Here is a 72,089-nt window from a genome sequence, read left to right as displayed (position 1 = left end):
ACCTGCGGCCACATGTTCTGGACACTCGGGTTATGAGAGGAACAGAACTGTCAACTGATCACCATCTGGTGGTGAGCTGGCTCTGATGGCGGGGGAAGCCTTTACACCGATCAGGTAAACCCAAATGGATAGTGCGGGTGAACTGGGAACGTCTGGAGGACGAAGCCGCCAGAGGAGCATTTAACTCACACCTCCGGCACGCTTTTTCACGCATCCCTGTGGAGGTTGGGGACATCGAGCATGAGAGGTCAGTGTTCAAAACCACCATGGCTGAAGCTTCAGTTGCGAGTTGTAGCATGAAGGCCATCGGTGCCTCAAGGGCCGGCAACCCAAGGACATCTTGGTGGATACCAGAAGTCAGGGAAGCCGTCCGACTGAAGAAGGAGTCGTATCGAGACCTAATGTCTTGTGCGACTCCTGAGGCAGTTGCAAGGTACCGTCTGGCTCGAAGGGCTGCGGCTTCGACTGTTGCTGAGGCCAAGCAGCGGGTGTGGGAGAAGTTTGGAGAATACATGGAGGAAGCCTTTCGATCGGCACCAAGGCGCTTCTGGAAAATGGTCAAGCACCTCAGGAGGGGGAGGCAGCGGAAAATTCAAGCTGTTTACAGCAAGGATGGTTTGCTATTGACTTCTGGTGAGGATGTAATTGGCCGTTAGAGTACTTTGAGGAACTCCTGAATCCGGACATTCCACCCTCTGTAAGGGAGACAGAGCTGGAGGCTGATGGGCAGTCTTCATTAATTTCTCGGGCTGAAGTCACTGCGGTCGTCAAAAAACTGCACGGTGGGAAGGCTGCGGGAGTTGATGAGATTCGTCCTGAAATGCTGAAAGCTCTGGGTGTTGATGGGTTGTCTTGGTTGACACGCCTCTTCAACATTGCGTCGAGATCTGGGTCGGTACCGGACGAGTGGCAGACGGAGGTGGTGGTCCCTCTATTTAAAATAGGGGACCAGAGGGTGTCTGCAAATTACAGAGGCATCACACTCCTCAGCCTCCCTGGTAAGGACTACTCTAAGGTGCTAGAAAGGAGGGTCCGATCGATGGTCGAACCTCAGATTCAAGAAGAACAATGCGGGTTCCGTCCTGGCTGTGGAACTACGGACCAACTCATTACTCTCACGACTGTTCTTGAGGGTTCCTGGGAGTTTGACCAACCTGTCTACATGTGCTTTGTAGACTTGCAGAAGGCGTATGACCGGGTGCCCAGGGATCGGTTGTGGGAGGTGCTTCGGGAGTATGGGGTGAGTGGTTCTCTACTGAGGGCTGTTCAATCTCTGTATTCTCGGGGAGGGAGTTGTGTTCGTATACTTGCTTATCGGATGCAATTCCGATGTATTCCCAGTGAGGGTTGGTCTCCGTCAGGGTTGTGCTTTGTCCCCAATCCTGTTCTTGGTCTACATCGACAGGATTTCAAGGCACAGCTCTTGTGAGGAGGGTTTGCGGTTTGGTGGCCTGAAGATCCAGTCCCTACTCTTTGCAGATGATTTGGTTCTGATGACTTTATCATCGTGTGACATACAGCTCACGCTGGATTGGTTTGCGTCTGAGTGTGAAGCGGCTGAGATGAGGATCGGCACCTCTAACGGTACGTACAGACCAAACGCGACTTCCACGAGCGACACGACTGATTTGCATAGAAAGTCAATGGGGTTGGGCGACTGACGGCGACCAGCGGCGACCAACATGGCAGCAACACGACTGGGGTGTGCAACGCTACAAGATTTGAGCTACATACGGCGACTCCGGCTACTCAAGACGACACAACTGGGGTACAACGTCAGTCGCAGAAGTTCACCACCTACAGAGCGTTGACCAATCTGAGACCAGATCCGCGAGTGACGTAACGCATGAGGGGGAAATTGGAAAAGAAAAGGAAAAAAATGGAGGACACGCTGATTTCTGCGGTGGCTGCATGCCCGGTCATTTACGACCCGCAATGCCCATTTTACCGGGATAGAAACAGAAAGGAGCTTGCCTGGAGGGAAGTCAGCAAAACCATTGACGTCCCCGGTGAGTGGTGACATTTATCATTTTGCTTAATATACGTAGCACACGCGCTATAGTGGCTGTATCGTTGGGATATTAAACCTAAATATTTACTTTTCCTTCAGTGGAAATCTGAAAAAAAAATGGAAGGGACTCAGGGATATGTTCATGAGAGAGAAGTGGAAGGCCATGGAGAAAAAGAGTGGGTCAGTGGCATCTAGCCAGGGAAAGTGGAGGAGGTTCGCCGTCCTCTCCTTCCTGGACCCCTTCATCACCCCGAGGGAGACGTCGGGGAACATGACTGCAGCAGCAGCAGCAGCAGGTAATAGTTGTTGTTGAGAATCTAAATACTCGCAATATTAAAGTGCAATGAGCTTTCTGAATGGGAAATATAATCACACTGTGTTCTCATTTTACAGAAACATGCCATCATGTTGATGAGGAAGAGGAGGAATTTGAAGAAACCTTTGATGAAGGTACAGAGGTGGAACCTCCTGCTTCCTCATCTGCTGCTGCTGCTGCTGCTGCGTCAGCTCCTCCACCTTCACCTGCCGCTGACCCATCCACATCCTCTGCTGGTCCCCCAAGTATGTATAAAAATAATTATGTTTTATGCATTCAATATTAAGTGATTGTACTGTTATTAAAATGTTTCAACTCCATAACATAAATTGTCATAGCAACATCATTTTACTTGTCATTTATCTGTGATTTATGATATACAGATTATTGTTATTACTAATCATTGACTTATATAATTGAAATCAATATATTACTTATTTACAGAACAAAAAAGGAAGAGGTCGTCCACCTCATCCGTGGAAGAAGAGGACAGAGAGTTGCGGCGGGTTCTCCTCGCCTCTCTGTCCAAACCCCCTGCTCCACCTCCCTCAGCAGAGGAGTCATTTTTGCTGAGCCTGGTTCCTATGATCCAGAGATTGTCGTTGGAAAAAAAAGAGGCTTTACTTTTGGACATACACAATTTAGTTTATGAACGCACTAGGGAAGCTAATTAGGTTATTCAATTATGTTCTTGTTTAATTTCTTTTATTTATTTATGTATTTTTCATTTCCAATTTCTGGATCATAGGAACCAGGCTCCCTGTCCTTCCTCTTCTCTCTCAAGTCCCTCGTTCCTCCAGGCAAGCTCCTTTCATAAAGAGTCTATATGAGTTGTGTATATACAGGAATGTGTCTTTTTGTTAATAAATGTTTTGAATGGGAACCTTGGTCTTTTTGTAGAAATGCTTAGTTTCAAGTTAGTTTAGTTTCAAGTTAAGAAAACATTGCAAAACTCAACAATTCAAGTTAAAGAAAATGGACACAGTTTTATTTTATTGCAGACATGATAAATAATATGCAAGGAACTTATGCTCTTTTGAAATAGGTGTGTGGCTCTTAAAAGAGCCGTTGTGGTGCACTGAATGTGCTCTAGGTGGTTGGCTGCCATGGAACTGCCCCCTCTGCAGAGAAGGACTGCACAAAGGTTTCCCTCACCCGGAGAGCTTCCCTGCTCTGGTTGTTCGACCCAGACCTGGAAGTGGCTCGCCTGCATGAAATGGCACGCTCTGTCTTGCTGATGCATCCCCTGTTGACATCCGTAGGTAATTGTGAAGAACACACGTAGCCTTCACGCACTTCTCCACAACATCAGGATGGACATCAATGACGCGCCTAAACAACCTCCACTGTGATGATAGAATGCCAAAAGCATTCTCAACAACCAGCCGGGCCCTGGCCAGACGGTAGTTGTACACACGTCGCTCAGGAGGGAGGGTGCGCCCAGGGAATGGCCTCATGAGGTTCTTCCGCAGGGGAAAAGCCTCATCTGCCACAAACACATATGGCTGCGGTCCTCTGTGGCCATCTCCGGGAAGTGGACGGTCAGCAGGCAGGGAGAGAGAACCGGATCTCAGAGCCTGACCAAAGGCTGAATTTGCCAGGATCCCACCATCGCTACTTTTCCCGTACCCACCAACATCAATCACTCTGAAGCAGTATTTGGAGTCTACAACTGAAAGGAGAACTAGAGAAAAAGTTCTCTTGTAGTTGTAAAAAAGAGACCCTGAGTTTGGTGGGGATTTCATAATGATGTGTTTCCCGTACAGGGCCCCACAGCAGAGCGGAAAGTTCCATTGCTCTTGAAATTGTTGAGCAATGGACTGCCACTCGGCTGTGGAGGGCACAGCCATGAACCCCCCCACAAGGCAATCCCAAATGGCAGCTGCAACTTCTGGGACAATTCCTTGGACAGTTGACACACCAACACGGAAGCTGTTGGCGATGGTCCTGAAGGAATCTCCAGTTGCAAGATACCTGCAAAATTGAATAAATACTTGTGAATACATAAACACAAATACTGTTTATATATTCATCTACATGAATATGTAAGCATGAGAACAGAAAATAAATATTAATCTTAAAACAGTACCTTCACACAAAACATATTGACTTTATAACTGTTGAATTACGTTTTCGCTACTGAGTGGCACCCACTGACAATAATCAAAAAGTTTTTATTTTAAACATCCACTTGTCAGAATGTATTATAGAGGTTTACAGTCTGTGTATCTTCCAAATGACGTCATGCATACAGTCATTGCTACTGTAACCACGTTCATATATATATATATATATATATATATATATATAACTGTTCAGATTGACTTCTGCACATAATAACATTACACATTGACTACCTTACCGAAGGCAAATGGACAGCCGTTCAGCCGCGGGGATTGAGCACCGGTAGTTGGTGATGGGAAATCCGAGCACCGATCCGGGCCAACAGGTCGTCGAACTGGCTGTGGTTCAGCCAAAAGTACCGCTGGAACCGCTCGTCATCCAGCCGAAGCTCCTGGAGGAGGTGGTGAAACTCGCCGAATTGCGACCGATTTTGGAGGACATTTCCTTTTTTTCCCCAAAAGATAAAGCGCCGCAACTGCTTGTATGTGACCAAGCTCCGCCATCTTTAAATCCACAATTCACATGCACACAACTTGAGACCACGCCCCCCGGCGACTGACCTACTTTGGATCCGGACAGGTGGCGACTAATGACGACAGGAGCAAGCTACCTGCTGCTGACGACTGGCGCTACAGCGACTGAAAAGTCGCGTTCGGTGTGTACGTCCCTTAAGTCCGAGACCATGGTTCTCAACCGGAAACGGATGGATTGCTCTCTCCAGGTAGGGACTGACCATTGGTCAACGAATTGGGGCAGCAGGGGCGGTAATTACAATCCCTTTGCCGCACTGTTGTCCATAAGAGAGAGCTGAGCCAGAAGGCAAAGCTATCTATATACCAATCCATCTTCGTCCCGACCCTCACCTACGGTCATGAGCTTTGGGTCACGACCGAGAGAGCAAGGTCCCGGATACAAGCGGCTGAAATAGGTTTTCTCCGAAGGGTGGCAGGCGTCTCCCTTAGAGATAGGGTGAGACGTTCTGTCACTCGGGAGAGGCTCGGAGTACAGCCGCTGCTTCTCCACATTGAGAGGAGTCAGCTGAGGTGGTTCGGGCATCTCATCAGGTTGCCCTCTAGACGCCTCCCTTTGGAGGTGTTCCAGACACGTCCAGCTGGGAGGAGACAGAGGGGTCGACCCAGGACCAGATGGAGAGATTATATCTCTACACTGGCCTGGGAGCGTCTCGGGATCCCCCAGTCGGAGCTGGTGGATGTCGCTCGGGAGATGGGCGTGACCTCCTGAAGCTGCTGCCCCCACGACCCGGTAACGGACGCTTGAAAGATCACATCATCCAGAATGATTAAATGTGTTTTATTAGAAGGAAACAAATTTTCATCTTCAAAAGAGTCAGGGAAACCTTCACTAAAAACGAATGTGATTATTCATTTTTTGCAGCTCCGTATACATTGGCTGAAAACACGAATGAATCCACACAATATTCTGAGGTACAGAGTCCATGACAAGATTATCATAGTGCAATACATGTACAAAATGAGTCTTACCGGAGCCAAAGGGACCGACGACGAGACAAGAAAAAGGGTTTGAAACCTGACATCATAATCAACCTCTTCCATCTTTTTTTTTTTTTTTTTTAGTATCCGAAAGGAAGTCTTTTACCGCCCGGGAGAAAACGTTGTTTGTCATACACCCCACCTGTGCATTTTTGAAGTGAGACATTCTTTTTATTGCGCACGATGCTGTGTTGTGGGCTCTCGATCACACCATCAGCTCCATCCTGAATGTATCCGTCCACCAGATCTCTGACGCTGTCAAAATTGATCTGCTGACTACACTCCAACGTCTGAGTAATACCTTTCACCTTCAAGACGGACTTCTTCCCTCGCTTCGTCCTGTAAGCATAGGTTTTGGGTCCTGCAGACACAAACCCCTCAATGCTATCACCGTCCAACTCATCTGTCAACTCACCGAGATAGTGACCAGGCTTTAAAGGCGTGTCTGTTAGGATTCGTGTTCCTTTGCTTTTATTGTTGTACTTCCTGTCTCCCCGCTTCCGTGTTTTCATCTGTCCTGCTCCAGCTTAATGGTGACACACAGCTGGGACTCATTCCGCCGATGATCCTCCCATGGATATCTACCCTGCTGCCCACTGTGTTGTCGCTGGATGGTCCGCTGCCGACACGTGGTATGATCTCTCGTAGTTACTTTGATTCTCTTGTCCCTGGTTTGTTTTTCCTCGTTCTTGCTCCGCGTCTCTCTCTTTTCTCTTCATCTATACCGCTGTCTGCTTACTCTCTCCTTAACTCCGCGTAAGCTTGGTCGAGTGTTTGTTTACTCGCTCTTTCTGTTAGTCTGCTACTTTTTCCTTGGCTAAAGTGTTTGTTTGGTGCCTCTGCCGCGTCTTTTGTTATATTTAGCCTCGTGAGTATATATACCGAATGCATTTTCTGTTGTCCCCGTTTTACAGCGCGGTGTAACTCACGCCTGTTTTCTGTTGTAGGTTATTCCCCCACTGTTCGTGTTGGGTCCACCGCGCTCCACTTTGGTGTCGCCGCCCTCAGTTCATCGTTATTGTTCGTGTTTAATTTGTGTTTTGATGTAATAAACCTTTTGATTAACGGAAACCTCGCTTGTCTCGAGTCCTCTGCGAATTTTAAACCATCTGCTCTTGAGTCACCTTACAGTTACAATATGACAGTGTCACCCTCTCGCACCACATAGATCAAGCTGTCTGTATCAACATAGAGGAGCCTCTCTTGCAGCATCTCCATGCAGCTGTATAATTTCACACGAGTACGCCGTGGTGAATGTTGCAACAAAAATATAAGTGGCCTCGTGGGGGGGACAGAGGGTTCTGTACCTCCACTGTATCAGAGCCTTCTTTTCATCCAAAGCAGAATAGTATCTGATGTCATATTTCCCTGAAAACACAGAACTATTTTGGATCATAAACAGTAGTGGTCATGACCAGGTTACTTCTGAGACTGAAGCGACCCCAGAAAGAGTTCAACATGACCTTGCTCACCTGTCGTTTGGCTGCATTCTAGCGAATGTTATCAGGATTCAAGCGCACCCCCTCGTGTTGATAATAATCCTCAACATACTTCTCACGACTCTCCTGGTCTTTGGCATCTGAGGGGTAACCCGAGGCCTCCTGCTTTCCTTTCAGAAACAGTGTGATGTAAGGTTGGAAAACAGTAGAGCTGCTTCTGTCAAAATGCTACACTTCAACAATTTTGCACCCCTTCTCCAAGGCTTTGTTGAGCTCGGCCGTGACCCATATGCCAGTTAAGGCTGGCTCCTGATCATTCATTAGCATCATTAGCATCTGCGCAGGTCCTGCACAGTGGAAAGATCAATTTACCTCCCAGACCCTTGTAAGGAAGGACTGGCAGGTACAGCCCCCTAGGAGGGAAGACCACAGCGTGGATCAGACCAAAATACTCTGTGGGACCTCCGAAATCCCTGAGAATGATGGTGTGATGGCCCAGGGGATAATCTGAGGTGGCGTTTATGTAGGGATACAATGAGGTGAAATCAACATGATACAAACTCTCATTAGGCTTAGCGCTGTATCTCAGCCTGCAGGCGTTTGTCCTACCTCCGTAGAAAAAGTTTCGAGAGTTGAAAGACTGAGGAGCTTTGAAATCATGAACTCTTTCAGTTCCGGGGATGATTTCTTTAGCGCCTTCCACTGATGCTCCCACATGGCTGTGAGACCCAGGCTGTGCTCTGCCTGCAAAGCTTGTTCTCTCTCCAGTGTGGCTGCATAAAACTCCCCCAAAGATTTGCCTCTCAGAGGACATTTGCTGTTTGAGTCAACACAGATGACACAGCTGTGATAGAAACATCCATGAAATTCTTAGACGTGTTTAACACCGTCAATTTCAGCATAGCCATCCACGTGAAAACAGCCGAGCCGCTTCTCACCGTGGTTCAAAGTGTGCTGGATAAAGATGTTTTGAGTGTACATGACCCACTCCATCCACTGGATGGCTGAATCTGAGTACCTTTTGCACTGTCTGCTGTAATTGGCCGGACACGGCACCGCCAGCGTTTCCGGAGCCAGGAAGTTTGTCCTGTACACTTTGGAGCACGCTGACGCCGGGGTCACACTCATAAAGGGGTCGACGGAAGACTTGTTCAGAAATTCCTCCCTGAATGTGGAACAGCTTTTGCCAGAATATCCACATCATTTTTACAGTAATGTATTAAACCTTCCAAGTTTGACCCGTACCAACGGTAGACCTCTACCTGTTCAGAAGCGGTCATTTGATCCACACCATATTCAGCGGGTGATGGATAAGCCCTGATGTAGTGCAGACGATCTTCTGAGATGACTTTGTGTGGAAAATAACCGTTTCTGTGATCATCAAAACCTAAAGCTTTAGGAATATCACGGAGCCGCATGGTGAGAAAAGAAAGTGAATCAATAAATTTCAAACGGTAATGAGGATGAGTATTTTACTCCCCTTCATGATAAGACGGTCAGGGGCATACGAGGTATGGTTTGTGTTCGCCATGTTCATCCACAAATGTTTCAATGTCAAAGAAATCGACTTCAGGATAGGCCGTATCTCTGTCAAGAGGTTGAATGTAACACTGATGATTTTCTGCTAATTTACCTTTGCAAATGTTGCATCAGGAGGAATGACAGCGATGTGAATTCAGCCACTTCTTGTTGATGGTGTATGACCAGCCGCATTTTTCACATCTTTTGACACTTTGGCAAAGACTGACTGACCTTTGACCGCTCTCATTGTGATGGGCCATGCAGGAGGCAGATGTACACTTCCTACGGCAGTCTGGGCACTCTACGTGACTTGGTGGTTCTGCAGGACAGATAGGGTCACGACAGACATGACAAAAACCTTGGCAGGAGTGAGTGTGCAGATTATTGATACCCCTGTGGCAGTGATGACAGAAATGTTCAGTCCCCAGAAAACATTTGACATTTTTCACCGCATAGTAATGATCCTGTAAAAGAAACAAATACATGGCGCTCGGTTGCAAAGTGGGTCTCAAACACAGTGAGAGGCTGACTGACAGAGATTCTGTAGAATACTACAATTTTACGGCCAAGAGTCTCTTCAAATTTACCAATGTCCGTAAATGTGACGGGTGTCTGAAGGTTTAACCCTGCTCTTTCTTGTAACTCTCTCCCTGTTCTTTCACACTCTCAATTGTTCACTTTAGGATGGAGCAGGTGAGCCAGGCGGATCACAAAGCACAGCTGGTCGTCTCAGTCATGTCAGGTACCTGATGCTGCGGCGGGATAACGAATCTGCGTCTGAGACGTACAACTTGAAATTGATCAACAGCTACACGCTCAGTGTTCTCTTGAACCCTCCCTGCCCTGTGTTGGACTGGTGTGTAAGGTGCAGGTTGGTGATGAGCTGAAGCCTCAGAAGTTTCATCCGAAACGTCCGCAGGTTCGTCGAGCCTGTTTAAAGGTATACTGATCCTTGATGGAAGATGAGTAGCTATACTGCTTATTGATTCGTGAGTTGAGTTAATACTGTTTTTTTCGTCACTACTTGAGTAAATACTGCTATCTTCTTTTACGCTAGCAATTAAATGCTCATTTATGTCATTTATCAAATCTAACCATGACAGCTGCGATGAATTGATTTGGTCATCCTATTTATAGAGGGGGGACCTGTCAAGTTTGACGAAAAGTGTAAATTTGTAATACATAAAAAAGTAAAAATATTTTTTCACATGAACTACCATTTTTACTGTCAATCCAATATTTTCACATTTATGAGCTTTTTGATTTTATTTCTCCAGTCACTGGCATCTTAGCAATGTGGCGGAAACGTGTTGAGCCAACGGTTTTTTATCACACTTCCGATTGTGCTTGTCTATATCACGTCTGGACTTTGTTCCTTTAATTGTTATTTTCCTCTGTAGATCATCTCTTGCTTTAATTTTATCAAGGCCAGCTCCTGTTGCCAGATGGTTGCTTCTCGCTCCATTAAGGTAACTCTTTCAAGACTTCCATGCTCGATTTCCTCCCAGAGCTTTTTCTAGATTTCATGTGCGTGTGTGTGTCTCCACCACTGAGCGCTTTTTGTTTATTGCCGCCTCGTGAGCATAACTCCCAGTGCATTTTGTGTTCTCCCAGTTTTAGGCTTGAATTCTAATTCGCCTCGCTTGTGTTTTTCAGATTCTTCCCCAGTTGCTGCATGTTGTTCCTGGTCCGCGTTCTGGCGTCTTTTGTTATCGTTGATGTCTATTTATTTCTATTTAGTTCTCTAAAACAGTTGTCTAAACCCAAACTCATTGCTCATTGTTCTGACTCCAGTTTTCATCTCCCTGACATGGCAATCTGTTATTAGTCTTATCTCCCTCTCCTTACTCTGGAGGAAGACTCTGTTTCTAGGAAGACATTGTTTCTAGGAACACATTGTTTCTACCTTTCTCTTAATCAAATTTTTCTTCGCATATTCTATCATATAATTTTCAGCATGAGTCTAAAGCAGGCATGTTTGCATCATACTTATATTGAATTATATTACATTGAATACTTGAATACTGTATTGCTGTCATTAAGTCCCTTGGCATGAATTGCTGAATGACCTGAAGTGGTGCTCCTGCGGTTCCTGTTGCCTTGCCACAAGCTTGTCTCCTGGTGGAAGTCAAACTAGACACTCAATACAACAAATAAAATGTTTCATTCTGTACTCTTGATTCTTGCATACTTCAACTTCACCTCCCTGATTTTTATCTTTATCTCTCATCTTTGTTTCGTTGACTTTTGGGCTTGGTAAGATGTTGCACGCTTGTATTACCTTTTGATTCTGATTGCCGTCTTAGATGCCCATGTCAGGATCTGCAAGTCGATCCCCTAAAGATGCTTATTAATGGCTTTTCATTACTTCTGAAGTACTGAAGTACTCCCAACTTGCAAAATGACACACATTCTAGTTCACACAAGTACACACTTATTAAAAGAGACTTTGGTGATTTTGCTGTTGGTAAGGCAGACGTAGCAGGACCCACTGGCTCCTCAGCTGCCAGGCTTTGCAGGAACCTGACGGTGACATGTGTGGAAGGATGGAGCCAAGAGCTATTGGAACTGGTCGACAGATGACACAAGATCGAGATTAAATTAACAATTTTATATATATTGATATAGATAGATAGATAGATAGATGTTAACAACCAAATACACAGACAAGTAATGATGCAACTAAGGACGCCGAAAGCCAAAACGGGGGAAGAAAGACGCTAGGAACGGGGAAGAATCTGTGTGGAGAGTCGAAAATCTACCAACTGGCAAAACGTAGCTGGCGACGGGAGGAATATATCCACGGGAGGATTGATGAGAAGAGTGGATGGCAGCTGCGTTTTGCCTGTAAAGTGGGATAGTGAAAGGGAAACGGAAATGAGAGAGAGTAACAAAATAAAAGCACGAGGACACGGAGAGAACACAAACAAAGTGCGGACATGACAGTACCCCTGCCCAAGGAGGGCCTCTTGGCACTGTACCAGGCTTGTCGGAGTATGGAAGTCCTAGATGAGTGAGGGGTCGAGGATTAGTGACCGAGAAATCCATGAGCGTTCCTCCGGGCCGTAGCCCTGCCAGTCAACAAGGTACTGGACCCCTTGTCCACGTTGTCTGCTGTCCAGTATTTTGTGCACCTTGTACGCTGGATGTTGATCAACGATGATGGAGGAGGAGGAGCTTCAGAGGCTGCATGGAGTTTGGAGGATGTCGCAGGTTTCAGAAGAGAGACGTGGAAGGTTGGGTGAACGTGTCGATAGTCTGGGAGCTTGAGGCGGACAGCTGCGGGGTTGATGATCCTCTGGACAATGAATGGATAAATCTTGGTGAGAGTTTGCGTGACTCACCCGGGTGGAGAGCCACACTTTATCACCAGATTGGTACGTTGGTGCAGGGATCCGACTGCGGTCAGCGAGTCTTTTCATGTGGGCAAAAGTGTGGGACAGGGCTGCACGGGCGCGGGTCCATGTTTCCCGGTATCGACGGAGGTGCTGGGTGAAACGAGGGGATGGCAGTCTCAGCCTCATGGGAAGGGAACAGAGGTGGCAGATAGCCGTAGGACACCATAAAAGGGGACATGCCCGTGGTGGATGAGGTGAATGTGTTGTGAGCATATTCCACCCAAGGCAGATACGAAGACCAGGCAGAGGGGTCCTGAGCAGAGAAGCAGCGGAGTGCCGATTCCAGGTCTTGATTGGCCCTTTCAGTCTGGCCATTCGACTGTGGGAGGTAGCCTGAGGAGAGGCTTGGAGATGCACCCATTGCTTTAAGGAAAGCACGGCAGACCTGGACGGAGCTTTTGGTCTTTCAAGATGGCCTTCTCGATGTCCCAAACAGCTGCATGGATCATGCAGGCGTCGGGGAGGATGGTCTCAGACCTGTCAGAGGAGGTAGCAGGTTCATGTAGTCAGGCAAGGACGTCTGGCTTGGTGTTCTGGCTCCCTGGGCGGCAAGTTATTGAAAAGTTGAAGCTTCCGAGGAACAGGGCCCAGCGTGCTTGACGTGCGTTCAGGCGTTTTGCAGTCTGCAAGTAAGTAAAATTTTTGTGGTCGCTTAGCACCTTGAAGGGGGTTTCAGTGCCCTCCAGCCAGTGCTGCCACTCCTGCCGTGCAGCCACCATCGCCAACAGTTTGCGGTTGCCCACGTCATAGTTGTGCTCCGCCGGGGTGAGTCCCCTGGAGTAAAATGCACATGGGTGTACCTTTTGGTCTTCTGGGTCTCTCTGAGAAAGGACTGTTCCCAATCCACATTCGGAGGCGTCCACCTCGACAATGAATTGGCGTCGAGGATCGGGGTGACGCAGGATCAGAGACGAGGACCTTGGAAAAGGCTTGGTCGGCTTCAGGACTCCAACTAAACTCCTTCTTGGAAGAGATGAGAGAGATTAGTGGAGCAGTGATCTTACTATAGTTCCTGATGAAGCGTCTGTAGAAGTTGGAGAAACCCAGGAATTGCTGGAGCTGTTTGCGGCTGTTTGGCGTCCTCCAGTTGACGGTTTCGATCTTTGCAGGGTCAGGGATGCTTCGTGTGAAACTCACACTTTTCCGCTTTGCAATATAGTTTGTTCTCTGAAGAACTAGGCGGACATGTTCTTTGTGTTCCTCCTCCCTCGAGAAGATCAAGATATCGTCGAGATAAACATATACAAAATGATTAATCATGTCCCTCAACACATCATTGACCAGAGCTTGAAAAAACGCAGCCAAAAGGCATGACCCGGTATTCAAAGTGACCAAGAGGGGTCTTGAAAGCTGTCTTCCACTCATCTGCTTCTTTTACGCGGACAAGGTGATAGGCATTACGGAGGTCAAGCTTACAGAATATAGTTGCTTGATTGAGGGGCTCGAATGCTGGATCTATAAGCGGGAGTGGGTACTGATTTCTAATGGTGGAGTGATTTGTCTTTCTTGCTGACAAAGAAAAAAACGGCCCCAAGTGGAGAGGAAGAGGGACGGATCAGGCCTGCTGCCAACGACTTATTAATGTAGGACTCGAGAGCTTCTCTCTCTGGATTGGAAACATTATATAGTCTGCTAGTTGGCAGGGGAGCTTCGGGGACCAGGTCAATTGCGCAGTTGTAGGGACGATGCGGAGGGAGCGCAAGGCCTGATCCTTACCAAAGACCTTGAGCTAGGTCATGATAGCATGAGGAAACGTGAGAGAGATCAGGAGGAGACGGAGGAGAAGGATGAGGACGAGGAAGAGGAGAAGCAGAGGAAGCAGAGCGGAGACAGTGTGCGTGGCAGTGAGTGCTCCAACCTGTGATTTTAGAAGATGTCCAGTCGATATTAGGATTGTGAAGGGACAACCATGGGAACCCGAACACCAGTTGAGATGAGGAGGAAGGAAGGACCAGGAAGGAGATTGTCTCGGTGTGATTTTCGGAGAGAGTGAGGGTTACAGGCGCGGTGCGATGAGTGACGCGAGGAAGGGAGCTGCCGTCAATCGCTAACAGAGAGCACGGAGTGTCGAAGGAGGCATGTATGAAATTGTCATCAGCACCGGAATCTATGAAAGCTTTTACGGAGGCAGAATTATTATTTCGTCGTTTGCCGATTCTGGAGGGAGCTGGAGGACTATCCTTGTTGTTGGAGCTGAGTGGAAGACGAGGACCTCGAGGACGGATGGAACAGGCACGGATGTTGTGACCAGGTTGACCACAGTATAGACAGAGAGCAAGGGAGAGACGGAATTGTCTCCCTTTGGGGCTCTTCCTCATCCTCCCCACCTGCATGGGTTCAGGGAGATCTCCCGGAGAAGCAGTGACAGATGGAATTGAACTCGGTTCGACCATTTTAAGGCCTATGTCTATGTCTACACTCCAGTAACCGGTGCAAAGAGGAGACGTTTTTTTTTTATGAATGTTAATGATGTTTTAAAATACTTGGGTGGGGATTTTAACTGTACAGAAAGTGTGATTTTAGATCGTAATCATGCAGAACCTCACCAGCGTCACACCACGCCTTAAAGCAGCTGGTCTGCTCCCACATGGCCTTGTGGACGTGTGGCGAAGGATGCACCCAGACTGCCGACAGTATACCTGGTCCCACCTAAGAGACAGCCAGATCTCCTCAGCCAGACTTGATCGTATTTATTGTTTTAAACACCATTTTAATGTGTTTGCCTTGTCGCGCATCTTATCTGCTGTTTTTACTGACCATTGTTTGCTTTTTTAATGTTTTACAGAGAAGTGCATACTGGCATTTTAAGTGTGTTCTAACCCACGAAGCATTTGTTTATTTCTGGGACATTTTTAGACAACAAAAGAGTGATTTTAGTAGACTTAGGCAGTGGTGCGACCATGGTAAGACACAACTAAGGTTGCTATGTCAGCAGCACACCCTCAATGTCACAGGTGACATCACCAGATCTATTAAAGACCTGGAGACCGATATAGTGGCAAGGCAAGTTCACAAATCCACAGGAAATCGAGGATGCATTTAAAGCCTCAGAGTCAAAAGATGGCCTTAGCCAGCCTGTTAGACAGGAAAGCACAAGGTGGACTTGTCAGGTTCCTGTTCCAAACCATTAAGGAGATGGGTGCGCCGGGCTTCTTCTTTGGCCTGGAGAGAAGGAACAGACAGGGGAAAGTGATCCATGTGCTGTTATCCGACGTGGGACAGGAACTTACGGAACCACGCCAGATTTGGGAGCGGGCAGTGAGTTTGTTTTCGTCATTGCACATCAGCGAGCATGCTCAGGGGCCCACACCACTGGAGGGGTTCTGTCAAGGACTGCCTCAGGTGTCGGCGGAGCAGAACTCCGATCGAGAGCGACCCCTCCGGATGGAGGAACTGGAAGCCACAAGCAGGGCGGGTGGGCTCCTGGCATAGATGGACTCACCACCGAATTTTACAGGGCCTTCTGCGACGTCTTGGCACCAGACATGCAGGTCCTGAACAAGAGTTTGGCCTCTGGTTCCTTGCCAGAGTCCTGTAGGAGGGCGGTGCTTGCCCTTCTCCCAAATGTTTTGGATGTCTCTAGTTCACTGGGCTTAGATACTGGTCTGATTTCCCTGGACCAGGAAAAGGCTTTTGATCGTGTTGAACACCGATTCCCCTGGAAAGTTAAATGGCAATTTATAAAAGCATAATAAACAAGATCGAGAAATGGGACGGTCAGGAGGCCAAGGCAATATGGCTCATTAATATCAGGGCATGGCTTTGGCTGTACAGTACAGTTTTTATAAACGTGAATGATTTTCATGGTTTTAAATCAATATGGTGTTTTAAAAATTTGCTATGCAATACTGAAAATGAAGAACTGCATTTTGCACATTTTTAAAAATATTCTGATTTTAATGTGAATTTATTTTGATTTGTACTTTGCACTTTGAAACTTTTAATATAACTAAAATGTAAATAAAGTGCGTTTGAAAAATAAAAATCTCTCTCTCTCTCAACAACGGCTGTTGTTGATGTAAAAGTAATATGTTTGTACTCGACTTGTAAGTCAATTTTGTGTTCAATGCTGTCTCTGTTGTGTTCCCAAATCATTAAACAAATGAGTGTAGTATATATGTTTGCAGCGAAACAGATGAACTGTGGTGCTAAAATGGGATAGATATGCTTTGTGTATGGTGAAAATTGTTTTTCAATGAAATGATTGTCAGCGAAAATAACTTGCTCATATTGTAATACAGTTATGGTTGTCTTCTTTTTGTCGTATAGCACTGTCGAAGCGTACAGTGAACATATAGGTGGCCAAACCAATTAAACACAATGCTAATTATCGCACTAGTTATGTTCAAGTCAATATATTATGGTGAAAAACAATGTTTGTACCGGACTTGTAAGGCATTCTTTGTGTTTACTACGGGTCTTGGGTGAGTTATCAAATTTGGGGAACTTATTTTTGAGATGATAACAAACGCGTAAGTGTCTGTTCCTCATTTTATTGTGTTTATCACAGTATAGTGTAGACATAGCTAGCAAAATGGATAAGCTCTGACATTAACTGCTAGCGGCTAATGTCCGCCGCTAATGTGCACTAGCATTTATCAGACAGAAAAATAGTCAATTCATTTGCAGTGTTTATGGTCCATCTGGTTTGGACAAGTGTAACATATTATCTCTCTCTTCAATCTGTGGCTGCTGCCCTTGAGTCCTCTGATCTACAGACCTGCTCGGAGCTGGTGAGAAACGCGACCAGCACCACATTTCATCACCCCGATTGTTCTGGAACTTATTGAAGAAGAATAGTTTCGAACTCTGACATGTCCACAGTCAATTCGAAATAAACATTTTGATGCTCGCGCTCTGATCGCTTTTTGTCTGCTCCTCATTGAAACACATGACAGTCATGATGTAATAAAGCGAGAAAGGAAAGCTGCACCATCGTCTTTATTCTACAGCGGTGTAAACGACGGTGACACACCCCCACGGCTTAAATGAGAGCCGATGATATGATCATGACGGTTTTTCACAGAAGAATCCCATAAGAAACATGTCCAGTCGGACATGTGACGGAGACAGACCCTGATGATGGCTGCATCTTACAGATTTATTTCTCATAACTAAAAGATGTTTGTTGATGTTTGTTGTCACTTAATCAGTCAATGTTGAAACTTCCCCCTTTGCTTCATTCTGAAATGTGCAGTCGAAGGAAAGTTTTATCATCTGGGTCCGTCGGTCTTGCAGCTGCTTCAGCCTCTCACTGGATCCTGCCTCTCCTCACCGGCTGGATGACATGGAGTTTGATCTCTGATGTTGAATGATAGCTGCTTCTAGAGTTGCTTTTGTATAGTATAGTACGTATAAGCTGCACAGTGTTGTTAATATTGCTATCTGAGATTACATTTTTCGGTATTTCGCCATGTTCTTTCCTCATAAACAAATAAACGTGAAATGGGGGGCAGGAACGGAGACCCAGCTTGCAATTACACTCATTTACCTGTGGCGCCGACAAAAGCAAATATTCTCAGACTACACAAAGCTGCTTTAACAACTTGTTGCTGTTGGACGGGTGGTGCTGGTGGCGATGGTGTTGGTCTGAGGGTGACACTTTGATCCATCACTGTCATGATTCTCATCTGTCTCCATCTCAGTTTATTTCACTATTGTCATTTGCTCTGATTCGATGCCCATGTGGTCTTACTGTGTCCTGTAAGATTCACCACTGATTTTCCCTCTCAGTGTTAAATTTTGTTTGGCGTAGCAGTCCAAAATTGATGACCAATTGAGTCTTGTTTTGTTACCATAGTCATCATCACCATCATCGTATGGTTCATCGAATTTAAAGTCCTCATTGATTTTCACTGATTCCACAGTTGAAGGATACAGTCCTTGTGTGTCTGGGTAGTTTTTGTTCTTATTGCTCTTCTTATCCTTGTGTTTCTTACTCTGCTCTTTTGCTTAGTAGTCTTTGATTCTCACCTCAACGATTCACACAAATCTTTCACATCACATCTTTTGGCCAAATTGGGTTTGAGTTTTTTTAATTTTTTTTTTTTTACTATTTTCCTGAGAGTTTTTGTGTTGCCTCTGCTTGTTCGGGGTATTTTGGGGGTAAACCCTAATTTTGGGGTTTGCTCACGTCACCTGTTGTGACACTGATTGTGATCTTAACTTATCTCCTGCTATTTCAATTTAGTTACGTGTTCTGTCTTATGTTGTGTCATCCATGTGTGTTTTTTCTGCTTACTGGATGTAGGTCAGATTGCACTGGAGCTGCAGTTGGTTGATGAGCGGAGCTGCAACCACACTCACAGCGATCGGAGTGGAGGGGGTGAGTCGTCACAGACATCGGTGTACACAAAATTTTTTGATGAAGAAGTTTGGTTAAGAGGGTCTCAGAGTTTCTGAGTGTACTGTTTCAATCGGGATCTCACAAAATGGTTTCACAATGACTGTATGTTAGTTTTTTCTACTACTTGCCACAGTTGTCTGCACCAGATTCTAAAATATTTTCATATATACATAATACGCCACGACTATCTTGTTGGTATGGATGTCTTAAACATACATTTTTTTGGTCTGGAGGCCACAAGCCCAGATCGTCCATTATCCATCTAGCCACACTCTTGGCGTCATTTATTCACAGAATAACTGACTCTCTGGCATTAAGAGACTGCAGTTTCACTAAAAACACAAGCACTTCTCAACATTGTTCTGTTTGTGGGCACTTCTGTATACTTCCATTCCCCCACTCTTTAAATTTGGTTCTTTCACTGTGAAGTCAATTCTGCATCCAGCTCTCACCAAGTAGCACATTGAGGAAGAGAAAGGTATCTTACTAGATTATTCACTTCTCAGGGCGTAGAGTCTGGAGCAGAAAGAACCACAGAAGTAGTGGGATGCAAGCTTCGGTTCATTCTACATCAGCATCAGCATGACATCTTATCATCGCTTGACATCCAATTGGTCAAAATACAGACACATTAACTAGAGACTGGATTGAGGGTGCTACTCGTACACATTGTCACACACATACATAGAATAGAATAGCCTTTATTGTCCTTGTACAATATACAACGAGATTTGAGCGCTACTCCCTTGGTGCAAACAATGTAAAAAAGAATATATCAAAAACAATCAAGCATGCAGAAAACAACAAATAGGAACTAATAATATATACACAAGTAGCAGCAGTAAAAGAGCGTAATGACAGAAAGTGGCACTTAATGTAAACTTGAATGATTTGTTATTGCACATAGTTATTTCTTTATTGCACTGTGATCAATGTGGTCAGTAATAATGAATTTTGTGGACTGTTTTATCTGGTTTTGTTGTTTTTGTTCACTACTGAAATAGCTTTTGGGAAGAAGCTTTCTCTGAGTCTATTTGTCCTGGTTTTGTGTGACCTGTACCGTCTGCCTGACGGTAGCAGGTCGAACAGAGAGTTACTGGGGTGGGACGAGTCCTTGATGATGTTGCCGGCTCTGCTAAGGTAGCGGGAGTAGGTGATGTCCTCCAGGCTGAGCAGAGAGCAGCCAGTGATCTTCTGGGCTGTGTTGATGACTCTCTGCAGAGCTTTCCTGTCTGCAGCTGAGCACCCTGCGTACCATGCTGTGATGCAGTACGTTAGGACGCTCTCTATGGCGGCTCTGTAGAAGGTGACCAGCACCCTCTCCTCCAGGTTGTTTCTCCTGAGCAACCTGAGGAAGTGGAGACGTTGCTGAGCCTTCTTAACCACCACTGTGGTGTTTGCAGACCAGGAGAGATCATCAGAGACCTGCACGCCCAGGAACCTTATGTAGTGGACCCTCTCCACACAGTCACTGTGGATGTGGAGAGTGGCCGGGTCCGCTCTGCCCTTTCTGAGTTCTCTTGCGCCCGAATGCTGTTCATAGACCTCAGCTCAGCATTCAACACAATCATCCCACAGCAGCTCATCCTCAAGCTGGTCCAATTGGGACTTGACCCGTCCCTCTGCAACTGGCTGCTGGACTTCCTCACGGGCCGACCACAGGTGGTTCGGGTTGGTGGGAATACCTCCAGGTCCATCACGATGAACCCTGGAGCTCCTCAGGGATGCGTTTTGAGTCCTCTCCTATTCACTCTGCTAATGTATGATTGTGCACCTGATCGTGGTGGACTTCAGGAGACGATTCGTCCTGCAGCCTCTGCTTCTCATCGCTGGTGGCGCTGTGGGGCAGGTAACTGGCACCAAGTTCCTGGGTGTTCTCATCTCCCAGGACCTGACCTGGAACACCAAAACCACAGCATTGGCCAAGAAAGCCCAGCAGCGCCTGTACTTCCAACGGAAGCTGAAGAGAGCCGGAGTTCCGTCCCCCATCATGTGCACCTTCTACAGAGGTACGATCGAAAGTGTTCTAACCAGCTGCATCACAGTGTGGTTCGTTTCATGGACCATCGCCTGCCGCATGGCCATGCAGCATGTGGTGAGGACTGCTGAGAAGATCATCCGGGTCCCTCTTCCATCCCTCCTGGATCGCAGGAGACCACACCCACCCGTCACACAGCCTCTTCACCCTGCTGCCAACGGGGCGAACGTTCCGGAGTCACCGCGCACAAACTAGCAGACTGAAAAACAGCCAACAACAGGTGGCTGATGGATTGATGTGATGATGAATTATGCGTTAAATTTACTCCTCAGTAAGTGCAAGGAGGGTGAAGTGGTGTGTGAGTGAAGAAATAGCACCCTCTGCTGGCAAGCGCACTACAATGCTGACCATTGATGCTGACCGTGGACAACGAGATGCTGATGTTGATCTGGAATAAACTATACAATAAAGTCTTGCATCCCACCACCTCTGTGGTTCTTCCGGGTTTGTGGAACCGACTGGCCAGACAACAGAGGCAGAACATAAAAATAATGGGAATTCCGGAAAGGCAGAAAAAAGCCTCCCGGCGATGTTTGTTACTGATCTACTGCTGCAGATCCTGGGAACGGACAACTTTCCTCACAGACTTAAGATTGACTGAGTTCATCACGAAAACGATACTTGGCAATGGCAAGCGACCAGGGCGATGCAGCGTCGGTCAGTTCACAAAGTTTTTATTTCTATTTTGTGGTGTTTGTCTAGTGCTTCTACTGGAAATATCAATAACAGACGCTAGCTGATAGCGCTTGCTTGACGTTTCAATTGCTACTTTGAAAATTTGTCAGATAATTAACAGAGGCACATGTAGTTTGGTTTAAAATGTGGTTTAGCGACGCACCGGCCAGTTTAGCAACGTTTCGTCCGTCTCCCAGAACCTTTTCAATTCAACACGTTTCTCTTGGGCAAGGCGGTGGTGTTTCCAGTAGGGACCCCTATTAAGTCCGCAAGTGAACGGTCACCAGAAAATCATCTTGTCTCTTTGTGTACATCTCCAGGTAATCGGACGTGTCACAAGACAGATACCAATGTGCTCACAAAACTGAACAGCAGCAATGTAAAGACCACATCCAGATGACTGGGATGTTGCCCTGGGGTTTATGGCCTCGGTCAAGTTGGTCCTTTGTTCACCACTGAGTGGGCTTTCAGCTTGTGGTAGAACAATGCTCCAGTGTTCATCTGGAGGAAGTCCACTGTCTTCCCATTCAACGTCAGGAATTGCCATGTCCTGAAAAATACGTAAATTACAGGAATAAATGTAAAGTTTCACTTAAAATGCAATGGTTTCTTGATTTTCTACATAAATGAATTCATGACAATATTTGATAATATGTCATTAGAGGTACCCGCATGTTATATAATGCAGGAACTGGGTGATATGTACGACCTAGTTTGCAAAGTTGGTTTGGGGTCATGTGACCTTCTAACCTTCACCTGTAATTGAAATGGGGTCGCCAGAAATGTCCAGTAATTGATTTAAAAAATAGTGATAAAAATATTTTTTATTATTTTTTTTTTTTTTCTAAATTAAAACACCACACACAACTACACTTTAACTTTCTCAAATACCGCTATGTGAGTTCCCTTGCTTCACCCAAACTTGAAGTCAGTAGGGAAAAACAGAAAACAAAATGGAAAGGTTTCTTCGCCCGTCTGGCCCTCTAAAGACAGCTCCACTAGGAACGGAGACAGTTCTTCAAAAAGGCTGCGATGGTTAGTGAGCGGCCACTGAAAGCATCGTTGGAGGTTAGCTATCGCGTAGCTAGGGCTATGAAGCTGCACACCATTGCTGAGGCGTTAATTTTGCCAGCTGCCATCAAAATGGTAAAAACGATGTGCGGGGAGGAAGAAGCTCAACAACTAAAGACGATACCACTGTCTGACAGGGGGAAAAGCTGTCTGAGGTCAACACAGGGACGCAGGCCGCCGCATTTCTTCCTCACCACCACCAGGTTGGAGATTCAAGGAGATGCGTTAACCTGCTCAATGATTCCTGCATCCAGAAGCTTCTGCAGCTCAGCAGTGATGTCATCCCGTAGTGTGAGTGGCAGCCAACTAGGAGGTTGAATGACGGGTGTCACAGCTGGACCGACGAGTGGCTGGTGGTTGAAGGCGATGAGGCAGCCTAACCCAGTGAAGAGCGATGGCTAGCGATGTTGCCAGGGTGTGGACATGGTCAGAATTGTGGTGCCTGTGTTGTCAGTAACATTGAAGCCCAAGGCACAAAACAGATCAAACCCCAGCAGGTTGGTGCCGTGGCGGGACACTTGGAACGCCTCGAGGATCCTGGTGCCATAACATACTGAGAATGTCGTCAGGTGATGTGAGCAGTTTCTCCCCAGCTTGATGTCTGTCGTGTGTTCAGCCAGTTGGTCACGGATCATTTCTTCCTCTAATGTCCCGAATTTACAGAGGCTTGCTAATCCCCTTAGGTCGGCTACGTAGCGGTGAACCGACTCACCTGGCTGCTGGCGGCGTTGTCGAAAGACAATTTGCCGGACAATTATGCTCTGTGGAGCGGTGAAATGACCCTGCAGCGCAGTCACATATTCTGTCATGGTGTCCGTGGGTCGAAGCGTGTGGAAGATGCGCTGCCCTTCAATGCCGAGGCTGTGTATGAGGATAGCTTTTAGCCTGGCATCGTTAGCACCGTGTAAGCCGGCAGCCATTATAAATGTCTCAAAGGACTCAAACCAGCGGGGCCATGGAATTGGAGGATCTCTGGGCAAAGCAAGGAAAGGTGGCATGGCTGCGATTGGCAGCTCCATCCATGTCTGCAATGTTATGTCTCACAAATCAAGGAGAGCTCTGTATTGTTGCCTGTTGTTTTTTTTTTTTATTTTGTGGCAGACACACACACAGATCAGCTCACGACAGTTTCACTTTCAGACAGTGACGTCACACTGTCGTGCTGGATATATTCTACAATTTGGCACAGACGGAGCTCTGTCTATGGCAGGACAGTGAAGTGGTTTGCGGAGACTTATCACTCAGCGGGCCCCATCTGCAATGTGGAATCATTGCATGATTCATCGTGAACAACTGGCAGAGATGAAGGGGACACCAAAATGTCAAATCTGAATTGATTTATTTTATGGATTTATGGCTCCCTGGAAGTAATAAAACCCCTCCCCCTTCCGGATGTAATAAAACCCCTGCCCCTTTTTTACATCAACAGGAAATTAAAATAATAACCCCTCCCCCTTGTTTTATAACAGGAAGGAAAATAATAGAGGACCTAATTCCAACACAAACACGGCTCCCCCGAGTGGATCAGATTCATCCAGTTGATTTAAAAGCGGGGTTTTACCATCTCTACTGATACACCGACGTTGTAAGACCACAGCTTGTAGGGGATGCATATGCACCGCTTTTAAGAACGGTGGAAATCAAGGGTAGTTACTCAGATATAATCACACTCACAACATTTTAACCCTGCTTACTATTCACCGGTTGCCAAGAACCATATTGAAAATATTCAGATACAAATTAAATCAGATCTAAACAAACCAGCCAATTTTACCTTTGGAAAGGTGGTGGTGACTCTACACTTTAGACCGGTTACTTGAGAGGATATTATATAACCATTATATCGTCATCTGGAGATTCATTCATCATCACAACACCAGAGAGATACAAACAAAAAAAAATAGCCAAGACGAAGTCCAGAGGGAACTCTGATATATTTTAAAAAACCTTATGTGCAGTAACATGGCGCTCCTACACCAGAAATCTGCTGAATGCACATTGGCAGAACTGGATTTATTCACGGTGCCGATGACGCAGCTTTCCATCGAGGACAAAATTTACACTGAAATTGCTCCAGTAGCCGCTATCAGCGAGGGAGGACCGATTGAGTTTTTTATACTAGGAGACGCGAAAAGTATCTAGACCTAAACGACACCCTTCTACACGTGCGTGCAAGAATTACTGACGCTGATGGCACACCGCTGGCTCACGACGCAGCAGTCAGTCTATCCTCTAAGGGGGAAAAGTTCGCACATCCAAGCTACCTAGCAGACACTGGGCTCTTCCCACATTTTTTTGAAGTATCCAGATCAAAGACGGTATCACAACAGCTGCTCCTAAGCCCTGCCCTTAGACCAGGGTATTTCGGTGACCCTGATCAGACCACAGGGGTAACTTTTGCTGTTGACCAGGCCTTCCAGAACTTCCTCCAACTCCCTTCAATAGATACCAGTCTTGCCATGGATGCTTTTTCGTTAGCACAGCATAGGTGAATAAAAAAAAAAAAAAAAAAAACTATTATAAAAACTTTCTGATGTTGGTTTATCATATTCATCTCTTCTTTTATAGGTATTTTATAGGTTTCTCAAATTTGAGAAAAATAAAAGATGTATAACATTTGAGATGTCAAGAACTTTTTATTTTTCGTTACCAGTCACAAACCCCCGCTTTTTCATGAAATAGTGACAAGCGTTTCCATCCAGCCATTGTTTTTAGTAAAGCTTTTTACTACTCACTGTCAATTCTAACTGACAAACAACAAATCACAGGGTTGACATTGTAGTTTCTGACATACTTTCAGTTTTTACATTTTTAATTGTCCTAGTCCTTTTTTTACATATCTTCAAGCTGGAGATTATTTTATCTTCTATTTGTTTACATTCACAAGGTGTGCGAATCGCGTGGAAGCAATTTTTTTTTTTTTTTACGTTATTAATCTCTCAATGAGGCACTGAACTGAATCCTGCAGAAGTCTTTTATTCCTTTTTATGAACTTGTATCTACCTATCCATCCATCAGTTAGTTAAGTTTTAAAGTGTAACTGCATAAGACGGAATATGCACACAGAAAATATCAGAAAAAATAAATACGAGAATCTACTTTAAAGAACAACTCTGTTCATTGAGAAGGGAGAGAACAGAAACTCTATAGGAAGAACACCTGAGAAAAAAACAACAACAAAAAAACAATATGACAAAGCTAACAAAGATTTTTGAAAGAAAGAGTGTGATTATATGTCATTTTTCACTCAAATTGAATTTTAACTGAGTGAATGTCTGTAAACACATGAAAGCATGTTTGTGAAAACACCCTGATAACGCTTGGTGACCCAATATCCAATCCTATGGGAAGATGTCCCGTATCATACTCAGGCCACCTTTGTTCAACGTATACAGCCAATGACTAGTATCTCGCTCCTAAAATCAGCCTTGATGCACTTTTTAAAAACGGTGGCAAAATGCCCATAAGAGGGGGAAAGTTATAGCATGAGATTAAGATTTGCCTTTTTTTTTCTTGAACAATTACAGTAATTGTGTGTGTCATTCTCCCAAAAATCGGTTGCTATGATTTAACGTAAATGTCGTGAGCCACCCAAAATGTCGAGGGTGACCACGGTGATTAATACAATCTTGAATCTTGAGCACAGAGTGCATTCATTCTGCTGCTTATCCTTAACATAAGACCCTTGTCCAAATACCATCGGGTAAAATGAAATGAAAAGTTAGCAATTAATAAGAAAAGATTGGCAACACTTACTTGAGATATCCCTTATTTGTCCCGCAGTGGGGAAATGTTGGACTTGTTGGAGCTACGCATCCGTAGCTAAATGCGGAATTGATGAACATATCGCTTACAACTCCCAAACAATCCTCGTTATTTTTATTTGTAGAATTTGTATTCATAATCTTATACAAGAACTTAAACGGAAGGAAGGAACAGAGATTGGATATGAAGTTCTATGAAGCTCTTCCGCTGGACCTTTGGAGTCAAACTGTAGACTGACGTTCATGTTTGCATGTTAATACAGTACTTTTTGGGTTTCCTTTTATTTTTTTTTTGTAATTATGTAGTGTTTCTGTTGGTTGGGGTGAAACACTTGAAAGTGCAGCAATGTTTCGGGACCATGTTGCAATTTTCAAACGTTAAGATTGTACATTTGCGTCAAAAGGATACTTCTGCAAGGAATCTCAATTAATTCCAAAAGCAAACGGATACCATCAATATCCTTGAACAAAATCTGAAATTTTGAAAGAGCTAACTCTAATGCTGTTGTAATATATTCTTACTATGATGTTGTTTAAGCATAAATGATGCAATAGTTATCACCTGCAAAAGATAATTATAAAGATAAATATAAAGTTGAAAATTAAAAGTTGAATGCAGGAAAATATTTATGTTGAATGTTTGTGAGTAGCTTGTAAAATCTTCAATGTATGATTTCATTTTACCCTTTCCTCACTAGTCTCCATCACAAATTGACGACCCCCATCTTGATCTTAGATGCTCCCTCCTCCCATGAAACCTGACCATCAATTCAGACACATGTGACTCTGCTAGTCTGCCTGTGTAGCAGTCTCTAAACCATGTATCATGGCACGTCCCTTGTATTGTATTGTTTGTAAAGAACAAGTGCAACAATACGTGGTTCTCATTCAGAGAAACAGTGATTGATGTTCTGGACCAGCAGGAGACGTAACAGATATTTCTTGTTGACGCCAGTGAGGAGAGAGTAACAGTATGTCTCGCAGAAGAATATTAACGCATTAATTGATAATCTGAGGAGCAAAGAACTTGAACAATGTCCCCTCTTTCAGGACGGCCTTTTGGACTTTTCATCCACAATCTAACAGTCATGTGTAAAGGGTTCCCCCGTTGTTTGTGGGGACACTGGATGACTTGTCAAAGAGCTAGCATGTAGACTGAAAATAGAATGGGACCCGAAATTGAACCTTGTGGTACACCATGGGTAAATGTGTATGAAGAGTGGATGAAGAAAAGTTCACTGATGTCCTGTCCAAGAGATATAACTAAAACTAGTTAAGTGCATTGTCTGTGATTTCCACCCATCTAGTTCAGTAAACGTTTTTTAGGTCAAACAGAATCAAAGAGTTTTCACCTTTGTCTGCTGCTAACAGAAGGTTATTGGTCACTTTTAGCAGAGCTGTTTTCTGCGCGATGTCCCAATCTAAAACCAGAGAGTTCTGATGCATGAATTCTACAAGTTGAGAAGACCCTATTATTCTAAGGCCTTCAGAATGGAAGTTTAGAGATACTTTTATTTTTGTCAGTATGTAAACCACCTTTTCTTTGGCTGGAAACGCGTTTCATGCACTGTTAACTTACTGCTCAGCGATGCCTGACAACATGGAAATTTCTCCTGCAACTATAGGAAAAACTCTTTTTCTAGTTCCACTAAACCTACATTTCTGAACTGTTTTAGAGGGTTATCAACAACGCACTTGTCACTCACTGCTCAGCGATTCCTCAGAAGATGGAAATTTCACCTGCCACTATAGCAGAAAAGGTATTTCTACTGGGTGCATAACTAATTCAACCTGTCTAAAGTGATTCAAGAGAGTTATCAACATTTTTATTTTTGTCGGTCTATAAACAACCTTTTCTTTGGCTGAAAACACGTTTTATGGACTGTTCACTGACTGCTCGGTAATGCCTGAGAACATGAAAATTTATCCTGCAACTATAGGAAAAACACTTTCTAATGTAATGAACACTAAACCTACATTTCTGAACTGTATTTCAAGTATTATTTTTCCTGGTGAGAAACCGAGCTTCTCTTGGGCTGAAAACGTGTTTTCTCCACTGTTCACTTTCTGCTCAGGGATGCCTGAGACAATGAAAATTTATCCTGCAACTACAGCAAATACATTCTTTCTCATATATTTAAAACTAAACCTACATTTCTGAACTGTTTTTAGAGGGTTGTCAACTATTTTATTTTTGCCGGTCTGTAAACCACCTTTTCTTGCACTTTTTATGCACTGTTCAGTCACTGCTTTCACCTCTGCTCCCTCCGTCGGAAGAAGCAAATGAAGAAAACTTTGTATCTAAAACTATGCATGTAAACCAAAGTCTAACTTGACTAAAAAATAATATGCATTACTTTGGTTTCGGGTCTGTTTCATCTCTGCCCAAGTTGCCCATCTTGACCAAGTTCTCCTCCGGTTCCAGTCAGTGTGAACTCGATTGGCTGCTCTATGGCTTTCAAATTTTGTTTTTCTTTGACATCGTCTCAGGGGACCAAACACTATAGTAATGGTCTTTCTGCCTCCTTATCCCTGATGCCAGAACTGTCCCTGGCAAAGTTTCTGGAGCCAAGAAGGTTTGTTTTTCCTCAGTTTCGCTGCAATAAGAAGCACAGGCGTCAAATCACTCTTTCCCGGCTCTCAACAGATCCCGGTTCCAGCCAGCCAGGTCCAAGTCAGGAGAGTTTCAATTCTGCCATTAACTCTTCTTATTCCTCAGACTCGCCATTTTCCAGCAGGGGTCGCCACAGGACCGCGAAAGCCACCTCTTTGGGGATCACACAGTCGGCGCTGCGTGCCAGACAGGCTCTGTTCTCAGCTCCCTCTCGTGATGTCTGATGCGATGTGTGTCTGTGATTCTGTTCTCTGCAGTCCCCCAAACCTCTCAGAGGCAAGCAGGACATCATCATCCACAGAGTCATCTCTTTCTGAGGATGATTGGGCCGGTCCCTCCGATCTCCATCATAGCAGAATTGCAGTGTCACATCAAGGTACACTGCAGCCCGAGTTGCCTTTTGCCCCAACTATAACAAGTTTGGGGCCCTTACTTCCTCTGACGGCTCAGCTGACAAAAGCTAATCTGTTTTTGAAGAACCAGTGGGACTTGAAGTACCCAGAGGAGTGGGCGCTGTGCACCGACGGCCCTTTCGTCCTGGACCCGACCTGGAGGGCGGGTCCACTCTTGTGCTGAGGGCGCCTGTCTTGACAGAATATCTTCTGAATTGGAAGCGCCTGTCTCCTCACCTGCCCTTATGGATCGAGAAGATACTCGGTCATTTTACACGCCCTTCAGTTTCACAGTCAACCCCCAGGTTCTGCGACATCACATGGACCTGGGTGAACTAAGAGAACCAGCAGTCATGTCTGATGGAGGCGGTCCGCGCTCTCCTGTCAAAGGAAGTTATCAAGCTCGTGCCAAAGGGATCCTCCTATACTGGGTTTTACTCCAGTACTTTCTGGAGAGTGGAGACCTGTTCTGGACCTCAGTCTCCTCAACCAATTCATGATCAGACAGCAGTTTCGGAGTACCAGGAGACTCCTGGAGTGCGTCAGAGTGTGAGAGTGGATGACCTCCATGGATCTTGCAGACGCCTGCTTCCACAACACGGTTTGGCCGAGTCACAGGAGGTTTCTCCGGTTTGGGCTAGAGGGTCAGGTGGGTCTCTAGTGCCTCGCACCTTCGCCAAGTGCGTGGAGGTGGGCCTAGAACCACTAAGGAGACGGATTCTGACGTACTTGGACTACTGGTTGACTCTAGCCAGGTCCAAACAGGAGTCATGAGCGTACACCAGCTTGGTGTTGGACCACATCGCGCTATTGAGGTTCAGAGTAAACCTCCTGAAAAGCATGCTGAGTCCCAGTGAGCCCTCATATATTGTCAAACTGGCTTAGAATTGCCATCACAAAAGCCTATGAGACAGCGGGAAAACAGGCACCAGAATCGCTAAGAGCCCACTCGACTAAACGCCTGGCAACATCTGTGGCTGCTTTCAAGGGAGTATCTCCGAAAGCAGCTTCTTGGTCACCAATCTCTACTTTTGCTGACCACTATTTGTCTAATGTGGCTCTGGCTCTGGGACACCAGTATATAAGTCCATATAAGTGCTGTGGAGTGTGCAGTGTCCCGAGATCCACCGTATTCCTGCATAACTGTCTATTCATTTGTCAATAAACTCCTTCTTTCTTGCTCAGCTCATACTCGAACCCTGACTGTAGCTGCTCAGTAAATGTTTTCTCTCCAGGTATGGACGATTGTAAATGCCACTTTCTATTCAGTTTTCAACCCAATATATTTGTCGCTAGAAATGCGATCAAAAGTCAACAAAAGCTTTTGTTTTAAAATCTCACAATTTAGAGTGAAATAGAACGAATGTCCACCATGTTTTGTGTTCAGACAGGAGTGCAAGCTGTCAGTCACGTGACCAGAGGCACGCCATTCACAAAGCCATTGACAAATGAAACGTAAGAGTGAAACGATTTTTGAGGCAAAGTCGTCAAATTATTACGGTATGCCGTATATATTGGACAAACGTCGTTATTGCACGTTTTTCAGTGAGACTGGGTTGGATATAAAAGACCTCCACATGGTGTTACTACAACAAGTAGTTTTTCAAATTTCTTTTTTATTTTTTTCACAAATATTTGTATGAATTTTTCATTCATATTTTGTAATAGCTCTGAAATTACAGGACTGACCGACACCATATTCATGTCACATATAAAGTACCTCCCCATGGTGTTAATACAACAAGTAGTTTCTCAAATTTCTGTTCTCAATGTTTTTCACCAATGTTTTTTTTTATCATATTCAATCCATATTTTGTAATAGCTCTGTAATTACAAGGCTGAAGGATGCCATATTCTTGTCATATATATAGTACCTCCCTGTGGTATTACTACAACAAGTAGTTTCTCAAATCTCTGTTCTCTGTTCTTTTCACAAATATTTGTATACAATTTTCATTCGTATTTTGTATTAGCTCTGTAATTACAGGACTGACAGACACCATATTCATGTCACATATAAAGGACCTCCACATGGTGCTACTACACCAGATTCTATGGATCTGCGCTGGGATAGGGTCCAGCACTCCACACAACCCTGAACAGGACAAAGCGCTTATATATTGTTACTTTGTAGATGTATACAGAGAGATAAACAAAAATATTGCTTTTGTTTGTAAAGTAGTAATTGTGTATTCCTTTAAATCACCCTGTCTGTCCTATCATTTTTGTATTTAGAAATTGTGAACTTGGATTCTGTGTATTTTTGATTTTGTGAATTTTTTGAAAATGCACTGCCATTAAACAATAAGATGTTATAATAACATTTAAGTACTGAAATTGATTGAATAAATAAAATATTTATTTAAAATTGAACACGAGTTTTGTCATTGAAACCTAAGATGCCTCATGCACAACCTTCTTCTTCTCCCGCTTATCCGAGACCGGGTTGCGGAGACAGCAGTCTGAGCAGGCATGCCCATCCTCTGGAACACCTCACTCTGAAACAGATGCCCAAGCCACCTCAGCTGACTCCTCTCGATGTGGAGGAGCAGCGACTCTGAGCACACTATCTCTGCGTAAGCGGGCCAACCACCCTGTGTGGGAAAGTAATTTTGATCGCTTGTATCCAGGAGCTTGTTCAGTCATGACCCTGAGTTCATGACCATGGGTGAGGGTGTGGCCGTAGATTGAGAAGTAAATTCAGAGCTTGGGGGTGGACGAGAGCCGCCCTGAGTACCTGAAGTCTCATGTACAACCTCACCCTTACCCTGCCAAAGCTACTGTACTGTGCATCCTGCTTGTCTTCTCACTTTGCTGGTGTAGTGTATGGACTATTTATTCCATCGGAGTGATATTACTTGTTGTGCCTTATCACGCACTATAAATTTTGCCAGTGCATTAATCTGTCTGTCTCTGTTTGGATTATTTGCAAAGACACCACAGCTGGCAGAAAATATGTCAACCTGCTCTTTATTGACAATGTAGTGTTTTATGGTAAATGACACCCACGACATCCTTAAATCACAGATCTTTTCTTTTTGGATCGTACTGTAGGACTCGGGAAGAACAAGTTAATATATGGCATGAAGTGATAAGGATTAAGGCTTTGGGTGATTTGATTTGTCTAAAAAAACATTTATGGTCAACCTATATTTGTATTGTGATTCTAACATTTATTACTGTATAATACAAATGCCTCAACTAAACTGAATAATAACACGTAATGGAAGTTTGTTTTTTTCATTACTGATGTAAACTTTGCTTCAAATATTTAATGTATTTAATTTGTTATTTAATTTATTTCGTGAGCGAGGGGGACCCCTGGTGGGGAGCCTGGAGGAGTGATCGATGTACTAAAATTCCTTCGTCAGTAACTTGGGTCAGCTATGACAAATAAGAATATTTATTAACATTTTCATGAAGGATAATTGAAACGATACAAGTATATTTATAAAGACCATGGAAATGTTATACATTACTTACCATTGCAGTACATTTACATGAATTTCTCACTGAACTAGGAGGAGACACACAGATGACGGATTAATCATAGCATGAATAATGATATCAATAATAATAATTGTAATAATATTGGATGCGTCAAAGCAGCGAATTGGTGAATGCCAAAACGTTCGCGAAATTTCCCATGTCTCTGTGCGTCAATTTACTATTTGCAATCCACGTGTGAAAAGGAAGACTGCTGACTTCGCAAGTGCACGTTTTTCTTGTAGTATTTTGGCTGAGTAGACATGTAACTTAATGTTTTCATTGTTTATGTAATTTAAAAAAAAAAAAAAAACAACCTCCCTGTGAGGCCGTGTTTGAGACTCTGTTGCAAGAAACCAACAGCTCTCCAAAGGATGATGATTTCAATCAGGAACATATTCCCACAGAAACAGAATCTGAAGACATTGGAAGCGACCCACGTGAACCAGCGTTGAACCTAATGGACGTGAGCATGAAGAACTAACTGATAATTCAGAATCCATGTCTGTTGAAGACATTGTCAACAGTCCTTTGAAGTCAATGCCAGAAGTGACATCACAGAAAGTTAAAAACAATGACACATTGTGCAGAAAGACAACAAAAGTACCAAGAAGATTCCACATAAAAATCAGAACAAAGGATTGGGAAAAAAATTGCTCCACGCCCCAGCTCATCCAAACTGTGCACTCCATGGACCAGTATTTTCTACAGACTTTTCAGAAAAACAATCTTTGTTGTACACTATCATTCCAAAGACAGCACATAAAGAAAGCCACAAAATTAACAGTCCATATTTGAATGCAACTGCTACTTGCACCTTCCCCTCATGTCAAGCTAGATATTTTTTTTTTTAATAAATAAGAAGCCAGTATGACACCCCCAAGTAAAAATACAAGTTCTAGTAAAAGGAGAAATAACACACAAAACCACAGAGAAAAAAATTTGTCCAGCAGTTGGAATGAGATGGGGAAAAATCACAAAAGCTTTACGCAAAGGTGTGAGCATTTTTTTACAAGCAGCAACAAAATAAACCCCAGCCAGTGAACTAACAGCCGGAAATATCACTAGATACCTCAATAGAAATGTGTTAAAAGTGATATCCTCAGAGGTCAAAAAAGCAAGTACACTCTACAATGACTGATTTTTAAATGTACTCAACTCAAAAAATATTGAAAGAATGTGACTCATCTTATAGAAAAATGCCTGGCTACATCCAGCAATTTCAAGTCGAACCATTTGGTGTTCATATGTAAACCGAAAAGGGAATCGACCTTCTTGTCCAACATCAACGGAAAAAAAAACAACATCCCTGTAAACCTCTGTTTGGATGCCACTGAAAATGTCACCAGCCAAGAAGAATTCTGTATTATGCTCTGACTCCTCCAGGAGGAGGCCGGAATGTTCCTCCACTACCAGTGTGTGAGATGCTCACAAATCAACAATCCATTCCCCCAACAACATTCTGGCTGATGCAGTTTCTAAGACCTTCCCTGTCCACCAGCTTGAAGAGCCACGAGGTAGAAACAGATTACAGTTGGGCTCTCATGCAGAGTGTGCTCCTGGCGTTCAACAAAACAACCATTATTCAGTTCCTGAATGTGGCCTTTGACATTTGTGTCAAAAGCAATACATTCAACAGGAAAAACATCACAATTCTCCACATAAGTTCTGCACATGTGCTTAAAGCTGTTGCTGTCGCAGTGGGCAAACAAACCAAGGACAAAGGTTTGAAAGAATTTGTAGTTTACTGCTTTGCAGGACTACAGAATACAACAAATATGGAGACCGCAAGGCAAATCTTCAAACCCCTTTGCCTGATTTTGCTGTCCACGCAAAGCACAGCCACAGTTCTTGAAAGCCTGGGAGCATTGACGCGCTTCATAAACACACAAGAGGCACCAGAAATGGAGCATGAGGAACACCAAGTGAGTGCTTTGAGGCAAGTGGATGACGAGGACATGAAGCAAGTCCAAACTGTTCTCGCTGGGTGACTCCTCACACACTTCTTCCGGAATATTCAGGAGGAAGTTATCAATGAAATCACATGCACAGATTTGGAGGATCCAACTGAAGATCTCAAAGCGTACCACTGCCCACAAATTCTTGAGTTGCTCCTCAGCACTTACCTTGGAATCTTCCCTCTGTGGAGTGGGGTGCTACTGGCTACTCCACAAAACCACCGACCACAGACTACAAATCAGACCCGTGACACAAACTGCCATGTGGAAAGGTAGTTTGGTATCACAAAACACATAATTCTGAAAAAACAAAAAAGAATCAGACCGACCAAATTCATCAGAATGATGTACAGCTCGCTCCAAGGAAGGTACAGGGAGCACATCTTGGCCAAAGAGTTATCGGAGGACTTGCTTGTCCCAGTCAGCAGAAATGACAGTCTGTCTGAAGAGACACGGGCAAAGAGGGGAGACAAAGTTGTGCCACCAATACAATCAAAGTATTATTCAGTTCCCACCTCTGTGCGTGCTCCAAAAAATGTCAAGCAAAATTGAGATGTCATCAAAGAAGGTTAAAAGACCTAAAAAAGAAAATGACACTGCAATAAAAAAGAACATCGACCCAAACAACACCCTGGAGGAGATGAGCAACACAGTCCCATCTACACACAATGAAGAGGTTTATAAAAATATTTATTTCTTGAACCCATTATAATGATATTATAACGATCAATGTTACAAATTACCCAATTGGATCTTCATTTAGGTTGACTATCTTTGGAGCTGCAAACCCACTGAAGTGGTTGTTGGAGTCACTGGCACAGTCTTACACTGCGACACAGAGAGTTTCTCAGTTTGAAACCAGATGAACTGATTTATGGCGAGGCAAGTATATATACCATGGTTTTCTTATCTGAATGACAAAATATGGGCATATATATTAAATATAACATACATACATATTATGAAGCTAGCAATACACTTCATACAGTCATTTACTTGTCAATTATTGAAATTGCTCTCTCAATAAACAATGAAATCAATGGAATGCTATAGCCGAGTCATTCTCAACACCAGCAATGCAAGACTTTTTCAGTTCAACCACTACACTGTAGGCCAGATCTTGTACGGCTCACGAGAAGAGATGGCAAGACAGTGGATGAAGGGGGTGAATTGGACTCACGAACACATTGTTATTTGTACTTCTTATAGGTACACTTTGATGACTATGATGGTTCCATTGGCTTTGTTAGTGTCAACAACATGCACTGGCAGGATTGTGACAAACGCTACAGTGACCTTTGCAGATGTGTTGTGATTTATCTTCATACCCCTTATGACAGCTGACGCAAAAGTAACGTGTTCCTAAAAAACACTTTGGGTTCTTCACCCCGTAATAGTGTCCCTGAAGTAGAAACAAGTATAAGGGATCCGAACCATCAGCAAAACCTGTGGCATAATGCGCTAATGGTTGGTTTGCTGTCGTTTTATGAAACACAACAAATTTATGCCTCACTATCCGTTCAAACAGGGGTGTATCTGTGAATGTGATAGGTGTTTGAGAATCTAAACCAGCTTTGTTTTGTAATTCCCTCCCCAACTCAACACAATCTTGATACGTACGGTTCGGATTAAGGAGACAAGAAAGGCTGATTGCGAAGCAAAGCTGATCAGTTCCATCACCACCAACTACGTAGAGATGTCGTCTTTTTTTACCAATAATTTCGGCATCCAGTGTCTTCTCGAGTTTGCGTTTAGCGCCACCTCGAGGTGGCGCTGTTTTCATTTATACTCGGATCATAGACCAGCTCTACATCCTCCTCAGACATGCCGTCAAACAAGCCAGACAGAAACTTACGTGTCGGTGAAGCACTCTGATCAATGAGGTGTGGTGTAGTGTCCTGGTTGTGGGTGGATTCAGTGTCAGAACCAGAAGGAAAACCATCATGGTCTGCCATAATTTAATAATAATAACAATAAACTAATAATTTAAAATAATTAATAAACAAAACAGCAACCTCAGAACACAATCACCCTCTGTGCTTTTAAATAATCAGGCTCCAAATGGACCTTACTGTGGTTGAACTTCAGTCAGGTCCGTCCACGACGTCTGTTACCACCAGGTCCTTGTAGATTAAGGAGTCTCACGATTTCAGACACCAACGCTTCATTTGTGATGTCCTTCCTGACGATTTCCTTAACGATGATAATGAGAGCTGAAACAGAATATAAGCAACAATACAAAATGTAAATACAATCTGGAAGCAGGACCCCAGATAGCAGTTATTATCATATGAATATAAGCAGAGTACTATGAAAATAAGCTAAGTAAAATATGAAAAATACGACCTGCAGAAAAAAAACACAATAACGTAATTATATAACCAGTGTTGCACCATGTTGTTTTCTAGCGATGACAATAATAAAAATACATAAATAAATAAATAAAAAACAAAAAATAAAAAAATAAAAAATAAAAAACAACATGTGTAGCCATATCAATACTCATGGGGAAAACCATTATCATAACAGAAGCAAATAGTAAAGCAGTAAAAAAAAAATGTGGGGATCTACAGAGGATCGACATTTAAAGCATAAAAACAAGTAGCAAATCACTAGTGTATACTGTCATTAAAGCACATTACAATTAGTAAAATCACGACCTCTAGTGGCCATCATCGTTAAAGCATAGTGTAAAATAGTAATCACGACCTGTAGTGGCCACCGTCGTTAAAGCATAGTGTAAAATAGTAATCACGACCTCTAGTGGCCACCGCCGTTAAAGCATAGTGAAAAATATTAATCACGACCTCTAGTGGCCACCGTCGTTAAAGCGTAGTAGTAAAATCACAATGACGCTTAGCAGCAACAGTTACTCAAACACCTTCAATAGTAAAATTACACCGTCTAAAGCATATAGCCAGAACATAGACAAACCACATTACAGATAACAGACACATTGATGCTCTAACACACCAAATTGCAAACACATCATTAAACCACACCCATAATAGCGAACATACAGCCATTCAGCCGATACTGAACGGCAGAGATGTGTGTTGAAAAAATCGAGATTCACATCTTACCAAACGTTGGAGGAGGCGTTGAAGCGGCAGGTGGAAGGCACATTGTGCTCATTGTCTTTGTATCTGTTTTCATGTGAAAAAATAAAAATAGAAAAATAAATAAATACAGTAGTGAAACGTAAACTCTAAATGTTTTTTCTCACCTCCTATCAGCTGCGGTGTCTGATGAGTGAAAGAATCCGCGAGTGAACGCCCTACTCCTCCGACCTCTGACTGACCGTCTGTTTTCATACGCACAGGCGTTGAATAAAACAAAAAACAATAAGATGTTATAATAACATTTAAGTACTGAAATTGATTGAATAAATAAAATATTTATTTAAAATTGAACACGAGTTTTGTCATTGAAACCTAAGATGCCTCATGCACAACCTTCTTCTTCTCCCGCTTATCCGAGACCGGGTTGCGGAGACAGCAGTCTGAGCAGGCATGCCCATCCTCTGGAACACCTCACTCTGAAACAGATGCCCAAGCCACCTCAGCTGACTCCTCTCGATGTGGAGGAGCAGCGACTCTGAGCACACTATCTCTGCGTAAGCGGGCCAACCACCCTGTGTGGGAAAGTAATTTTGATCGCTTGTATCCAGGAGCTTGTTCAGTCATGACCCTGAGTTCATGACCATGGGTGAGGGTGTGGCCGTAGATTGAGAAGTAAATTCAGAGCTTGGGGGTGGACGAGAGCCGCCCTGAGTACCTGAAGTCTCATGTACAACCTCACCCTTACCCTGCCAAAGCTACTGTACTGTGCATCCTGCTTGTCTTCTCACTTTGCTGGTGTAGTGTATGGACTATTTATTCCATCGGAGTGATATTACTTGTTGTGCCTTATCACGCACTATAAATTTTGCCAGTGCATTAATCTGTCTGTCTCTGTTTGGATTATTTGCAAAGACACCACAGCTGGCAGAAAATATGTCAACCTGCTCTTTATTGACAATGTAGTGTTTTATGGTAAATGACACCCACGACATCCTTAAATCACAGATCTTTTCTTTTTGGATCGTACTGTAGGACTCGGGAAGAACAAGTTAATATATGGCATGAAGTGATAAGGATTAAGGCTTTGGGTGATTTGATTTGTCTAAAAAAACATTTATGGTCAACCTATATTTGTATTGTGATTCTAACATTTATTACTGTATAATACAAATGCCTCAACTAAACTGAATAATAACACGTAATGGAAGTTTGTTTTTTTCATTACTGATGTAAACTTTGCTTCAAATATTTAATGTATTTAATTTGTTATTTAATTTATTTCGTGAGCGAGGGGGACCCCTGGTGGGGAGCCTGGAGGAGTGATCGATGTACTAAAATTCCTTCGTCAGTAACTTGGGTCAGCTATGACAAATAAGAATATTTATTAACATTTTCATGAAGGATAATTGAAACGATACAAGTATATTTATAAAGACCATGGAAATGTTATACATTACTTACCATTGCAGTACATTTACATGAATTTCTCACTGAACTAGGAGGAGACACACAGATGACGGATTAATCATAGCATGAATAATGATATCAATAATAATAATTGTAATAATATTGGATGCGTCAAAGCAGCGAATTGGTGAATGCCAAAACGTTCGCGAAATTTCCCATGTCTCTGTGCGTCAATTTACTATTTGCAATCCACGTGTGAAAAGGAAGACTGCTGACTTCGCAAGTGCACGTTTTTCTTGTAGTATTTTGGCTGAGTAGACATGTAACTTAATGTTTTCATTGTTTATGTAATTTAAAAAAAAAAAAAAAACAACCTCCCTGTGAGGCCGTGTTTGAGACTCTGTTGCAAGAAACCAACAGCTCTCCAAAGGATGATGATTTCAATCAGGAACATATTCCCACAGAAACAGAATCTGAAGACATTGGAAGCGACCCACGTGAACCAGCGTTGAACCTAATGGACGTGAGCATGAAGAACTAACTGATAATTCAGAATCCATGTCTGTTGAAGACATTGTCAACAGTCCTTTGAAGTCAATGCCAGAAGTGACATCACAGAAAGTTAAAAACAATGACACATTGTGCAGAAAGACAACAAAAGTACCAAGAAGATTCCACATAAAAATCAGAACAAAGGATTGGGAAAAAAATTGCTCCACGCCCCAGCTCATCCAAACTGTGCACTCCATGGACCAGTATTTTCTACAGACTTTTCAGAAAAACAATCTTTGTTGTACACTATCATTCCAAAGACAGCACATAAAGAAAGCCACAAAATTAACAGTCCATATTTGAATGCAACTGCTACTTGCACCTTCCCCTCATGTCAAGCTAGATATTTTTTTTTTTAATAAATAAGAAGCCAGTATGACACCCCCAAGTAAAAATACAAGTTCTAGTAAAAGGAGAAATAACACACAAAACCACAGAGAAAAAAATTTGTCCAGCAGTTGGAATGAGATGGGGAAAAATCACAAAAGCTTTACGCAAAGGTGTGAGCATTTTTTTTACAAGCAGCAACAAAATAAACCCCAGCCAGTGAACTAACAGCCGGAAATATCACTAGATACCTCAATAGAAATGTGTTAAAAGTGATATCCTCAGAGGTCAAAAAAGCAAGTACACTCTACAATGACTGATTTTTAAATGTACTCAACTCAAAAAATATTGAAAGAATGTGACTCATCTTATAGAAAAATGCCTGGCTACATCCAGCAATTTCAAGTCGAACCATTTGGTGTTCATATGTAAACCGAAAAGGGAATCGACCTTCTTGTCCAACATCAACGGAAAAAAAAACAACATCCCTGTAAACCTCTGTTTGGATGCCACTGAAAATGTCACCAGCCAAGAAGAATTCTGTATTATGCTCTGACTCCTCCAGGAGGAGGCCGGAATGTTCCTCCACTACCAGTGTGTGAGATGCTCACAAATCAACAATCCATTCCCCCAACAACATTCTGGCTGATGCAGTTTCTAAGACCTTCCCTGTCCACCAGCTTGAAGAGCCACGAGGTAGAAACAGATTACAGTTGGGCTCTCATGCAGAGTGTGCTCCTGGCGTTCAACAAAACAACCATTATTCAGTTCCTGAATGTGGCCTTTGACATTTGTGTCAAAAGCAATACATTCAACAGGAAAAACATCACAATTCTCCACATAAGTTCTGCACATGTGCTTAAAGCTGTTGCTGTCGCAGTGGGCAAACAAACCAAGGACAAAGGTTTGAAAGAATTTGTAGTTTACTGCTTTGCAGGACTACAGAATACAACAAATATGGAGACCGCAAGGCAAATCTTCAAACCCCTTTGCCTGATTTTGCTGTCCACGCAAAGCACAGCCACAGTTCTTGAAAGCCTGGGAGCATTGACGCGCTTCATAAACACACCAGAGGCACCAGAAATGGAGCATGAGGAACACCAAGTGAGTGCTTTGAGGCAAGTGGATGACGAGGACATGAAGCAAGTCCAAACTGTTCTCGCTGGGTGACTCCTCACACACTTCTTCCGGAATATTCAGGAGGAAGTTATCAATGAAATCACATGCACAGATTTGGAGGATCCAACTGAAGATCTCAAAGCGTACCACTGCCCACAAATTCTTGAGTTGCTCCTCAGCACTTACCTTGGAATCTTCCCTCTGTGGAGTGGGGTGCTACTGGCTACTCCACAAAACCACCGACCACAGACTACAAATCAGACCCGTGACACAAACTGCCATGTGGAAAGGTAGTTTGGTATCACAAAAAACATAATTCTGAAAAAACAAAAAAGAATCAGACCGACCAAATTCATCAGAATGATGTACAGCTCGCTCCAAGGAAGGTACAGGGAGCACATCTTGGCCAAAGAGTTATCGGAGGACTTGCTTGTCCCAGTCAGCAGAAATGACAGTCTGTCTGAAGAGACACGGGCAAAGAGGGGAGACAAAGTTGTGCCACCAATACAATCAAAGTATTATTCAGTTCCCACCTCTGTGCGTGCTCCAAAAAATGTCAAGCAAAATTGAGATGTCATCAAAGAAGGTTAAAAGACCTAAAAAAGAAAATGACACTGCAATAAAAAAGAACATCGACCCAAACAACACCCTGGAGGAGATGAGCAACACAGTCCCATCTACACACAATGAAGAGGTTTATAAAAATATTTATTTCTTGAACCCATTATAATGATATTATAACGATCAATGTTACAAATTACCCAATTGGATCTTCATTTAGGTTGACTATCTTTGGAGCTGCAAACCCACTGAAGTGGTTGTTGGAGTCACTGGCACAGTCTTACACTGCGACACAGAGAGTTTCTCAGTTTGAAACCAGATGAACTGATTTATGGCGAGGCAAGTATATATACCATGGTTTTCTTATCTGAATGACAAAATATGGGCATATATATTAAATATAACATACATACATATTATGAAGCTAGCAATACACTTCATACAGTCATTTACTTGTCAATTATTGAAATTGCTCTCTCAATAAACAATGAAATCAATGGAATGCTATAGCCGAGTCATTCTCAACACCAGCAATGCAAGACTTTTTCAGTTCAACCACTACACTGTAGGCCAGATCTTGTACGGCTCACGAGAAGAGATGGCAAGACAGTGGATGAAGGGGGTGAATTGGACTCACGAACACATTGTTATTTGTACTTCTTATAGGTACACTTTGATGACTATGATGGTTCCATTGGCTTTGTTAGTGTCAACAACATGCACTGGCAGGATTGTGACAAACGCTACAGTGACCTTTGCAGATGTGTTGTGATTTATCTTCATACCCCTTATGACAGCTGACGCAAAAGTAACGTGTTCCTAAAAAACACTTTGGGTTCTTCACCCCGTAATAGTGTCCCTGAAGTAGAAACAAGTATAAGGGATCCGAACCATCAGCAAAACCTGTGGCATAATGCGCTAATGGTTGGTTTGCTGTCGTTTTATGAAACACAACAAATTTATGCCTCACTATCCGTTCAAACTGGGGTGTATCTGTGAATGTGATAGGTGTTTGAGAATCTAAACCAGCTTTGTTTTGTAATTCCCTCCCCAACTCAACACAATCTTGATACGTACGGTTCGGATTAAGGAGACAAGAAAGGCTGATTGCGAAGCAAAGCTGATCAGTTCCATCACCACCAACTACGTAGAGATGTCGTCTTTTTTTACCAATAATTTCGGCATCCAGTGTCTTCTCGAGTTTGCGTTTAGCGCCACCTCGAGGTGGCGCTGTTTTCATTTATACTCGGATCATAGACCAGCTCTACATCCTCCTCAGACATGCCGTCAAACAAGCCAGACAGAAACTTACGTGTCGGTGAAGCACTCTGATCAATGAGGTGTGGTGTAGTGTCCTGGTTGTGGGTGGATTCAGTGTCAGAACCAGAAGGAAAACCATCATGGTCTGCCATAATTTAATAATAATAACAATAAACTAATAATTTAAAATAATTAATAAACAAAACAGCAACCTCAGAACACAATCACCCTCTGTGCTTTTAAATAATCAGGCTCCAAATGGACCTTACTGTGGTTGAACTTCAGTCAGGTCCGTCCACGACGTCTGTTACCACCAGGTCCTTGTAGATTAAGGAGTCTCACGATTTCAGACACCAACGCTTCATTTGTGATGTCCTTCCTGACGATTTCCTTAACGATGATAATGAGAGCTGAAACAGAATATAAGCAACAATACAAAATGTAAATACAATCTGGAAGCAGGACCCCAGATAGCAGTTATTATCATATGAATATAAGCAGAGTACTATGAAAATAAGCTAAGTAAAATATGAAAAATACAACCTGCAGAAAAAAAACACAATAACGTAATTATATAACCAGTGTTGCACCATGTTGTTTTCTAGCGATGACAATAATAAAAATACATAAATAAATAAATAAAAAACAAAAAATAAAAAAATAAAAAATAAAAAACAACATGTGTAGCCATATCAATACTCATGGGGAAAACCATTATCATAACAGAAGCAAATAGTAAAGCAGTAAAAAAAAAATGTGGGGATCTACAGAGGATCGACATTTAAAGCATAAAAACAAGTAGCAAATCACTAGTGTATACTGTCATTAAAGCACATTACAATTAGTAAAATCACGACCTCTAGTGGCCATCATCGTTAAAGCATAGTGTAAAATAGTAATCACGACCTGTAGTGGCCACCGTCGTTAAAGCATAGTGTAAAATAGTAATCACGACCTCTAGTGGCCACCGCCGTTAAAGCATAGTGAAAAATATTAATCACGACCTCTAGTGGCCACCGTCGTTAAAGCGTAGTAGTAAAATCACAATGACGCTTAGCAGCAACAGTTACTCAAACACCTTCAATAGTAAAATTACACCGTCTAAAGCATATAGCCAGAACATAGACAAACCACATTACAGATAACAGACACATTGATGCTCTAACACACCAAATTGCAAACACATCATTAAACCACACCCATAATAGCGAACATACAGCCATTCAGCCGATACTGAACGGCAGAGATGTGTGTTGAAAAAATCGAGATTCACATCTTACCAAACGTTGGAGGAGGCGTTGAAGCGGCAGGTGGAAGGCACATTGTGCTCATTGTCTTTGTATCTGTTTTCATGTGAAAAAATAAAAATAGAAAAATAAATAAATACAGTAGTGAAACGTAAACTCTAAATGTTTTTTCTCACCTCCTATCAGCTGCGGTGTCTGATGAGTGAAAGAATCCGCGAGTGAACGCCCTACTCCTCCGACCTCTGACTGACCGTCTGTTTTCATACGCACAGGCGTTGAATAAAACAAAAAACATTGGAAGTTAAATACAAAACACAGAATGTGGTTCAAATCTATATATATATATATATATTTTTTTTTTTTTTTGACTTTTGCTCTCACCGTCAAACAGTAGAAGCGTCCCCTCCAATGAATGAGCCGACTCCGCGGGGTCCGGACGACTTCCCGGTCGTCTCTGATTTCTGGGTTCCTAGCGATCTTTTCATGCACGCACACACACACGCGCGTGCACTCACACACACATATGCATGTATATACACTTAATATTGTTATTCTTTACCTAGTTAACATAATTATGATTAGAATCGCTGTCTCCTTCTCACAAATGGCTCGCAATGGTCCTGCCTTCTGCGATGGATTATACCGCAGTTTACGGTTCAGAGAGCGCCGATTTCTCCCCATTGGTCGATTTCCGGTACTCGGTCCCGGACAAGGAGCGGTAAACTCCTCGTCGCTGTCGATTATTATAATAGACTGCGTGTTCGGAACTGCTGGATGGTAAATCACCTCAGCGGTGCTCTCTTGAATTCGAGCTCTTGGATTCACCATCGTCGGATCCGCGTGGACGCCGTCTTCAAAAGTTGGTCGCATTAACTGCTCAAGCTCCTTGGCGCTAATCAACGTCTCTGGGAAGTTATTCGCGGAGCCGATAATGTCTGAAAATAGAAGGGATGCTGTTGTAGTACATGATAGAGATATTAACAACGAATTATAGAATAATTAAATCTTTTTACCTGTATCACTCTGCGTTAAATGAACGTCACACAGATGGGTGACGACGTCTGTGAATGAAAAGAGATGTGATAAACATGACATAAAGTTTTTATAATACTCATATATGTATATGTAGATACATAAATATACTGTATACATATAGATATATATATATTCACCTACGGAGTGCAGAGGAAGAGGCATCCATAGCGAAACCGTTTGAAAAGGAGGATGAAGTTCTGGAAGGTCTGGTGAACAGCAAAGGTTACCCTTGAACTGATGAAAAAAGTGGTCTGAATCAGGGTCACCTAAATACTCCATTTGTGTGGGCAGGGCCTAGGTCTTTTGCTGATTTTGGATAAAACAATGTTGGAAGAGCTCAGCGTTTGCTAGATAGCTCAGAGGTGTAAACTTTTCCGCTGACAAATGATGCAATTTTAAAAGGAGTCGTATGAAGTTGTGTAAGGCCTGGTCAACAGCAAAGGTTACCCATGAACCGTTGTAAAATGTGGTCTGATCGGGGTCATCTAAATACTCCATATGTGCAGGCAGAGCCGAGGTGATACCTTTGTTGATTTTGGATAAAACAATGTTGGAAGAGCTCAGCGTTTGCTAGATAGCTCAGAGGTGTAAACTTTTCCCCTGTCAAATGATGCATTTTGAAAAGGAGGGGTCTACAGGTGGGTGACCTTTGTGAGTGTGTGTGTGTGTGTGTGTGTGTGTGTGTGTGTGTGTGTGTGTGTGTGTGTGTGTGTGTGTGTGTGTGTGTGCGTGCACTTTGTCTGAACAATGTTGTCTGAAGGCAGCAAGGTTTGTCTTCAGACAGACCATTGAGGTTTGTCTTCAGACAGACCTCTCTGTCTTCAGATTGTCTCTTTTGAAGATTCAACCGTCCGGGAAAGAACACCTCTCCTCAGCAAATTAACCGGTTACCACGGACTCTGTTTCAGTGTCTGAGAAAGAGTCAGGCCTAATGACTGTTGTTTCCCCAATGTTTGACCTCATTTTTTGAAAGTAGTTCCTGAGTTAGTAAAAATGCATTGTTTCAAACTCACACAGGGTATAAAATTAAATAGACTAATTCAACAGAAACTCAGATGAGATGATTAGCTGTGTCATTCGAACTAATGCTGAAAAGTAAAAGTATTTCTTGCTTTTGTTTTATCTTTGTTCACTGAACCTTATTTTCTGAAAAACAAAAAAAGTATTTCTTTCTTTTGTTTTATGCTTTCATCGCATTACCCTAGTTTCTGAAAACTAAAAGTATGTCTTTCTTTTGTTTTATCCTTGTTCAATCAACCTTATTTTCTTAAAAACTAAAAGTATTTATCAAACAAGTAGAAATTATCTGTTTTAAACACTGTTGAAAAAATGGTGCATGAGTTGTGTAGCTGTGTCATTTGAACTATAAGTGAAGACTAAAAAAGTGTTGTCTTTCTACTGTTTTATCTTTAAGAAATATTTAAAGAATGAAAAATTGTTTCATAAGGTGATAAATAACTTCAAAAATGATTATTCCAGAAATAATATTGTAGCTACTAACAAGATTTAGATTATTAAGTCTACAATGCAGAAACAGCTCGAACATTGACTAATGCTGAGACTTTAAAGTTTTATTTTCAATATCTCAATTTCATCCTTTATTTTTCCCACATCCTGAAGGTAATCCCACAGAGCCACATGAAACCCCTCCCTCGCGCAGAGCCTACCTGACTTGCTACCTTGCCTAACGATTTGTTGCGGCTGCAAGGATGTAGCTGACCCCACCCATGCATCACACAGGTTGACCTTCATTATTTTCCTTCCAGTTACAAAACAAGGGGGATGGTTATTATTTTAATTTCTTTTTTATATAAAAGGGGGAGGGGTTATTATTTAAATTTCTTTTTTATATAAAAAAGGAGCGGGAGGAGATTTATTACCTCCGGGGGGCCATAAATCAATACAGGTTTGACATTTTTCTGTATGCTTCATCTCTCTCTTAGGGCATAATGCACAAAACACGTTTTCAGCCTGAGATAAGGTGGGTTTCGGAACGCCAAACATAAAAATGTTGATAACTTTCGAAAAACACTTCAGACAGCTTAGATTTGATGTGCAACTACGAGAAATACCCTTTCTGCTTTAGTGGGAGGTTAAAATTTCTTGTTCTGAAGCTTCCCTAAGAAGTTATGGCACAATGCACAAAACGGATTTTCAGCCTGAGATAAGGTGGGTTTCGGAACGCCAAACATAAATGTGTTGATAACTTTCGAAAAACACTTCAGACAGCTTAGATTTGATATGCACCGACTAGGAAGACCCTTTCTGCAACAGTGGGTGGTGAAAATGTCATGTTCTGAAGCTTCCCTGAGAAGTAATGGCACAATGCACAAAACACGTTTTGAACCTGAGATAAGATAGGTTTCAGAACGACAAACATAAAAATGTTGATAACTTTCGAAAAACAATTCAGACAGTTTAGATTTGATGTGCAACAATAGAAAGACTCTTTCTGCTATAGTGGGAGGTGAAAATTTCATGTTCTGAAGCTTCCCTGAAAAGTAATGGCACAATGCACAAAATGTGTTTTCAACCTGAGATAAGATGGGTTTCGGAACACCAAACATAAAAATGTTGATAACTTTCGAAAAACACTTCAGAGAGCTTAGATTTGATATGCAACTACTAGAAAGACCCTATGTGCTATAGTGGGAGGTGAAAATTTCACGTTCTGAAGCTTCCCTGAAAAGTAATGGCAAAATGCACAAAACGCGTTTTCAGCCTGAGATAAGGTGGGTTTCGCAACGCCAAACATAAGGATCTTTCGAGGAGCTGCACATCAAATCTAAGCTGTCTGACGGGTTTTTCCAAAGTTATCAAGATTTTTATATTTGGCGTTCCGAAACCCACCTTATCTCAGGGTCAAAATTTGTTTTGTGCATTGTGCCATAACTACTCAGGGAAGCCTCAGAACATGAAATTTTCATCTCCCACTATAGCAAAAAGGGTCTTTCTCGTAGTTGCATATCAAATCTAAGCTGTCTGAAGTGTTTTTCGAAAGTTACCAACATTTTTATGTTTGGCGTTCCGAAACCCACCTTATCTCAGGCTGAAAACGCGTTTTGTGCATTCTGCCATAACTTTTCAGGGAAGCTTCAGAACATGAAATTTTCAGCTCCCACTATAGCAGACAGGGTCTTTCTAGTAGTTGCACGTCAAATCTAAGCTGGCTGACGTGTTTTTCGAAAGTTATCAACATTTTTATGTTTGGCGTTCCGAAACCCACCTTATCTCAGGCTGAAAACGCATTTTGTTCATTGTGCGATAACTTCTCAGGGAAGCTTCAGAACATGAAATTTCCACGTCCCACGGAAGCAGAAAGGGTCTTTCAAGTTGTTGCACATCAAATCTAAGCTCTCTGAAGTGTTTTTCAAAAGTTAGCAACATTTTTGTGTTTGGTGTTCCGAAACCCACCTTATATAAGCGTGAAAACGCGTATTGTGCCATAACTTCTCAGTGAAGCTTCAGAACATGAAATTTTCATATCCCACTGTAGAAGAAAGGGGATTTCTAGTCTTTGGTCATCAAATCTAAGCCGTCTGAAGTGTTTTTCGAAAGTTATCAACATTTTTATGTTTGGTGTTCCGAAAACCACCTTATATCAGGCTGAAAACGCGTTTTGTGCATTGTGCCATAACTTCTCAGGGAAGCTTCAAATCATGAAATTTTCACCTCCCACTATAGCAGAATGGGTCTTTCTAGTAGTTGCACATCACATCTAAGCTGTCTGAAGAGTTTTTCGAAAGTTATGAACATTTGTAAGTTTAGCGTTCCGAAACCCACGTTATCTTAGGCTGAAAACGCGTTTTGTGCATTGTGCCATAACTTCTCAGCGAAGCTTCAGAATATGAAATTTTCACCTCCCACTATAGCAGAACGGGTTTTTCTAGTAGTTGCACGTCAAATCTAAGCTGTCTGGAGTGTTTTTCGAAAGTTATCAACATTTTTATGTTTGGCGTTCCGAAACCCACCTTATCTGAGACTGAAAACGCGATTTGTGCATTGTGCCATAACTTCTCAGGGAAGTTTCAGAACATGAAATTTCCACGTCCCACTATAGCAGAAAGGGTCTTTCTAGCAGTTGCACATCAAATCTAAGCTGTCGGAAGTGTTTACCGAAAGTTATCAACATTTTTATGTTTGGCTTTGCGAAATCCACCTTATCTGAGGCTGAAAACGCGTTTTGTGCATTGTGCCATAACTTCTCAGGGAAGCTTCAGAACATGAAATTTTCACCTCCCACTATAGCAGAAAGGGTCTTTCTCGTAGTTGCACATCAAATCTAAGTTGTCGGAAGTGTCTTTCGAAAGTTATCAACATTTTTATGTTTGGCGTTCCGAAACGAACTTTATCTCAGGCTGAAAACGCGTTTTGTGCATTGTGCTATCACTTCTCAGGGATGCTTCAGACCATGAAATTTTCATCTCCCACAAGAAGGGAAAGGGTCTTTCTATTAGTTGCACATCAAATCTAAGCTGTCGGAACTGTTTTTGGAAAGTTATCAACATTTTTATGTTTGGCGTTCCGAATCCAACTACATCTCAGCCTGAAAACGCGTTTTGTGCATTGTGCCATAAATTCAAAGGGATGCTACAGAACATGAAATGTTCACCTCCCACTATAGTAGAAAGGGTCATTGTCGTAGTTGCACATCAAATCTAAGCTGTCGGAAGTGTTTTTCGAAAGTTATAAACATTTTTATGTTTGGCGTTCCGAAACCAACTTCATCTCAGCCTAAAAACGCGTTTTGTGCATTGTGCCATAACTTCTCAGGGAAGATTCAGAACATCAAATTTTCGCCTCCAACTATAGCAGAAAGGGTTTTTCTAATAGTTGCACATCAAATCTAAGCTGTCTGAAGTGTTTTTCGAAAGTTATCAACATTTTTATGTTTGGCGTTGCGAAACCCACCTTATCTGAGGCTGAAAACGCGTTTTGTGCATTGTGCCATAACTTCTCAGGGAAGCTTCACAACATGAAATTTTCATCTCCCACAAGAGCAGAAAGGGTCTTTCTAGTAGTTGCACATCAAATCTAAGCTGTCTGAAGTGTTTTAGGAAAGTTATCAACGTTTTTATGTAGGGCTTTACGAAACCCACCATATCTCAGGCTGAAAACGCGTTTTGTGCATTGTGCTATCACTTCTCAGGGATGCTTCAGTACATGAAATTTTCACCTCCCACTATAGCAGAATGGGTCTTTCTAGTCGTTGCACATCACCTCGAAGCTGTCTGAAGTGTTTTTCGAAAGTTATCAACATATTTATGTTTAGCGTTCCAAAACCTACCTTATCTTAGGCTGAAAACGTGTTTTGTGTATTGTGCCATAACTTCAAAGGGATGCTACAGAACATGAAATGTTCACCTCCCACTATAGTAGAAAGGGTCATTGTCGTAGTTGCACATCAAATCTAAGCTGTCGGAAGTGTTTTTCGAAAGTTATAAACATTTTTATGTTTGGCGTTCCGAAACCAACTTCATCTCAGCCTAAAAACGCGTTTTGTGCATTGTGCCATAACTTCTCAGGGAAGATTCACAACATGAAATTTTCATCTCCCACAAGAGCAGAAAGGGTCTTTCTAGTAGTTGCACATCAAATCTAAGCTGTCTGAAGTGTTTTAGGAAAGTTATCAACGTTTTTATGTAGGGCTTTACGAAACCCACCATATCTCAGGCTGAAAACGCGTTTTGTGCATTGTGCTATCACTTCTCAGGGATGCTTCAGTACATGAAATTTTCACCTCCCACTATAGCAGAATGGGTCTTTCTAGTCGTTGCACATCACCTCGAAGCTGTCTGAAGTGTTTTTCGAAAGTTATCAACATATTTATGTTTAGCGTTCCAAAACCTACCTTATCTTAGGCTGAAAACGTGTTTTGTGTATTGTGCCATAACTTCAAAGGGATGCTACAGAACATGAAATGTTCACCTCCCACTATAGTAGAAAGGGTCATTGTCGTAGTTGCACATCAAATCTAAGCTGTCGGAAGTGTTTTTCGAAAGTTATAAACATTTTTATGTTTGGCGTTCCGAAACCAACTTCATCTCAGCCTAAAAACGCGTTTTGTGCATTGTGCCATAACTTCTCAGGGAAGATTCAGAACATCAAATTTTCGCCTCCAACTATAGCAGAAAGGGTTTTTCTAATAGTTGCACATCAAATCTAAGCTGTCTGAAGTGTTTTTCGAAAGTTATCAACATTTTTATGTTTGGCGTTGCGAAACCCACCTTATCTGAGGCTGAAAACGCGTTTTGTGCATTGTGCCATAACTTCTCAGGGAAGCTTCACAACATGAAATTTTCATCTCCCACAAGAGCAGAAAGGGTCTTTCTAGTAGTTGCACATCAAATCTAAGCTGTCTGAAGTGTTTTAGGAAAGTTATCAACGTTTTTATGTAGGGCTTTACGAAACCCACCATATCTCAGGCTGAAAACGCGTTTTGTGCATTGTACTATCACTTCTCAGGGATGCTTCAGTACATGAAATTTTCACCTCCCACTATAGCAGAATGGGTCTTTCTAGTCGTTGCACATCACCTCTAAGCTGTCTGAAGTGTTTTTCGAAAGTTATCAACATATTTATGTTTAGCGTTCCAAAACCTACCTTATCTTAGGCTGAAAACGTGTTTTGTGTATTGTGCCATAACTTCAAAGGGATGCTACAGAACATGAAATGTTCACCTCCCACTATAGTAGAAAGGGTCATTGTCGTAGTTGCACATCAAATCTAAGCTGTCGGAAGTGTTTTTCGAAAGTTATAAACATTTTTATGTTTGGCGTTCCCGAAACCAACTTCATCTCAGCCTGAAAACGCGTTTTGTGCATTGTGCCATAACTTCTCAGGGAAGATTCAGAACATCAAATTTTCGCCTCCATCTATAGCAGAAAGGGTTTTTCTAATAGTTGCACATCACATCTAAGCTGTCTGAAGTGGTTTTCGAAAGTTATAAACATTTTTATGTTTGGCGTTCCGATACCAACTTTATCTCAGGCTGAAAACGCGTTTTGTGCATTGTGCCATAACTTCTCAGGGAAGCTTCAGAACATCAAATTTTCGCCTCCCACTATGTCAGATAGGGTCTTTCTAGTAGTTGCACATCAAATCTAAGCTATCTGAATTGTATTTCGAAAGTAATGTACATTTTTATGTTTGGCGTTCCGAAACCCACCTTATCTAAGGCTGAAAACGTGTTTTGTGCATTGTGCCATAACTTCTCAGGGAAGCTTCAGAACATCAAATTTTCGCCTCCAACTATATCAGATAGGGTCTTTCTAGTAGTTGCACATCAAATCTAAGCTATCTGAATTGTATTTCGAAAGTAATGTACATTTTTATGTTTGGCGTTCCGAAACCCACCTTATCTCAGGCTGAAAACGCGTTTGGTGCATTGTGCCATAACTTCTCAGGGAAGCTTCAGAACATGAAATTTTCACCTCCCACTATAGTAGAAAGGGTCTTTCTCGTATTTGCACATCAAATCTAAGCTGTCTGAAGTGTTTTAGGAAAGTTATCAACATTTTTATGTAGGGCTTTACGAAACCCACCATATCTCAGGCTGAAAACGCGTTTTGTGCATTGTGCTATCACTTCTCAGGGATGCTTCAGTACATGACATTTTCACCTCCCAGTATAGCAGAATGGGTCTTTCTAGTAGTTGCACATCACATCTAAGCTGCCTGAAGTGTTTTTCAAAAATTATCAACATTTTTATGTTTGGCGTTCCGAAACCCATCTTATCTCAGGCTGAAAACGCGTTTTGTGCATTGTGCCATAACTTCTCAGGGAAGCATCAGAACATGAAATTTTCACCTCCCACTATAGCAGAAAGAGTCTTTCTAGTAGTTGCACATCAAATCTAAGCTGTCTGAAGTGTTTTTCGAAAGATATCAACATTTTTACGTTTGGCGTTCCAAAACCCACCTTATCTCAGGCTGAAAACGCGTTTTGTGCATTGTGCCATAACTTCTCAGGGAAGCTTCAGGACATGATATTGTAACCTCCCACTATAGCAGAAAGGGTTTTTCTCGTAGTTGCACATCAAATCTAAGCTGTCTGAAGTGTTTTTCGAAAATTATCAACATTTTTATGTTTTGCGTTCGGAAACCAACTTTAACTCAGTTGAAAACGTCTTTTGTGCATTGTGCCATGACTTCTCAGGGAAGCTTGAGGACATGATATTGTCACCTCCCACTATTGCAGAAAGGGTCTTTCTAGTAGTTGCTCATCAAATCTAAGCTGTCTGAAGTGTTTTTCGAAAAGTATCTACATTTTTATATTTGGCGTTCCGAAACCCCTCTTATCTCAGGCTGAAAACGTGTTTTGTGGATTGTGCCATAACTTTTCAGGGAAGCTTCAGAACATGGAATTTTGACCTCCCACTATAGCAGAACGGGTCTTTCTAGTAGTTGCTCATCAAATCCAAGCTGTCTGAAAAGTTTTTCCAATGTAATCAACATTTTTATGTTTGGTGTTCCGAAACCAACTTCATCTCAGCTGAAAACGCGTTGTGTGCATTGTGCCATAACTTCTCAGGGAAGCATCAGAACATGAAATTTTCACCTCCCACTATAGCAGAAAGAGTCTTTCTAGTAGTTGCACATGAAATCTAAGCTGTCTGAAGTGTTTTTCGAAAGATATCAACATTTTTATGTTTGGCGTTCCGAAACCCACTTTATCTCAGGCTGAAAACGCGTTCCGTGCATTGTGCCATAACTTTTCAGGGCAGCTTCAGAACATGAAATTTTCACCTCCCACTATAGCAGAAAGGGTCTTTCTCGTAGTTGCACATCAAATCTAAGCTGTCTGAAGTGTTTTTCGAAAGTTATCAACATTTTTATGTTTGGCGTTCCGAAACCCACCTTATCTCAGGCTGAAAACGCGTTTTGTGCATTGTGCGATCACTTGTCAGGGAAGCTTCAGAACATGAAATTTCCACGTCCCACGAAAGCAGAAACGGTCTTTCAAGTTGTTGGACATTAAATCTAAGCTGTCTGACGTGTTTTTGGAAAGTTATCAACATTTTTATGTTTGGCGTTCCGAAACCCACCTTATCTCAGGCTGAAAACGCGTTTTGTGCATTGTGCACCAACTTCTCAGGGAAGCTTCAGAACATGAAATTTTCACTTCCCACTATAGCAGAAAGGGTCTTTCTAGTAATTGCACATCGAATATAAGCTCTCTGAAGTGTTTTTTAAAAGTTATCAACATTTTTATGTTTAGCGTTCCGAAACCCACCTTATCTCAGGCTGAAAACGCGTTTTGTGCATTGTGCCATAACTTCTCAGGGAAGCATGAGAACATGAAATTTTCACCCCCCACTATAGCAGAAAGGGTCTTTCTCGTAGTTGCACATCAAATCTAAGCTGTCTGAAGTGTTTTTCGAAAGTTATCAAGATTTTTATGTTTGGCGTTCCGAAACCCACCTTATCTCATGCTGAAACGCGTTTTGTGCATTGTGCCATAACTTCTCAGGGAAGCTTCAGATAATTAAATTTTCGCCTCCCACTAATAGCAGAAAGGGTCTTTCTAGTAGTTGCACATCAAATCTAAGCTGTCTGAAGTGTTTTTCGAAAGTTATCAGCATTTTTATGTTTGGCATTCCGATATCCACCTTATCTAAGGCTTAAAACGCGTTTTGTGCCTTCTGCCATAACTTCTCAGGGAAGCTTCAGAACATGAAATTTTCAGCTCCCACAATAGCAGAAAGGGTCTTTCTCGTAGTTGCACGTCAAATCTAAGCTGTTTGAAGAGTTTTTCGATAGTTATCAACATTTTTATGTTTGGCGTTCCGAAACCCACCTTATCTCAGGCTGAAAACGCATTTTGTGCATTGTGCGAAAACTTCTCAGGGAAGCTTCAGAACATGAAATTTCCACCTCCCACGAAAGCAGAAAGGTTCTTTCAAGTTGCACATCATCAGATGCCACTTGGAGTGGACCACCTGACTGGACCAATGTATTTGCATCTTCAGGCGTATGTAATAATGGGCCGGATTCAGATCAGGCCATCATTCAATATTAGCCCTTTTTTGACTTCATGAGTCACCAGCAACCTCTTTCCCTCATATAACTGCATATAAATCTTTTTATATATAGTGGAACAATACACCACATTAGCATCTGCTCCATAGTCTAACCACAGTTCTGTGGTGGAGGATTGTTGGTCCCTGCAAAGCTTTCTGACCATTTTACCTTGTTGTCTCACTGTTATTTCCCTGCTCTGACACATCTTTCCCACAGTGCCAGTAGCTGTAGAATGTTCCTCAGTGTAGACAAAAACAGCTGAAAGCAGCAAGATCATTTCTTATAACCTTCTCCAAAGTTGTGCTTTTGAATTATACACAATTGTAATTTATCTGAGAGCTTTTTTGATGTTGAATTCCAGAAAATTATTTTAAAGTTTATGTGGTGTAAATCAGTCTTTTAAGGCTGAGTATCTCTGGAAGATTAGAAATTTCTGTATGTGTATATACAAAAATCTCACTCTGATCATATTGTCTATCTGTTCCACGAAGGTTGGACAGATATGCAGCCATCAACCTCCTCCACCATCCATCCGTCCACAACCTCTGCCAGCCAGCCGTCAACCTCCTCCACCATCCATCCGTCCACAACCTCTGGCAGCCAGCCATCAACCTCCTCCACCATCCATCCGTCCACAACCTCTGCTAGCCAGCCGTCAACCTCCTCCAAAAGAGCCTCCACAGGCCCTCTGAGTATGTAGTAATTAGATCTTTGAGACATGTCTGCAATCCAATTACCAGAATATCTGTTTTGGTTCATAAATTATTTGTAGACATTATAATATTTAGGTGAAAGACTTTTTATAGTTCAGGTTGCTATGACAAAGTCTGACATGTCAGAGATTAGCATGTTATGACATGGTTTATTTGCACGATATGCGTCATTGGTTTTTGATCGTTAGTCTATTGGATGTTATATGTAATAAAATATTGTGGGAATTATTCTGTACAAACAGCTATATTTATCCTCAACAGGCTTACCTCCAAGAAAAAGCACCAGAAGGAAGACAGAAGATGGATCGAAAGGTTCTTACATATTATACAATCATACATTGCCTTGCAAAGATGTAAAAAGTGATGTTATAAAACCATAAGACTTGAAATACAAATATGAAATTAGACACAAAACAAAGAAATTAGAATTATGACCACACAAACTAAAAATTATTTTAATATCCCTACATCAAAGTGTTGCCATTCTTAAATCCAATGCACACAGTCCACTGTTGCTGACATAAGTCCAGTGACTGCCCTGGCCTCTAAACATGATGTATCTCATAGAGGCAATACAATGCAAGATTGTGCAGTGCCTTAAAACTATTACATACAGAAATATCACATGCAGCTGTAAATGATTTTATTTGTACTTTCTTAATATTTTTGTGAATGTTCAGTATATATTTTTGCCTGAAGATGTAGTGGGCACATCTGATGGTAATTTTTCACCCCAAACACCACACCTTGCTCACTTGTGCAGAACCTATGTATAATCTGGAAAAGCAAGAAGAAACCATATATAGTATCTATTTTGAATGATGAATTTGTCAGTGCACTGTATATGCCTTGATGTTTTTTCACTCAACGCTTTAACAATTTAAACGTACACTTTTTGCTCTTTCAGAATGCAGCCATATGGTTGGAGATGACGGGTATTACCCAGTGAAACGGGTAGTAAAAACAAAAAAACAAAAGGTTCTGTTTTGTCATTACTTGATGTAGATATGTAATGTAAATATACACATTAACTGTGGATGTGTTAATTTCAATGGCATTTTTTTGTTTCAGGGGAAAATAATGGAACTAATCGAGTTGGAGCCCTGCTCCATGTGGTATGTACATTTTCGCTCTTCTTTACGATGAAATTTGAGGTTTGACTCAGGCACCCAGAGAATGTATGAGTCACATTCCAACATAGTACATTCCAACTTCTGTCGAGAAGTTGAGATAGTCTGGGGTGCATGCACCTTTCGAACAATGAATAGTGCTGGATGGTTGCTGCAGATGTATTCATTTGTAATAGTCACCCATCCAAGTGTAGTAGAGGATCAACCCAATAGGATGCATTCACTGGTGGGTGCAATATGGTAATGTGTGTGTACTTGAAGTCCCTGTCCAAGGGAGAAAGGTATTGATGGGCCATTATGTTAATGTATAAGTTAAAGAGATGACAGTGGGTGCGACAATTCAGGCTTATGACCCCATCAGATAGTTATGAAAGACAAAGGCTCTATTCAAATGTTGATGTACCTGAGGGGGGTGTTCAGGACATCATTGTATGAAGCTGAAAGATAGGGTCCAAGTCAAGACCTCATGTTGAAAGAAGGATTTCCCCTCTGGTCCAAGTGGCTTCTTTAACTCCTGTTTCAAAACATGTCTGCATTCTCCCTTTACATGCTGTTTTAGTGTTAACATTCTGGGCCTGATACTGCAAAGGTCTGAGATCAAGTTTGTGTTCCAATGGCAATGCCTCAGTCAAACTACTGTAGAAGAAAGATATACAAATGTACATGTTCATGTATGTGTTACAAACTGAAGACCACCAAGGATCATTGTTCTTTACCCTGCTGTGATTAAATCTTTTTTTTCTTTCTCTTGCAGTGGAAAGATATTCCAACTTGAGTGGGTACGGATGGAAGAAACCAAAAAATAACAATTTGTTAATAATAATAAATACATCTGCAAAAGTGTAATCTTGATGTTGTCATGCAATTCATACATGCGTACAAGGAGATGAATATAATGAATAAATAATTTGACCCTGAAGTAGAATAAAATTGTCATCACAGAACTGAAATCCTTTATTTCAATTTCCTCTGACCCATTAAAATATTAAAAAAGAGATGTACATGCCGGATGTGACGCCATCATCCCGCGGCAGGCAGGACATCCCGCTATGTTTTCGTTCTGGTCGACCACTGATGATGACGTCAAAGTCCGACGTGTTTGTACAATTTAATTATTCATCCAAAGCATAAATTCACGTCTCCGAAGAAACGTCGGCGTCCACAACACGTGTACATATTTAAACAGAATGAAAAATAGAAACTACGGCTTGGGAGGTTTGGAATGGTCCGCCTGCGTTTCAGCTGACGTCAGTGACGGAGAACGAAGCGTGAGTCAGCAAAACGAATAGATCACGGAACTTCCTTTCTTGCCAAAAGACTTTATATGCAGTTGACACGATTTTAAATATCCGATAATACTATTATGCGTAGAAATGTATTCGATACAAATGATAAATAAATAACGTATTCGGTCCGTGACGCCACTTCCTTCCCCAGTCGGATAATAAATATTATATCATTTCATGACATAATATTTAAAAATTAAAGAGTACATTGCATGTGATTACAACTCAGCTTTTACAACAGCTTTTAATTATTTTAAAATCCCGCAATTAGCTGTGGAATTGCTGGCCAGCTGTACAATAATACATTGAATTGAGACCTACGAGAGAATCTGGGTCAAAACAAAAAAAACGAAGCGTCAAATGCATGAAACGAGCGGAAAAAATGAAAGTAAGGTGTACATTTGTCGCTAGAAATGTGATCAAAACGCAACAAAAGCTTTTAATTGTTTTAAAATCTCAGAATTGAAAGCAAAACTACAACGGGTGTCCGCCATGCTTTGTGTTCTATCAGTCACGTGACCAGAGGCACGCCATTCACAAATCCATTGAGAAATGACGCGTACGAGAGAAACGTTTTTTGAGGCAAAGTCGTCAAATTGTAACGGTATGCCAAGTGGACAAACGTAGTTATTGCACGTTTTTCAGTGCGAGCAGATAACAACCCCAATATAGAATATATTTGTCGCTAGAAATGCGATCAAAAGTCAACTAAAGCTTTTGTTTTAAAATCTCACAATTTAGAGCGAAATAGAACGGATGTCCACCATGTTTTGTGTTCAGACAGGAGAGCAGGCTGCCAGTCACGTGACCAGCGGCACTCCCTTCATAAAGCCATTGACAAATGAAACATAAGAGTGAAACGATTTTTGAGGCAAATTCGTAAAATCATTACGGTATGCCAAGTGGACAAACGCCGTTATTGCACGTTTTTCAGCGCGAGCAGATAACCACCGTAATAATACATTTTAATGGGGAATCACAAAACAATCTCGGTCCAAACGAAAGAAACTAAGCATCATTTACATAAAACGAGCACATAATATTACAATGTAGGATATATTTGTTGCTAGAAATGCGATCAAAAGCCAATAAAGTTATTTAAAAACTCCGCAATTTGGAGCGTATTTATGGCCAGCAGGGTAAACGTTACAATACTACGATTTAACAGGGAATCACAAAACAATCTCGGTCCAAACGAAAGAAAATAAGCGTTATTTACATAAAAAGAGCACATAATATTATAATGTAGGATATATTTGTCGCTAGAAATGCGATCAAATGCCAATGAAGTCATTTAAAACCCCGCATTTTAGAGCGTATTTATGGCCAGCAGGGCAACCGTCACAATACTACGATTTCAGTGAGCACCACTAAAGAACCTTGGTCAAAACGATAAAACGAAGCGCCATAAACATACACCGATTTGTTTGTTTGGCGTTCCGAAACCCACCTAATATCAGGCTGAAAACGCGTATTGTGGATTGTGCCATAACTTCTCAGGGAAGCTTCAGAACATGAAATTTTCACCTCCCACTATAGCAGAAAGGGTCTTTCTAGTAGTTGCACATCAAATCTAAGCTGTCTGAAGTGGTTTTCGAAAGTTATCAACATTTTTATGTTTGGCGTTCCGAAACCCACCTAATCTCAATCTGAAAACGCGTTTTGTGCATTTTGCAATTACTTCTCAGGATAGCTTCAGAACATGAAATTTTCACCTCCCACTATAGCAGAGAGGGTCTTTCTAGTAGTTGCATATCAAATCTAAGCTGTCTGAAGTGTTTTTCAAGAGTTATCAACACTTTTATGTTTGGCGTTCCGAAACCCAACTTATCTCAGGCAGAAAACACGTTTTGTGCATTGTGCCATAACTTCTCAGGGAAGCTTCAGAACACGAAATTTTCACCTCCCACTATAGCAGAAAGGGTCTTTCTTGTTGTTGCACATCAAATCTAAGCTGTCTGAAGTGGTTTTCAAAAGTTATGAACATTTTTATGTTTGGCGTTCCGAAACCGACCTTATCTCTGGCTGAAAATGGGTTTTGTGCATTGTGCCATTACTTCTCAGTGAAGCTTCAGAACATGAAATTTTCACCTCACACTATAGCAGAAAGGGTCTTTCTAGTAGTTGCATATCGAACCTAAGCTGTCTGAAGTGTTTTTCGAGAGTTATCAACACTTTTATGTTTGGCGTTGCGAAACCCAACTTATCTCAGGCTGAAAACGCGTTTTGTGCATTGTGCCATAACTTCTCAGGGAAGCTTCAGAACATGAAATTTTCACCTCCCACTATAGCTGACAGTGTCTTTCTAGTAGTTGCACATCAAATATAAGCTGTCTGAAGTATTTTTCCAAAGTTATCAACATTTATTTGTTTGGCATTCCGAAACCCACCATATATCAGGGTGAAAACGCATATTGTGGATTGTGCCATAACTTCACAGGGAAGCTTCAGAACATGAAATTTTCAACTCCTACGATAGCAGAAATGGTCTTTCTCGAAGTTGCACATCAAATCTATGCTTTCTGAAGTGTTTTTCGAAAGTTATCAACATTTTTAAGTTTGGCGTTTCTAAACCCACCTTATCTCAGGCTGAAAACGCGTTTTCTGCAGTGTCATAACTTCTCAGAACATGAAATTTTCACCTCCCACTACAGCAGAAAGGGTCTTTCTAGTAGTTGCACATGAAATCTAAGATGTCTGAAGTGTTTTTCGAAAGTTATCAACATTTGTATGTTTGGCGTTCCGAAACCCATCTTATCTAAGGCTGAAAAAGCGTATTGTGCATTGTGCCATTACTTCTCAGGGAAGCTTCAGAACATGAAATTTTCATGTCCCACTATAGCAGAAAGCGTCTTTCTAGTATTTGCATATCAAATCTAAGCTGTCTGAAGTGTTTTTCGAAAGTTATCAACATTTTTATGTTTGGCGTTCCGAAACCCTCCTTATCTATGGGGGAAAATGCGTTTTGTTCATTGTGCCATAACTTCTCAGCGAAGCCTCAGAACATTAAATTTTCACTTCCCACCGTAGGAGAAAGCGTTTTTCTAGTGGTTGCACATCAAATCTAAGCTGTCTGAAGTGTTTTTCGAAAGTTATCAACATTTTTATGTTTGGCGTTGCGAAACCCACTGTTGTAGGAGTGAGTGTGGAGTGTCTGCCGCTGTTCGTGTATGTGTGGTGTGGCCGCTGCGTGTGGGAGGGGCTGCCGGGAGATTGACGTCTCGCTGGGGAAGAAAAACGTGTAGAAGTGCCCGGTACGTGTCAAGTTTGAACTGCGAAGAAATAAACCAAAAGAACGCTCCACCAAAGACTCGACTCATCCATGTCCCAGCTCCAGCCGACGAAAAGGACATTAAACCCTGGAGTGCGCGCTCCAGCCTTGGAGGTGACGGAACACCTCCCCTGTGACGCCCGACCACGGTCCGGTGAGGAGGCAGGAAAGGTTTAACACTGGCGACCACGAAGGGACTGGAGGCTCGGGACACTGTGGTGAGCACGTTTGAAGTGACATACGCTGAAAAAAAAAAAGTTTTAAAAAGTCGAACCGTGTCGGTGAGGAACGGAGGAGCTAATTGCTAAGCTACACCTCGAGGTTGGATGTTCGGAGGAGTTAGCAGCAACAAGTTCGCCATGAGTGAAGGACGTGACGGACGCTTAGTGGACAACGAAAAATACTGGTTGTGGACTGAAAGTGACAACCCGTTCAAACAATTTGCCAAGAATGAACAGAGGAAAGGGGGTTACGTGTTTCATCCTTTGAGTGAGGCTCGCCGGCCCAAGTGGAAAAACACGAATCCGTTTATTGATGACGTGGACAGTTATGACCCGGACTATTCACAGTTTTCCACGCCACACGTGAACCCATTCTCTGGTGGTCGCACTGGAAATTATGTTCAGAGTACTCCCATGGAATTTGGTCTTCCATACACCCACCAAAATCCTTCTGGTCACCCACAGAGTACAGAAGTGTGTGATCAGTTGACTGATCCAATGAATCACTTGAGAGTTGGAGGCCGAACCGCTGTCATGCAAAGTGGACGTGGTGTGTCAGGTCAGCGTTACCTGCACCAGGAGTCGCCTTCTGATAGTGAAGACGATACTGGCACAGAAGAGAGAGTCCCCACGCTTCGGCCCGGGCAGTATGATGGCACTACACCATGGAGAGAATTCTTATACAAGTTTGAGAGCTGCGCCCACGCCAACAACTGGTCTGAGAAGACAATGACTGTGCAGTTAAAGTTTTGTTTAGTTGGGCCTGCTGGTGCCATCGTCCATCGTAATCCACGCTCTGCTAGGTGGGATTATGGCCGCCTGGTGGAGGAGATGGAAACTGCCTACGGACCGTCATCAGAGCATGCTGCGGCGGTGGCAATCGAACTCCGTCAGAGGGTGCGGAAGACTGGTGAGTCGCTTCACTTGTTGAGGGACGACATATATGGGAAAGTCTCGGTGGCCTACAGTGACAGAAGTGAAGTAGAGCAGTACACTATCGGTGTGGAGGTCTTTACATCTGCTGTGGGAGATGCAGAGATTGTCCAGAAATTATTAGAACAGCGCCCACGTACTCTGGCTCAAGCATATGATATTGCAAGGCGCCATGAGACCACCAAGCGCGCTGCATTGTATGTGGCCAGTTTTGCTCATTCTGGGTCCCGTAGTTTTAGTGAACAACAGCAAAGAGCAGCTGTTGTCAAGGAAGGAGTAGAAGTCGAAGGTACAGAACATGTTTCAATGCCGACCCTGCCCAGCAGAGCATCTGTGCCCCCTAGCCCTCCAGCCATTCCACGTTGCCCCCCACGTAAGATGTCTACCCGCCACGACATGAAGTGGGAGGACATTCGCTGCCACAACTGCTCAGGGTTGGGACATATGAGGCGTGAGTGTCCATCACCAAGACAGCCAACCAGAGCTCCGACATACAAACAGAGTCCAACGCAGCCTAAACCTGCCACCCTCCATCACAACCCGAGTCAAGAAATGAGTGTCAGCATGCTGGTCGGTGACCTGGAGGTGTACGCTGTCTTGGACACTGGGGCGGCTAGAAGTGTTTTCCCTCTTCGACTGTACAACGCTCTCCAGCCAGATGTTCGCCCACCACTGCAGCCACCGACGGTCACAACCCTAGTAGGTGTGGGACCTGGTACTGTTCCTGTGCACGGAGAAGCCGACCTCACAGTGCAGTTCCACAACAGACAAGTCAGTGTGCCCTTTCTGATCGCAGACATCGTGGGTGATGATGCCCTTCTTGGCCAGCCATTCCTGATTCAAGCACAAGCACATTTGGATTATGGGAAACAGCACATTATCTTGTTTGGAGAAGAAGTGCCGTTTTACCGTCCCGACACAAAGAAAAAGACTAGTGCTGTGAAAGTGTGCCGAACTGTTGTCTTGCTGCCCGGTCATGAGTATTTGGTGAGGGGAATGACCCATGCGGGAAGCTGTATTGAAGGCCAAGTGGTTCTGAGTCCCACCAAAGGATTTGTGGAGAAACACAGATTGCTTGTTGCCAGAGTGTTGGTGGAACCAGCCAAGCTTCAACCTGTGCCACTACGCATTTTCAATCCGGGCAACAGGGCTGTGACTATCAAGAAGGGGGCCATTGCTGGATTCCTCCAGCCTGCTACACTGCTGCAGTCCACAAGCAACATAATGGTCTCCAGTGCAACTGACCAGTCGTCTACACTGCCACCACATCTGCGAGAACTCTATACAAAAAGCTCAGCAGAGTTAAGTAACCGAGAGCGAGTTCAACTGGCGCAACTGTTATGCACCTACAGCAGTGTATTTTCCACTGGCCCGGATGATATTGGTCGCACAAATCTGGTCCAACACGACATCATCACTCGTCCAGGTGCCCCAGTCAAGCAACCACCACGAAGAATGGCATGGGAGAAACAGCGTGATGCTGATGAGCAGATACAGCAGAACCTGGAGCTCGGACTCGCTAAGCGTAGCCACAGCAGCTGGGTATCGCCTATTGTGATGGTACGAAAAAAAGATGGAACTTATCGGCTCTGCATTGACTACAGATCTCTGAATGACTGCACCATCAAAGATGCATATCCCCTGCCCCGAATACAAGACACACTGGACACTCTTTCGACAGCAAAGTGGTTCAGCACACTAGACTTGGCTTCCGGCTACTGGCAGGTGGAACTTACACCTCGAGCTCGTAAAGCTTCAGCCTTCTGTACCAGAAACGGCCTATTTGAATGGAATGTCATGCCATTTGGACTGTGTAGCGCTCCGGCAACCTTCCAGCGATTAATGGTTCTGGCTGGTCTGCAGTGGGAGACCTGCTTGGTCTATCTGGATGATATAATAGTGCTGGGGAAGGATGTGCCTGAGATGTTACAACGGCTAAGCCAAGTGTTCAACCGACTACACCGAGCTCAACTAAAGCTGAAGCCGGCTAAATGTTGCCTCTTCCGCCGGCAAGTGAACTACCTTGGTCACATAGTGTCAGAGAAGGGCGTGTCCACCGACCCTCAAAAAGTCCAGAAGGTTCAAGACTGGCCACCACCAACTTCACTGCAAGAGGTTCGTCAGTTTGTCGGCCTGGCGTCCTATTACCGCCGCTTTGTCAAAGACTTTGCATCAATAGCTGAGCCCCTCCATAATCTAACCAAGAAAAATGCCCGGTTTGAGTGGACGGACAAGTGTCAGGTGGCTTTCAATGAACTGAAGCAACTGCTGTCAACCGCACCCATCTTGGGGTACCCCCTCGACCAAGGTGAGATGATCTTGGACACAGATGCCAGTGACACCGGCATTGGTGCAGTATTGTCCCAGGTTCAGGAGGGAAGTGAACGTGTGTTAGCCTACGGAAGCCGCAAGCTGTCCAAGACGGAACAAAACTACTGTACGACCCGTCGAGAGTTGTTGGCTGTGGTCGAATTTACATCTCATTTTCGACAGTATTTATTAGGCCGCCAGTTCACCGTGAGAACAGACCACAGCAGTCTCCGGTGGCTGACCAAGATGAAAGAGCCCGAAGGACAGCTAGCCAGGTGGCTGGAGAGACTCGGCGAGTACAACTTCAACATCATCCATCGCCCGGGATTGCTCCACACCAACGCGGACAGCCTGTCCCGGAGACCTTGTCGCCAGTCTTGTCCGTGTAAGTTGCCGCCTCCTTCAGTTCCATCAAAATGTGTCACCCATCAGGCTATCCAGTGTGAGATGGGGTCAGACATGCCCGTCAGTGGACCGGAATCGCTCCAGGTGAATATAGTGGGGGTGATCAACGCTGACGACTCGGTCCATTCGTTTCAAGGCTGGTCCATGACGGATCTCCAACGAGCCCAGGAGGCAGACATTGACATCTCACCCGTCAAGACATGGCTCGAGTCCGGCAGTGAGCGCCCCCCTTGGGTCACCGTGTCACCCTACAGCCCCGCGACTAAGGCCTACTGGAGTCAATGGGCAAGACTTTTCATCCGGGATGGAGTCCTGATGAGGAAATACTACTGCCTGGACGACACGCAGTTTTACCCCCAAGTGTTGCTGCCCAAATCCTTCCGAGCAGATATCCTAAAACAGATGCATGAAGGACTCATTGGAGGACATTTTGGCGTTGAACGAACTGTCACCCGAATACAGACTCGGTACTACTGGTACAAAATGAGAGAAGATGTCTCTTTGTGGTGTAGTACCTGCACCAGCTGCGCATCCAAAGCGAGACCCCGCAAGACACCACAAGCCCCCATGGGAACGGTAAGGGTTGGTGCCCCGTCGCGTTGCTCTAGACATTATGGGACCACTAAATGAGACTGAGCGGGGAAATCGGTATATACTTGTCATACAAGACTATTTTACTAAGTGGGTTGAAGCATTCCCCCTCCATGATGACAAAGCTGTGACTGTGGCAGAAGTTTTGGCCTCTCAGTGGGTGTCTCGTTACGGTGCTCCACATACCCTGCACAGTGACCAGGGCCGCAATTTTGAATCTGAGGTGTTTCAGAAGATGTGCTTAACATTCGGCATCGAGAAAACTCACACCACGCCCTTCCGTCCACAGTCTGATGGCCAAGTGGAAAGATTCAACGCCACTCTACAGAAGATCCTGGCCAATACAGCTGAGCGCTGTCACTGGGACTGGGACGTGATGATCCCCTTTGCTGTCATGGCCTACCTAGCAACCAAGCACAGTGCAACTGGTTTAACTCCAAACATGATGATGTTCGGCAGGGAATTGACTGAACCAGTTGATCTGGTTGCTGGATTACCCCCAGACACTGACGCCACACCTTCGCCCCCTGAGTACGTCCAGAGTCTCCGAGAACGGTTGGAGCTGGCACACCAGATCGTCAGAGTCGCCCTCGGTGAAGCAGTGCAACGAGCAAAAAGACAATATGACAAGTCTTGCTGTCGGACCCACTATCAGATTGGTGATGCTGTTTGGTATCTCATCAAAGGCACCCGAAATGTCAAGAACAGAGTTCGGAAGTTCCTGCCGTCGTATGAAGGGCCATATTTCATCCTGGGACAGCTGGACGACCTGGTGTACAGGATCCAGAAGAACCCCAGGACCAAAGTCAAGGTGGTCCATCATGATCAGCTGAAGCCGTACCGTTGCCGGGACGCTCTGGACAACACCTGGGCCCTGGAGCTGGCGTCTTCATGGACACCGATGGAGGTGTCGCCACCACCTGTGCAGAGTGATCAAGCGGACCTGGACCTGGGCTTGTCTCAGCTGTTTTCCAACAGTGCAGCTGGGACAGCTTTCAGTTCCACTTCCTCAGATCCTGACATTGATACTGTTGTGTTTAACTCTCCTCAGTCCGGTCTTCCAGACAGCAGTGGTGCTGCAGTTCAACATCATCCGGACCCGAGCGCTGAAAGACCTCGTCGCCAGCGACGACCACCAATCATGTATGGGGAATGGGTCCATTAAGCGAGGTTAACTGTTTGAGATGAATAGTTAAGTTTAGAATTTATAATGTTCTCATGTTCAAATATGTTCTGAAAAAAAAAAAAAAAAGAGTATTGGTCTAGTCTGCATGTTGAGGGCTCGTACATATGTCTAGTGACAATAGTGAAAGTGTGTAAAGCGGTTGGCCTGGTATTCACGCACAATTGAGTTAAAAGTCACCTGCTGACTGTTATGGACAGGATGGTGCCATTCTATTTTTTATACACTATTTCTCCACAGGTGCCAATTTTAAAGGTGAGGCTAAAATACTTTATTTTTGTATATTGCAAATAATGAGGGTTGCCCACCTGTTTTATTTTGTATGGAGTTGCTGAAGTGCATTGTTTAGAATGCTATCCAGAGTGGGGGTAGTGTTGTAGGAGTGAGTGTGGAGTGTCTGCCGCTGTTCGTGTATGTGTGGTGTGGCCGCTGCGTGTGGGAGGGGCTGCCGGGAGATTGACGTCTCGCTGGGGAAGAAAAACGTGTAGAAGTGCCCGGTACGTGTCAAGTTTGAACTGCGAAGAAATAAACCAAAAGAACGCTCTACCAAAGACACGACTCATCCATGTCCCAGCTCCAGCCGACGAAAAGGACATTAAACCCTGGAGTGCGCGCTCCAGCCTTGGAGGTGACGGAACACCTCCCCTGTGATGCCCGACCACGGTCCGGTGAGGAGGCAGGAAAGGTTTAACACCACCTTATCTCAGGCTGAAAACGCGGTTTCTGCATTGTGCCATAACCGCTTCGTGATGCGTCAGAACATGAAATTTTCACCTCTCACTATAGCAGAAAGGGTCTTTCTAGTAGTTGCACATCAAATCTAAGCTGTCTGAAGTGTTTTTGGAAAGTCAACAAAATTTTTAAGTTTGGCGTTTCGAAACCCACCTTATCTCAAGCTGAAAACGCATTTTCTGCAATGTGCCAAAACTTCTCAGAACATGAAATTTTCACTTCCCACTACAGCAGAAAGGGTCTTTCTAGTATTTGCATATCAAATCTAAGCTGTCTGAAGCGTTTTTCGAAAGTTATCAACATTTTAATGTTTGGCGTTCCGAATCCCACCTTATCTATGGGGGAAAATGCCTTTTGTGCATTGTGCCATAACTGCTTAGTGATGCGTCAGAACATGAAATTTTCACCACTCACTATAGCAGAAAGGGTCTTTCAAGTAGTTGCACATCAAACCTAAGCTGTCAGACGTGTTTTTCTAAAGTTATCAACATTTTTATGTTTGGCGTTCCGAAAACCGCCTTATATCAGGCTGAAAACGCGTATTGTGGATTGTGCCATAACTTCTCAGGGAAGCTTCAGAACATGAAATTTTCACCTCCCACTATAGCAGAAAGGGTCTTTCTTGTTGTTGCACATCAAATCTAAGCTGTCTGAAGTGGTTTTCAAAAGTTATGAACATTTTTATGTTTGGCGTTCCGAAACCGACCTTATATCAGGCTGAAAACGCGTTTTGTGCATTGTGCCATTACTTCTCAGGGAAGCTTCAGAACATGAAATTTTCAACTCCCACTATAGCAGAAAGGGTCTTTCTAGTAGTTGCATATCGAACCTAAGCTGTCTGGAGTGTTTTTCGAGAGTTATCAACACTTTTATGTTTGGCGTTGCGAAACCCAAATTATCTCAGGCTGAAAACGCGTTTTGTGCATTGTGCCATAACTTCTCAGGGAAGCTTCAGAACATGAAATTTTCACCTCCCACTATAGCTGACAGGGTCTTTCTAGTAGTTGCACATCAAATCTAAGCTGTCTGAAGTATTTTTCGAAAGTTATCAACATTTATTTGTTTGGCGTTCCGAAACCCACCATATATCAGGGTCAAAACGCATATTGTGGATTGTGCCATAACTTCACAGGGAAGCTTCAGAACGTGAAATTTTAAACTCCTACGATAGCAGAAATGGTCTTTCTCGAAGTTGCACATCAAATCTATGCTTTCTGAAGTGTTTTTCGAAAGTTATCAACATTTTTAAGTTTGGCGTTTCTAAACCCACCTTATCTCAGGCTGAAAACGCGTTTTCTGCAATGTGTCATAACTTCTCAGAACATGAAATTTTCACCTCCCACTACAGCAGAAAGGGTCTTTCTAGTAGTTGCACATGAAATCTAAGATGTCTGAAGTGTTTTTCGAAAGTTATCAACATTTGTATGTTTGGCGTTCCGAAACCCATCTTATTTCAGGCTGAAAACGCGGTTTCTGCATTGTGCCATTACTTCTCAGGGAAGCTTCAGAACATGAAATTTTCACCTCCCACTACAGCAGAAAGCGTCTTTCTAGTATTTGCATATCAAATCTAAGCTGTCTGAAGTGTTTTTCGAAAGTTATCAACATTTGTATGTTTGGCGTTCCGAAACCTACCTTATCTATGGGGGAAAATGCGTTTTGTTCATTGTGCCATAAGTTCTCAGCGAAGCCTCAGAACATTAAATTTTCACTTCCCACCGTAGGAGAAAGCGTTTTTCGAGTGGTTGCACATCAAATCTAAGCTGTCTGAAGTGTTTTTCGAAAGTTATCAACATTTTTATGTTTGGCGTTGCGAAACCCACCTTATTTCAGGCTGAAAACGCGGTTTCTGCATTGTGCCATAACTGCTTAGTGATGCGTCAGAACATGAAATTTTAACCTCTCACTATAGCAGAAAGGGTCTTTCAAGTAGTTGCACATCAAACCCAAGCTGTCAGACGTGTTTTTCCAAAGTTATCAACATTTTTGTGTTTGGCGTTCCAAAACCCGCCTTATATCAGGCTGAAAACGTGTATTGTGGATTGTGCCATAACTTGTCAGGGAAGCTTCAGAACATGAAATTTTCACCTCCCACCATAGCAGAGAGGGTCTTTCTAGTAGTTGCACATCAAATCTAAGCTGTCTGAAGTGGTTTTCGAAAGTTATCAACATTTTTATGTTTGGCGTTCCGAAACCGACCTTATATCAGGCTGAAAACGCTTTTTTCTGCAATGTGCGATATCTTCACAGGGAAGCTTCATAACATGAAATTTTCACCTCCCACTATAGCAGAAAGGGTCTTTCTAGTAGTTGCACATAAAATCTAAGCTGTCTGAAGTGTTTTTCGAAAGTTATCAACATTTTTACGTTTGGCGTTCCGAAACCCACCTTATCTCTGGCTGAAAACGCGTTTTGTGCATTGTGCCATACCTTCTCAGGGAAGCTTCAGAACATGAAAATTTCACCTCCCACTACAACAGAAAGGGTTTTTCTCGTAGTTGCACATGAAATCTATGCTGTCTGAAGTGTTTTTCGAAAGTTATTAACATTTGTATGTTTGTCGTTCCAAAACCCACCTTATCTATGGGGGAAAATGCTTTTTGTGCATTGTGCCATAACTTCTCAGCGAAGCCTCAGAACATGAAATTTTCACCTCTCACTACAGCAGAAAGGGTCTTTCATGTAGTTGAACATCAAACCTAAGCTGTCAGACGTGTTTTTCGAAAGTTATCAACATTTTTGTGTTTGGCGTTCTGAAACCCACCTTATCTCAGGCTGAAAACGCGTATTGTGGATTGTGCCATAACTTCTCAGGGAAGCTTCAGAACATCAAATTTTCGCCTCCCACGATTGTACAAAGGTCGTTCCAGGAGTTGCACATCAAATTTAAGCTGTGTGAATTGTTTCTCGTAAGTTATCAACGTTTTTATGTTTGGCGTTCCAAAACCCACCTTATCTCAGACTGAAAACGTGTTTTCAGCATTGTGCCATAATTTCTCAGGGAAGCTTCAGAATATGATATTTTCACCTCCAACGATAGCAGAAAAGTTCTTACTAGTTGTTGCACATCAAATCTAAGCTGTCTGAAGTGTTTTTCGAAAATTATTAACATTTATATGTTTGGCGTTCCGAAACCCACCTTATCTCAGGTGAAAACGCGTTTTGTGCATTGTGCCATAACTTCTCAGGGAAGCTTCAGAACATGGAATTTTCACATCCCACTATAGCAGAAACGGTCTTTCTAGTAGTTTCACATCAAATATAAGCTGTCGGAAGTGTTTTTAGAAAGTTATCAACATTTTTATGTTTAACGTTCCGAAACCCACCTTCTCTCAGCCTGAAAACGTGTTTTCTGCATTTTGCCATAACTTGTCAGCGAAGCGTCAGAACATGAAATTTTCACTTTCCACGACAGCAGAAAGGGGCTTTCTAGTAGTTGGACATCAAATCTACACTGTCGGAAGTGTTTTTCATAAGTTATCAACATTTTTACATTTGGCGTTTCGAAACCAACTTTATCTCAGGCTGAAAACGCGTTTTGCGCATTGTGCCATAACTTCTCAGGGAAGCTTCAGAACATCAAATTCTCGTCTCCCACAAAAGCAGAATGGGTCTTTCCAGTAGTTGCACATCACATTTAAGCTGTCTGAAGTGTTTCTCGAAAGTTATCAACATTTTCATGTTTGGCGTTCCGAAACCCACGTTATCTCAGCTTAAAACGCGTTTTGTGCATTGTGCCATAACTCGTCAGGGAAGCTTCAGAACATGAAATTTTCACCTCCCACTATAGCAAAAATGGTCTTTCTAGTAGTTGCACATCAAATCTAAGCTGTCGGAAGTGTTTTTAGAAAGTTATCAACATTTTTATGTTTAGCGTTCCGAAACCCACCTTATCTCACCCTGAAAACGTGTTTTCTGCATTGTGTCATAACTTGTCAGGGAAGCTTCAGAACATGAAATTTTCACCTCCAACTATAGCAGAAAGGGTCTTCCGAGTTGTTGCTCATCGAATCTAAGCTATCTGAAGTGTTTTTCGAAAGTTATCAACATTTTTATGA

At 43.0% G+C, this 72,089-nt stretch overlaps 3 long non-coding RNA genes across 3 annotated transcripts; 1 reads left to right on the top strand and 2 right to left on the bottom strand.

Annotated features, from left to right (window-relative positions):
- Nucleotides 1-18,748: 18,748 nt before the first annotated feature.
- LOC128765036 (uncharacterized) lies at nt 18,749-41,878 on the bottom strand. Its single transcript, XR_008415815.1, has 5 exons — nt 41,318-41,878; nt 37,891-37,968; nt 37,748-37,810; nt 36,737-36,877; nt 18,749-21,929 (listed from the first exon to the last, which is right to left on the bottom strand). It is a non-coding gene; the product is annotated as an uncharacterized LOC128765036 (long non-coding RNA).
- An 864-nt stretch (nt 41,879-42,742) lies between these two features.
- On the bottom strand, nt 42,743-44,493 carry LOC128765038 (uncharacterized). The gene is made up of 3 exons (XR_008415817.1): nt 44,376-44,493; nt 44,233-44,295; nt 42,743-43,362 (listed from the first exon to the last, which is right to left on the bottom strand). It is a non-coding gene; the product is annotated as an uncharacterized LOC128765038 (long non-coding RNA).
- An 11,262-nt stretch (nt 44,494-55,755) lies between these two features.
- LOC128765037 (uncharacterized) lies at nt 55,756-57,985 on the top strand. Its single transcript, XR_008415816.1, has 5 exons — nt 55,756-55,948; nt 56,231-56,281; nt 56,877-56,947; nt 57,041-57,084; nt 57,854-57,985. It is a non-coding gene; the product is annotated as an uncharacterized LOC128765037 (long non-coding RNA).
- Nucleotides 57,986-72,089: the final 14,104 nt, after the last annotated feature.

Source organism: Synchiropus splendidus, chromosome 9, assembly GCF_027744825.2.
Source record: "Synchiropus splendidus isolate RoL2022-P1 chromosome 9, RoL_Sspl_1.0, whole genome shotgun sequence".
Taxonomy (NCBI): Eukaryota; Metazoa; Chordata; class Actinopteri; order Syngnathiformes; family Callionymidae; genus Synchiropus; species Synchiropus splendidus.
This window is presented reverse-complemented; position numbering and strand designations above follow the sequence as displayed.